Source organism: Pleurodeles waltl, chromosome 4_2, assembly GCF_031143425.1.
Source record: "Pleurodeles waltl isolate 20211129_DDA chromosome 4_2, aPleWal1.hap1.20221129, whole genome shotgun sequence".
NCBI lineage: Eukaryota > Metazoa > Chordata > Amphibia > Caudata > Salamandridae > Pleurodeles > Pleurodeles waltl.
Genome location: NC_090443.1, coordinates 247,337,250 through 247,409,338, shown reverse-complemented (window position 1 = coordinate 247,409,338; position 72,089 = coordinate 247,337,250).

Genomic DNA, 72,089 nt, shown 5'->3' with positions numbered 1-72,089 from the left:
GGAGGGAGGTGTGAAGCACCTCCACCCAGAGCAGGCTTTGTTTCTGGCCTCAGAGGGCACAGAGGCCCTCACCACCTGGGGTCAGAAACTCGCCTCTCAGCAGCAGGCTGGCACAGACCAGTCAGTCCTGCACTGAACAATTGGGTAAAATACAGGGGGCATCTCTAAGATGCCCTCTGTGTGCATTTTTAAATCAATCCAACACTGGCATCAGTGTGGGTTTATTATTCTGAGAAGTTTTATACCAAACTCCCCAGTATTCAGTGTAGCCATTATGGAGCTGTGGAGTTCATTTTTGACAAACTCCCAGACCATATACTTAATATGGCCACACTGTACATACAATGTCTAAGAATAGGCTTAGACACTGTAGGGGCATATTGCTCATGCAGCTATGCCCTCACCTGTGGTATAGTGCACCCTGCCTTAGGGCTGTAAGTCCTGCTAGAGGGGTGACTTACCTATGCCACAGGCAGCATTTTGTGTGCATGGCATCCTGAGTGGGATGCCATGTCGACTTTGCCTTTTTCTCCACACCAACACAAACAATCTGCAATGGCAGTGTGCATGTGTTAGGTGAGGGGTCCCTGAGGGTGGCACAACATATGCTGCAGCCCTTAGGGACCTTCCCTGGTCACAGGGCCCTTGGTAACACTGGTACCTTTTACAAGGGACTTATCTGTGTGCCATGGGTGTGCCAATTGTGGAAACAATGGTACAATTTAGGTGAAAGAACACTGGTGCTGGGGCCTGGTTAGCAGGGTCCCATCACACTTCTCAGTCAAGTCAGCATCAGTATCAGGCAAAAAGTGGAGGGTAACTGCAACAGGGAGACATTTCCTTACACTACCTCCTTCTCGCACTTGACAATTCAGCATTAACTTCCCCATGCAACTTACCCTGCATTTGTGGTGTTTCCGCGCTGCGCTGTCCTGTCCTGCGATTCCAGTGACCAGTTCCTCTGGGATGACTGCTGCAACCATCTCCTCCATCTCGTCCAGGTCCTCTTGTGGTGCTGGACTACCACCTCCAGTTTGCAATGCTGCCTTCCTGTTCCTTGCCATTTTTTCTTCTGTCCTTCACCTGCAATCATGCCAGCATTTCTTGCACTCGGTTACGGTTCTCCTCACCTCTGCCACACTGTTAATCTTGTCAACTATATGCTGCCAGAATGCCTCTCTCCTTCCGGTTGGAAATTTGGAAGTGATGAAGAGTTGATGTTGGTGCTCTTTCATCTCTCTCACAAGTATTTCATGCTCCTCTGAACTAAAACAACACTGTCTCTTTTTCTTCTCCCTCCCCTGGGACTTCTGTGTGTCCTCCTGGATGTTTCCTGGTTGAATGGGGTCACCCTGGGGTTTCTTGCGGCTTTCTGGGTCCATTTTGCCTCTCCTTTGCAATGTTTTCTGCATTAGCAACTTAATTTGACGCTAATGCGGTTAAAAATGGTGCATATCCGTTTTGCGACAAATTTATGTGGCGTAAAACAGGTTAGAGTCATTTTTGCAACATCAGCATCATTTTGCCTTTCGACAAGGCAGAATGGTTAACGTATTTTTTTTTTACTCTAACCATTTTTTTGCGTTTGCACAGTTTTGCATCAAAAAGTATAACTATGGGCCCATGTTTTTCTCCAGGCCTGAGTTCCTACTAGTGTGCTGACCAGTGCAGTATGCTAACTAGTTCAGTAAGACCACAATTGAGCTGTGACAAAATAACATTCTTTTCCATCATTACTGAAACCGGAGTGATGCTTAATGTAATCTGATATATATAGAACAGCTTTCAACTTTAAAGAAAAAATAAGCTAGCTTTCTTCAATGGCTTTCTCATGTAATCATATATACACCATTAAACTCCACCCAAATAGGCAGAATAATGTGAAATCACTGCAGTACAGTTCCAAGTAAAACTGAGGTTATGTTTAAGAATTTAATTTGCTGTTTTTTCATCTAGGCCAATATTTCATTTAATAATTCAAGCCCTAAGTATGTTTATCTAGTGCTTAATTATCTAAGTACAATATACTAAAGTACTTATGGAAAATACAAGAAGTGTAAAGACCTAGAATATTGTAATTAAGATGTGAGCTTCCTGACTTCACAATTATTTTAAACAGCATATCATTTCATATTATTTTCTTAATATGTTATAGAAGATAATCTATTTGTTATAACACAAAAATAAATTGTAGACGGCTCAGTCAATCAAAATATCTCAGAATTGTAGTACGCTTTAGTTTGTGGATCAAATCCTACAGCTCGAAACTTAAAAATTCAGAGCATTTTGATAAACGTCCATGCATACATGCATATAACGTAATTTGTATTGTGTGTGTAATTGGGGGCGCTGTATTAGCTGAAAAAGTGCTGATAATATCTGATGTAGATCTTAAATGATTAACTAAATAATTGATTTTGCAATAGGAAGAGTTTTCAACTTTATTGTGATATTTTACTCCTGTAAAGGTCTTTACATTGCAGTGGATAGTGTTTACTGCTGTCCTGATGGTTTGTGCCCACATAAATTATACTCTTCTGAGGAGCTTGAAATAGAGAGATATACATAGCAAAATCTGTTGATGCACTAAATACTTCAATGATCAATAATCACTGGTTAATAAGCCAAGAATTAGATACAAGAAGATGTGGAAAATGAACTGTTGTGCCCCCAACTGCAAGACCAGCAAGAGAGAAAGAAAGAGCTACTTAACCCATGAACTGCACCTGTAAGTGACTACTGCTGGGTTTGATTGAGTGCTCCCACATATGGCAGTTGCTGTACAGCAACCAATAACAATATTAAAATGCTGTGCACTTCTAGAATGATCTGCAAGATCATATTTTTTATGGGCATTTATTTTCTCTTGCTCATGTGTATAATAAAAAGTTAGGTTGTGTGAATTACTAAAATGAAGGTAACATGCATGTTTGCACACTGGTATGGAAAGCACCTCACCAATTGACTGCTTTATTGACAACTGTAGGGTATTTGAAGTACAAGAACCCAATCTATATTCTAGCTACTAGAAAAAAATGTCAAACAGAGGCAGTGAACTGACTAGTAAACCTGAGTGCACTTGTTGATGTCACTTATCTATCAGTCTTTTGAAACTGCACCTTGTTTTACAATCTGCAGTCCGATGGAGCTTCTAATATACCCAATATGATATTTTATTGGATTATCTCCTGGAATGTGGCAGGACTAAAATCAAAAATGGGAAACTCTGACTGACTAAGATTAGTGACAGAAAACCTTTTTATTTGCTGTCAATAGACCTGGCTTATATAGCCTCCTGATATTAATGGTTACACTACATATAGGGGGTCATTCCGACCCTGGCGGTCCATGACCGCCAGGGCCGGGGACCGCGGAAGCACCGCCAACAGGCTGGCGGTGCTGCCTGGGCCATTCTGACCGCATCGGTAAAGCCGCGGTCAGAAAAGGGCAACCGGCAGTTTCCTGCCGGTTTACCCCTGGCCCAAGGAATCCGCCATGGCGGCGCTGCTTGCAGCACCGCCATGGGGATTCCGACCCCCTTCCCGCCATCCTGGTCCTGGCGGTAAAAACCGCCAGGAACAGGATGGCGGGAACGGGTGTCGTGGGGCCCCTGGGGGCCCCTGCACTGCCCATGCCACTGGCATGGGCAGTGCAGGGGCCCCCTCACAGGGCCCCATAATGATTTTCAGTGTCTGCAAAGCAGACACTGAAAATCGCGACGGGTGCCACTGCACCCGTCGCACACCAGCAACTCCGCCGGCTCCATTCGGAGCCGGCTTCATCGTTGCTGGGCCTTTCCCGCTGGGCCGGCGGGCGGCCTTTTGGCGGTCGCCCGCCGGCCCAGCGGGAAAGCCAGAATGGCCGGTGCGGTCATTCGGCGGTAACCGCATGGCGGGCGGCTACCGCCGCCCACCGCGATTGGAATGACCGCCATAGTGTTCCAGCAACTAAGTCCTCCGTGGGTAGAGCTAAGGGAGGTCTGGCTACTTTTGTATCAGTAATGGTAAAGGGGGTGGACGTGCGCGTTATGGGCACATCCCCTTTTTTCTTGGTCCTTTTCTTGAAACTAGCAGTTATTCGATGTGTTGTTGATTAACTACTATAACAACACTTTTGACCTCTCAGATACTAGTGTGATCGATAACCTTGGGACAATGATACATAAGGTAATGAATATAAGCAAGGAGGATTTAAGAATAATATGGGTTGGTGATTTTAATGCTCATTTGTGTGAACCAGAGTTTTTAGACTGTTGTGGGCTTCTTGATGAATATGACTGTCCCATGCAGCACTTTAAACACTCTCCTTATGGGAACAGCCTTAATCGCGTGATAGCAGCCAATTATTTGCTCTTTCCAACACCAGTAGTAGAGTGAGTACAAACGTTTATAAGGGGAGATGCCCATACCACAATTGATTTTATTATTTATTCTAGAGAGCTCACCCCCTTTCTCAGGCTGTTTAGGGTGACGCTAACTTGTATTAGCGACCATAATCCTTTAACTATAGAAACAAGTCTGGGTTTGAACAGTGACTGAAGCGTAGAGGAACGACACCCAAATATGAAGTTTTCAGCTCGGAAATGTCTGACCATTAAATGGGGAAGAGTAGATAGTAACAGTTTTTTTAAAGACTTAGGCCCTCATTACAACATTGGCGGTAAATCCCGCTTACCGCCGTGCAGAAGACCGCCAACACACCGCCGTGGCCACGGAATTCCGCCACAGCTATTACGACCCACAGCTCAGAATCCGCCAAAATCTAGACACCCACACAAGTACGCCAAACCAAAGGTGAGTGATAAACTGGCGATAACAAAACCTCCACCGTCATGCCAACAGGAATACGCCCACACTATCACGACCCACAAATCCACACAGCGGTTTTTGAACCACGGTATTCCATTGGCAGTACACACCGCCGCGCTCAAAATACACACACATTTACAAAACACTACCACATTGGACAAATCGAAATACACACACCTGATACACATACACACACCACTCCCACACACCCAATACAATATAAAACACACACCCATATTACCCACACACCCTTACAACAAAAAATTTGGAAGAAGCAGAGAGACAGAAAAGGAAAGACCACACCAGCATGCAGAGGCACACAACACCATCACTCATACACATCCACACACAAAACAACACACACCCCTAAACATCACCCCACACATCACAACACATACCACCTCACACAACACCCACACCACCCCATGGCACTGCAAAGACACCCCAGGTTTTCTGAGGAGGAGCTCAGGGTCATGGTGGAGGAAATCATCTGGGTAGAGCCACAGCTATTCGGATCACAGGTGCAGCACACCTCCATAGCTAGGAAGATGGAGCTATGGCGCAGAATCGTGGACAGGGTCAACGCAGCGGGACAGCACCCAAAAACATGGGATGACATCAGGAAGAGGTGGAACAACCTACGGGGGAAGGTGTGTTCTGTGGTCTCAAGACACCACATTGCAGTTCAGAGAACTGGCAGCGGACCCCCACCTCCTTCCCCACAACTAACAACATGGGAGGAATGGGTCTTGGCTATATTGCATCCTGAGAGCCTCACAGGAGTAGCTGGAGGAATGGACTCTGGTAAGTCAAATCTTTAACTACCATATACCCCACCCTATCTACATGCTATCACATACCCCCACCCTCACTCTCACCCCATCACTCCAACTCCTCACATATGTCCCACTATCACAAACCACACATCCCAACACGAAGCCCTGCATGCAACAACAGAGCATAGACACCCATCACCGATGCATGTCCACTACACATACCCACACAGACCCCAAAACAATTAGCACACAAGGTCCTACACAAGAATGTAAGCACTGGGGTACAGGGTCACCCACCCATTGCACACCATGGCACACACAGATGCAATAATCATGCCTTTACACCCCTGCAGGACCCCTACCCAACGTCACCGGACAGGAGGTTCCAGACATGTCCACTCCCCCCACAGAAGAGGCCCACAGTGTTGACAGCAGCTCTGTCCAACTGGATCTAGATGACCAGCCCTGCCCATCTGGGACCTCGGGACAGTCGGTTTCCCTAACACAGTCACAGGCCACCACAGAGCCTCCCCCCTCAGGAAACACCAGCACAGCACCCACCCAGCGGGCCCATACCCCTGTCCCCAGGACACGTCATGCAGCAGTGTGTCCACCACTACAGGGACCGCAGGCAAACCCACCACCCCAAGAACAACAGGGACCTGGGGGCAGTGTCAGTGGGCACACGTTTCGGGGGACAGAGGCCCAGGAAAACCAGGGAACTTGGAGGTCTGCTGTGCGACAGGAGGAGGACAGGCCCAGGGAACCTTCTCTCTACGAGGCCCTCTCCAACACCATGTGAGCGTACCATAATTCCCAGGAGACGATGGCAACGGTACTGGCCAAGTTTCAGGAGACCCAGCGGCTGCAGGTGGAACAGTATTTGATGTTCAGGGAGGAACTCAGGTCCAGCAACACCACCCTGGGCAACATTCTAGGGGTGCTGAAGGACCTTGTCAACACCAGGAGGGACACTGTGGCACAACAAGGGGCCCCTGACACTAGCCTGGACAATGAACTGCCCACCACCTCCGCCGGCTCTAGTGGACAGGAGGCACCGCCACATGATCACGACACCAGCATCCCACTCCCTGCAGATGGAGAACCACCCCGCAAGCGGTCCCTGAGATCCAGGACAAAGACAGAGAACAATGCCAATACCCCCGCCAAGAAATGAGACCACCCTGAATGTCATCCTTCTGTCCCACTTTGTCACCCTGTCCATCCTTAAAGTGCCCTAGCTACACTTCCTATGCCCCTTTGGACAATGCACCTGTGAGACGAATAGACTGGACTCTGCCATGGACATTCCTCCACCATCACCCCTGCCCATTTTACAACCCCCTCCACTATTTTGCACTTAGATAAACACCCTTGAATCACCAAACAATCTGGAGTCAGTCTGTGCTTTCACAATTGTGCATTTGCAATAACTGAGGAAAAACACAATGTCCATTCTAATGTCTACATACCTATGTCACACAGCTCTAGTCCATGAGGTAACATAGCACAGGTCACACAGTGGGACCCACATCTGTGAAATTGAAAGCCAAAGTGACAAATCAGGGTCCATACACTGGGTGAAAGTGACAGACATATGATAGGTCTAACACTTTTATCAAATGTAGGAGGCAGTGATGTCTTCTTACCTGTATCTCACTGGAAGTATTGCTGGATGATGGTGTTTCTGTTGTCTATATCCTCTTCTTCTGCCTCCTCTTCTTCACTGTCCACAGGCTCCATAGCTGACACAAGACCTGCTTCTGGACCATCCTCCTGCAGAAAAGGCACCTGCCATCGCAAAGCCAAGTTGTGCAGCATACAGCAGGCCACAATGTGTGGGGAGTGGCAAGACAGGTGCACCAGCATCCAAGGTGGGGAAGGGCCTGAAGCAGAAAGGCAAGTCAACGTCACCGCCAACCTGCACGTCTGACAAGAACGCCCCCGGCATGCCACATGCACCACCACCAAGGACACCAGCGCCAGCAGCCCAGACACAGAGCCCTTGAGCAGCACCGCAGTCAGTGAGCCCGCCACCAGCACCGCCACCAGCACCGCGGTCAGTGAGCCCGCCACCAGCAACGCCATTACTGACACCGCCGCCAGCACTGCGGTTAGTGAGCCAGCCACCAGCATGGCAGTCAGTGAGCCAGCCACCAGCACGGTAGTCAGTGAGCCAGCCACCAGCACGGCAGTCAGTGAGCCAGCCACCAGCACCGTAGTCAGTGAGGCCGCCACCAGCACCACCACCACAATGACCGCCACAAGCACCGCCGCCACAATGACCGCCGCAAGCACCACCGCTAAAGACACCGCCGCCAGCCCCACCAGCGGCCCCGCGACAACCTGAGCCAGTGGCACCACCACAGACATGGCTGCCATCCCCAGTGGTCATCCGTACGTGGCGGTGGTCAGTCCCAGGGGCCTGGCCAGATTCCATGTTGCCCCACCGTCAGTGGAGCATCACATCCACTACCTCAGTCCTTGGCAGAATGAAGCACTCTGGGCAGAAAGCCCCCTCCAGAACCAGTGGAGAAAGGCATCCTCTACCTCAGTCCTTGGCAGGATGAAACACTCTGGGCACAAAGCCCCCTCCAGAACCAGTGGAGAAAGGCATCCACTACCTGAGTCCTTGGCAGGATGAAGCACTCTGGGCAGAAAGCCCCCTCCAGAACCAGTGGAGAAAGGCATCTACTACCTCAGTCCTTGGCAGGATGGAGCACTCTGGGCACAAAGCCCCCTCCAGAACCAGTGGAGACTGTTATCCACTTGAGAGACTGTGGCTTTGCACTCCCCAGGATAAAGCAGTGGGCAAACCACCCACTGAATAGACTTGAGAGACTGTGGTTTTGCACTCCCCAGGATAAGGCAGTGGGCAAACCACCCACTGGAGAGACTTGAGAGACTGTGGCTTTGCGCTCCCCAGGATAAAGCAGTGGGCAACCCACCCACTGGAGAGACTTGAGAGACTGTAGCTTTGCACTCCCCAGGATAAAGCAGTGGGCAACCCACCCACTGGAGAGACTTGAGAGACTGTAGCTTTGCACTCCCCAGGATAAAGCAGTGGGCAAACCACCCACTGGAGAGACTTGAGAGACTGTGGCTTTGCACCCCCCAGGATAAAGCAGTGGGCAAAACACCCACTGGGGAGACTTGAGAGACTGTGGCTTTGCACTCCCCAGGATAAAGCAGTGGGCAAACCACCCACTGGAGAGACTTGTGAGACTGTGGCTTTGCACTCCCCAGGATACATCAATGGGCATCGAGCCCCCTCGTGGAACTGGCGTTGTGCACTCATCTGGCTGAGGTGCCCCCACTTCCCTTCCCCCTGAGGTGCCTGTTTTATTTCGATCTGATGCCCTTGCAGTGTTCTCTCCGTTTCGATCGGGTATCTTGTGTGGGCCTCGCACATGCATTTTAAGCCCAGTGGTCCATGGACTATATAGGTGCGGTACCTGGACTTGAATTCTTGGTGTACATATTTGTTTATAGTGTATAAAAATTTTGGACTAATGGATGTTTATTGATTACAAAGGTTACAATCAATTCCTTTTGTCCTTGCGTTCTTCCAGGGGGGATTTGGGGGGTGTAAATGTAATGTTTCAGCATGTATTTGTGTGTGTTGTCGTGGTTTAGGGTGGGGGTGTTGCGTGTTGCGTGTGTGTGTCACTCTCTTTTCCCTCCCCTGTGTTGTAGGTGCAGTACTCACCATGGTCGTCGCCGCCGTCGGTCGTGCTCCTGGTAGAGGAGCAGGAAGACTATCGCAGGGAGTATTTGGATTTCAGGCTCCATGGCATCCTGGTTCCTCGTGGGGTGTGTAGAGGTGAGTGTTTCCCCTTCCAAGTCCTATATCCGCCATGTTTTTGTTTGCGTTGAATTCGCCCCGGAAAAGGTGGCGGATTGGCCTGTCATAATAGTGTGGGTGGTACATTGTGTTCCGCCTGTCTGTTGGTGGTGACCGACATGCTGTTTGTTTGTACCGCCGTGGCGGTCGAAGTGTTAAAGTGGCTGTCTATGTTGGCGCTTTCTGCGATGGTCATAATTCCATTTTTTTTACCGCTGGCCTGTTGGTGGTTTTACCGCCGTTTTACCACCGACTGCCAGGGTTGTAATGATGGCCTTAATGTTGAATAAATGGACAGATGTTATGATAGCCCTGAGTGAAGATACGCCCCCCTCACAAAATCCTCTATGCCTTCTCTTCCTTGACAAGGTACATGGCTGAAAAGCTGCAGTGTTCTAGTACCAATAAGGAAAGATGACCTCAATGGTTTAATCATGCATGTACCTCCTCTCTAAAAAAATCTAAAGAAAATAACTAATCTCTTCCCCCAAGATCGACATGCCATCAAAATTGCAAGAAAGAGATATAAGGATGTACTTGCTACTAGAAAGACTGAACTGAGAGAGTCTGCCTGGGAGGAACTGATTGAAGCAAGTAAAAACAGAGATACATCTGCCTTTTGGCGAGTGGTCAATTCCCCACTATTGAATGATAAGGCCAAAATGACTATGGACAATATCATTCCAGCACAAATTTAGGTGGATTATTTTTCAAAAACTTTTACTATAGAGAATAATGTTTCTCAAGATGATATGAACTGTTTTATGTCAATAAGAAATGCTTTGATTAGTGTGGCTTTTAGTAATACAATAAGTGTAGCTTATGTCAAACAGGCTATCCAAGATTGCCCCTCTGACAAAGCTCCTGACCCAGAGAGAATTCCAGCTGAATTATATAAAGCGCTTCCAGACTTTTGGGGACCACTGCTCACTAATGTTTTGAGATCTACCATGACAGGCCCATTAGTAGATAATTGGAGAGAGGCGATGATTGTCCCAATTTTTAAGAAGGGGGATAAGGCAGACCCTCTATGCAATCGCCCAATCTCCCTTTTGGACAGCTCAGTTAAGATTCTAAGGAGAGTGATTTTAAATAAGCTGGAAAGCTGGGCAATAGAGACACATTTTTGTCAGAGGTGCAATTTGGGTTTCGACCAGGGCTGGGTACAGTCGAACAAACACTCAACTTGACTTTGATAGTCCAAAAATACACAAAAGCTAAAAAGGGATGTGTACATTTAGCATTCATAGACTTGTCTTGTGCTTTCGACACAGTCAACAGAGAGAAATTGTGGACAGTTATGTTAAATATGGGGGTGGATAAAGACATAATTGTTTTACTCAGTAGACTCCACGCTTGCACTTCAGCCCGAGTTTGATACTGTCAGGATTGGGATTTAACAGAGAAATTCCCCTCATTAGAGGGGGTCAGGCAGGGCTGTGTGCTGGCCCCCTTTCTTTTTCTTCTTTATATAAATGGGATAGAGAAATTTCTTTGTGAAATGAGGAAGGATTTGCCAATTATCAATAACTCCCCAATTCCAGTACTTTTGTACGCGGATGAAACCGTAATTATCTCAAGGACAGCAAATGGTCTACAAATTTTACTGAATGCTTTTAACACATTTATGGGAAACCTCGGTCTTAAAATTAATAGATCAAAGTCATTTGTGATGAAGAGTGGGCCAAAGCTAGCAAAAACTAAACAAAAATATTTTGAAAGGGGAAGAAATATTTAAGGTCCCATATTTAACGTATTTGGGGGTTCCCATTGATGTTGATTTTAATTGGAAATTTTTAGTAAACATACGTCTAACACAATTCCAAAGAGCCATAGATGTTGTTTTTAGATTTTTGAAAAAGTTGGGACATAAACCTGTAAAAGAGATGGTGACTGTTTTTATTAGTAAAGGTCTCTCTATTGAGACATTTGGAGCAGGGGTCTGGGGTCATGCTGAATGCTCGAGCCTCTAGGTTGTGGAAAATAGGTTTCTAAGGAGGTTATTAGCAGTTCCGCAATCAAGAAGTGGGCTTGAGAGGTATATCTGATCACATAAAGCTTCAACCTGTATTGTTATGGTTAAAAATGTGGTCAAAACCTGAAGCCCACTTATGTAGAACGGTGATTCAGGACTGCCTCTCATTATCACGATCATTCGACATACCCTGGCTTAGATATGCCCATTCTTCTATTTTCTCCCTTGGCATAGGGGAGTTTTTCCTCAAGCCGGACCTTCTGACAAAGCTGGACATCAAAAGGGTAAAGGAAATATATTGGCAGCAAATATATGGTTTTAAGCTAAAAACAGGTATAGATAAAAATCAGGAGAGGAACCAGTCACAGCAACTATATCCAATCTTATACTTGGTTACTACCAGTCTTGACCGACAAAGGTTCTTACTCACCAGGCTATGCTTGAATATATTACATTACCTGGTAGCATTTCACTTGGTTCAAGAATCTTCCACCGTGCTGCTGTGATGGAAAAACACCTCAAAGCACCTTGCATTTTATACTCTTTTGCACTTTTTATGGGACCCCAAGAAAAAGGTTTTTATGCCCCATTTTTTTCATCTAAAAGCATTAGAACTTGCCAGCTTGCCTTCTCGCATTTACACAATCTGGGAGACGTAGAAACAATACAGGCTGTGCTAAACTATGTATATGCTGCTTTTTTAATTCAGAATTTGTACTAATAATATTATTTATTAATTTAATGCTAAGAAATTTGTATGCATGTATTTATTGGATGTCTTTTATGGTCTATATGAACCGAATAAAGTATTAAAGAAGAAGAATGTGTGCCTGCAGTTTTGACCCCCTACACATTCTCCAGCTTCAGCAAGTGCAAGGACATCTGGCAATTCCAGACAACTTGGTTAATTTGCTATAAAATTCAACAAGTGTATTGTACAGTATGTTGTTTGGTGTAAGGGGTAGTCTAATATTAGGGCACGTAGAAAAACCACCACCCCTTACACACAAAATAAGTTTCTTATATCAGATCTTTGTAGCTTTCTCCCCTACAAGAAATACTGTATTGGAGACAGTAACTTCTTATAACAGAAAACTTGAAAGTCTAATACATATACATATGTAATTTTTAGGCTATGTCTATCCGCTGCATTTTTGCACAATTCCAAAATACAGCATTTCATTGTCCAAAATGATAAATAACCTTGGCTAAGACAATCATTTTGTCTTTTGTATAGTGAATGCGAGGATTTTGTACTATAATTTAGTGCTTGGGTTAGAGTAGTGGTCTGGCTACAACACGTGTTGAACTGAGACTTTGGGCCAGATGTATCAAATGATTTTGCATTTGCAAACGGAGTGAATCATACAATTCCACCATTTGTGAATGCAAAATAGCCTTTCATGATTTATGAAAGGAATTTGCTGTGTAATTTTAAGGAATCACTAAAATAGTGATTCCTTAAAATTGCAACTCCATTTAGGGAATCGCAAATTGTGATTCTCTAAATAGGAAATCGTAAATAGGGAATTCCTATTTGCAATTTCCAAAGCAGATGTATCAAGCATTTCCTAAATGTGAATTGGGCATTTAGGAAACGCAATTACAGCCAAATCCAATTTGGTGGTAAGCATGTGGAATTTAAAAAAATGCGTTGTAAATGCATTTTTTAAAAATGACATGTGGTGCACACAGGCCCCTAGAGCATGTGTGTGCTTCACATGTCCACAAATATTTTTTTTGAGGTGCATCAAAGTGGCCTTATGCCCCCAGCACCCTGGGGTTTGCATTACCTAATTTGCGCATTCGCACCTATGGGCCTTCAGGCCACTAGGGATGAATGGAGTCTCATTCCCTAATTGCAATTTGTTAAAAGCGATTGCGAATTTTAAGAAATCGCTATTACCGACTCGCAATTCTCACACATCCCATTTTGCATTTCTTAAACACCGATTTCTTAAAATTTGCTATCTAAGAAATGCGAATCGGGAGCTTGATACATCTGGCCCTTTGTTTATTTAGACTTACATCATTAGTGGACGCCTGTCTGTGCAGTCCCTTTTACTGCTGAAGTAGAAGAAAAATGCAAAGACATAAGGAATTTAAAATATTTTTGTAATTCAAAACAGTTAAGAGGGTTGATAGAGAATGCGAAAGTCAGTATTACAAACTGAATTAACATGGATAGTCTTATCACATGATGACACCTTGAAAAAGAGAACAGTTTTGCTGTGTTCTTCAACATCCACTTGCCTGCAGTCTGTATATGTCAGTGTGCTGGCTTAGAAAAGTACAAATGTAGGCATTGACAAATTTACATTACATTCATTAGGTTAAGGATCGAAACAAGGCATTTTCTTATGGAACAGATACCTCATTATTCATGTAATAATAATTCACACAGTTATAAAAACACACCACCTAGATGGCCTGATTGAATATTAAACCACCATTTGTACCACGGGTGACCTGCGTGCTCTCCATGAATCATGCAATCCCATGGCTCAGAAACAGTGGTTTAAAATGCAAAACATTTTGCAAATGTGTCACCTATAAACAGATGATCAAAAAATACACAAGTAAAAAAACTTTTGATGTTTAGTAATCAATGAACAAAATAATTAATGTACACACAATAGTTGTTTCAGCTTTCTTTAGGCCAAGGTTAATTTAAACAGCTATATGTTTTCAATATAGCACAATATTTGTATGTCAATTTTCAGCTGGGCCATAAAAGGTAATATTTATATTCATTTAGAAATAGAGATTACAACACTTTTTGTCTCCTTTTACCTTGACTCAGTAATTGAATTATTATCAACTAGGGCACTCATTTGCATAAGGCCAACTTTTTTTTGTATGCTACTTGTTAGAAATTGGGTTGTTGGTTGACTGGGGTGCAAGCAGCAGCCACAATCCCTTGCAGTGTATACAACAAAAAGCCATTAAATTCTACTGTTCTTAATCCTGGGTAGCATGGCACAAAAAGCAGTCAGGCTTAACTTAGAGGTACTATGTAAGTATTTATGCAGCATGCAAACAGTAATAAAGTGAAAACACAACTAAAAAAAAAAAAAAATAGAGTACATTTTATTACATTCTTTGACACCAAAACAACAAAAATCCAATCAGCAGAGTTATGTCATGTTATGTTACATGGTTTTATATAGCGCATAACTACCAAAAGGCCTCGGAGCGCTTATGCTTAAAACAGTAACAACACAGAATGGTATATTAGATATTAGGTTTATTAAAAATTAGGCCTTAAATAGCCAGGTCTTCAAAGCCTTCTGAAAAGATAATTAGTGATTCATTGCTCAAAAACTGAAAGGCAAGGAATTCCAAAGCTTCGCTCCCTGGTATGCCAGGGTTCTTCCACCCCATCTGTCTTTCTTCATTTTAGGGATCACTGCTGAAAATGCTGAGGAAGATCTAAGTATCCTGTTAGGTGAGTAGAAAAAAGCTAAAGACCTAAGCATCTCTGGACCATGATTATGCAGAGCTCTATACATGTGATTTAGGGCCAGATGTAGGTAAGTTGGGTTTTGCGACCCGCAATTTGCGAGCCGCAAAACCTTATGCACAACATTGTCCCTGACACTGTTTGCGACTCGCAAGGGGGTCGCAAATGCCCACCTCATGAATATTCATGAGGTGGTGAGACTCGCGGCACTCATAGGGATGATGGCCTGCTGGAGACAGCAGACCACCATGTCTGTGACTGCTTTTAAATAAAGCAGTTTTTTGTTTTTTTGTTTGTTGTAATGCAGCCCGTTTTTCGAAAACGAGATGCATTTCAAAACTAAAAATTGAAATGTTTTCGTTTCCATAGGACCACTGCCTGCTCTGGAAAAATATTTTTAATGCCATTCACAAAGGGGAAGGGGTCCCATGGGGACCGCTTCCCTTTTGCGAATGGGTTAGCACCCATTTGCAATGTGTGCTCACTGCGATTGGTTTGCAACCGTTTTCACAGTCACAAAGGAATCCTGCATTGCACTGCGACTCGCAATTAGGAAGGGGACACCCCTTCCTAATTGCGACTCGCAAACCCATTTTGCGATTCGGTAACCATGTTACCGAATTGCAAAATGAGTTTTGTGCATTGCAAAGTGCAGTTTGCACGTCACAAACAGCGAAATTTGCTGTTTGCGACGTGCAAACTGCTTCCTACATCTAGACCATAATGTCTTAAATTGTATTCTCTTTGCTACCGGAAGCCAGTGTAGCGAGATGATTCCAGCTTTTATAGATTCTGGCTTGGGGACATTCAGCAAAAGACGTGCAGAGGCATTCTGAACTCCCTGAAGTCTTTTGATCACGTAGCCAGGTGAGCCAATAAACAAGGCATTTCCGTAATCAATTCTAGAACCAATCAGTGCCTGTATGAATAATTGTTTGGCTATAAAGGGTAGAATGAAAAAAACCTGCCTTAACATTTTAAGAAGACCAAAGGCATGAGCAGCTATTTTATTGGTATGATGGGCCATTGACAATTGAGGATCAAGCCAGACCCCAAGACTTTTTATGAGCTCTTTAGGTGGGGGGATAGTCTCTATAACATCAATCATGAAAGGGATCAGGTTGGGCTTTGTCTGTTGCTCAAGGAACAACACCTCTGTTTTGTTATCATTAAGTTTTAGTTTACTTTTTGTCATCCATGCGGCAACTGCTTGGAGACATGGACCAAGTGCTGCCTCTACAGAGCAGGAATCCTGTGAAAAGGATACAATAAGTTGTCTATCGTCTGCTTACGACACCAAGTCCAGCCCAAAGGGTTGGACTATTTCAGCAAGTGGCAGCTTATAGATATTAAATAAAATGGGACTAAGGGAAGACCCCTGTGGGACTCCACATCTACTGATGATACGATTTGATAAATAAGATCTATCTAATACCTGATATGACCTATCTTTAATAAATGAGGTAACCAATCTAAGGCTAGCCCAGATATTCCGATCTCTTGTATCCTATCCACCAGTATGTCCAGATCTACCATATCAAAAGCGACGCTGAGACCCGGAAGAATAATAGCTGTTTCTATCCCCCTATCTAAGCGCTTTTTGGTTTCTTCATTTACCGCGATCAGTGCCGTCTCAGTTCCATGTAATGGTCTGAAGCCCATCTGAGTAGGATGAAGAATCTTATTACCCTCCATAAAAAGAGAAAGTTGAGAATGGACATATTTTTCAGCTATTTTAGGCAGGGCAGGCAGCAACGAGATGGGCCTATAGTTGCTAAAAAGTCTGGGATCAAGATTGGGTTTCTTCAAAAGTGGTTTTATAATAGCCTGTTTCCATTGTTCTGGCACCACACCAGAGGCCATTGAAGAATTAGTAAGCTTCGTAATCACAGGGACCATCACTTGAGCACCTAGGCCTAAGATCCGAGGAGGGGCTGGGTCGAGAGGAGATCCTGATTTCATAGTTACTAGGTGTTTCTTCACAACATCTTCCTGTATCAGAGGAAAGTCTGACAGGATCATATGATCCATCGACTTTTGTTTGGAAGCCTTCTGTGCAGTGTTCAAAGCACAGGGAAAAGACGAATGGATATCTAAAACTTTTCGTTGAAAATATAGTGCCAGATTGTTAACATGCTCTTGAGATACATCCAGGGGTGCCATGTCCTCTTGAGACTGGGTGATCTCATTGAGGACCCGGAAGATCTCGTTGGGAGAATTAGCCGCCTGTTCAATCTTTACAGTATAGTATCTAGTTTGGGAAGCTTCAATTTCGGTATGATATAACAGAATTGCTTTCTTATAATCTTGTTTTGAAATTTCATCCTGTAACTTTCTCTATCTCCTTTCTGATTTCCTGCAATCTCTTTTATATGGAAGTAGATACAGGGTAAACCAAGGAGAGTTCTGCCTGCAACGACCTTTCCCTGTAGCGGAAAGTGGTAAGAGTTCATCTAAACTATCAGAGATCCAGTTGTTAAAGGACTTTGACAGGTCTGTAACATTGTTTTGACTGATTATCTAATTCTTTTCCAGTGTGTTGGTCCATGTCTCCACATTTTGCTTGTACCAACCCCTGGACAGTGGACGTGTATTAGGAGTCATTTTCTTATGTCTAGGCACAGTTAATTCCATTCTTATCAGAAAATGGTCCGATCATGCCAAAGGATATGATGTCATAGGTCTTAATTCATTAATATTTGAAAAAACAACTCAATCGTATGGCCTTTATTGTGTGTTGGGCCCTTAATCAATCGTATCAAATCAAGGGCATTCATATCTGCCATTAGTAGTTTAGTTATTGAACTATCTATCTCTTCCGCATGAATGTTAAAATCGCCTAATAGCGTAAAGTTAGATTTATTACATACTAACTCCGAAATATTCTCTGTCAAGGAATGCAGAAAGTTTTCAGTAGGACCCGGAGGACAATAAACCAGGACACCTGAAAAAGTAAATTGAGGGTTCAGGTTGATGGAAAAGAGCATACTTTTGCATCCTATAATCTGTAGTGGATGTGAATTAACCGAGGTGTTCCCATAGATTAGTGCAATGCCTCTCCCTCTGGTATTGACTCTATTGAGTCTACTTATTTGATAACCATTGGGTAGTGCCAGTGCAACATCAGGTGCTGAGCCTTCATGTAACCAGGTTTCCGTCAAGAAAAGAATCATAGGTTTAGTCTGCTCTAAAAGTAGATGTATATCAAGTTTATGTGCCACCAAAGAACAACAGTTAACTAAAATAATTAAACCTTTTTTAACTTCTAAGGCTGCTGACTTACCTAGCGTCAGTTGTGGGGACCAATGGCAGAAAGAAGATTGATGTTCCATGCTCCTAGGATCTATAGTGTTGATACAGAGACTCTGTGTAGCAGTATTTAAGTCATGGAGAATATCCAACTCATATTTAATTCTGACTTCTTTGGTGGTATCCTGAGCAGCACGACTGAGCTCTAGGCTCGTTCTGGCACAGACGGGCTTGCCTTTGCACGCCAGCGGCGCGTCCGCTGCGCACCTCTTGCATCGGGGCTAAAAATAGCCTGGATGCTGAGAAAAGCTATACCGCTAACCGCACAAAATGGCGGTCGAAGCAGTCCCTTTCAAGAAGGGAAGAAATGGCGTCAACTAACTACGTTCTGTAGATACCCACCACGTGGCCTCTAAACACGGACCAAGGTGCGGGCTGAAAGAAAAAAAACAAAGTCTCTGAACCATTATATACAGACTGTGATCAATTGTATACAGATTGTGCAAAATAGGCTTTTATCATCAGAGCGTTCCTTAAAATACAGTTCAAAACATTTAAAACATTAATTTATATTAACCAAAGTGATCGCTGTGTTTAAAGTTACTGAATTTGAGCAGAAGGGAGATAGCAGACGTTAAGAATTTTTTACGTCTAAGTGAAAAACTAGCTCCTAAAAGATCAAAGCTTCAACCGCAGACATCTAGTCGCACCAGACTGGATTAAATTAAAAAATTATGGCTGACCACAATAGGGTGTTGTTCAGATACAAGAAGTTAATTGGGCCCGGTTATAGCTTACCTTGGGACTTAGTGGAAGTCTTGAGAAACATGTTCTGTTAAGGTAAAGTTCAGCGGGACAAGGCTGCAGGAGGTGTCCATAAAGGAAGCGCGGTCGCTGCAAAGCCTTGAGTCAATGGCGTGATGAAGATTTTTACATTCACTCAGGAGGTCCTGGGGCAGTTAGAAATCCATACTTGACCCCAGGCAGAAGGTAGCAAAGCAGAAGGAAAAACAGGGCAGCAATCCAGCATGTCAGCAGTTCTTTAGAGCAGCAGTCTAGCAGAGTGATAGTCCATCCAGAAGAACAACACTCCTTTTTTCCTGTAGGCTATCCACAGGTCCGGAAGTTTACTGAAGAGTTTGTGTCTGAGGTCCCATTTTTATACCCTGGCGCCCTAATTCTGGAAGTTCAAAGAAATGTCTTTCCAGTGATTTTGAAGTGCATGGAATTTTCGGTCTCCCCTGCCCTAACTCGGAGTTGGCTGCAGAGATAATGTGGAGTTGTTAGTCCCTTTGAATGAAGGCAGACCACAGGTGGGGTTGTGCTCAGTTCCAGCTCCATCATCCTGCCAGCAGATAGCCTATTCAGGCACAACTAATCTCTCTACTGTGTGGCTATCTTGGGGAAGGTTCTTGAAGTCTAACTATCAGTTACACACCTTCATGTGATTCAAGGCAGGCTATAGGCAGAAAAGGCTAAATGCAGGAAAATGCCAACTTTCTAAAAGTGGCATTTTCAAACCTGTAATGAAAAATCTGACTTTACCATTAAATAGAGTTCTTCCACACAAATTGCAAAGACACCGAATATGAAGGCTCACATTTAGAAATTACAGCTTCTTAAATGTGATGTGTAATACCTAGTATTATCTTGTGGGAGGGGGGCCTCACAATAGTGCAAAATTAATTCTGGAGTTTTCATTACCAGGGCATGTAAAACTTAAAACAAATGCCCAGCCTTTTAATTACACATCACCCAGCCTGATTGGCTACCTAGGGCTAACCCAGGCATGACTTACATGTAATAAAAAGGGAGTTTAAGGCTTGGCAAGAAGGTTTAAATGCCAAGTTGACATGCCAGTTTGAAACTGCATTCAGACTGCAGTGGCAGACCTGGGGCATGTTTTGAAGTGCTACTTAGGTGGGTGACACAATAAATGCTGCAGGTCCACTAGTCACATTTAATTTACATGCCGTGAGTATATCGTATACCACTCTACAAGGGACATTAGGAAAAGAGCACATGCACTTAAGCACTGGTTAGCAGAGATAAAGTGCATGGAGTCCTCATTCAGCAAAAATGCTTGGACAAGAGGGCCAGATCAGCACTACTTAATGCCGGACTTTGACAAGTTGATAGTGATGTAAATGACAAATTTTAGTATTATCCAGTTTATTGGTACCCTATCAGCCACAGAACAAAAAATGCTGAGTTTGCCTTTTCAAAATTCAACCAAAACTGTACTGCATTCCAGGAAAAGAGATAGACAAACAACGTGGAACCCCGTTCCTCCACTGGCTTAACTAATTTCTCTGCATTATTTGTTACTATGGGATTTATTTGCAAAAGAAAACACTTGGAAGAAGACAGCACCAAAGTACAGGAATGTGGTGAGTGGGTGTGATCTGTTTACAGCAGGGGACGTGAGATGGAGGAAAACAGCCCAATAGACCCCAGGTTTCAGAGGACACACACAGTGTAATGCCTTTGTCTAAATGTATAGTTAAAATATTTTCAACTTGTATTTTAATCATCAATTCAATCTGATCAATAAACAGTTCAATGTAATGACTCGTTTAGGAAATCAACTGCTGATTTTCCAGATTGAGGTCGCACTGATGTCTGACCTTCAAGAAACGTTCTAGCATCCGATTGTCAATTAGGTCAGAGGATCCTAAAAAAATGACCGTGAATTCAGTGACCACTGGTATAAAGAACTGTAAATTAGGGTTCGAAGATGTTTCTGCATAGTTCCAGAGACAACTAGTGATCTGCAAGTGCATGTTTAGGCTACTCTTAGATCATGAAAAAAATCTCTTTTACAGCACATAGGGCCAGATGTATGAAAAGTTTTTGCACTTGCAAACGGTGCGAATCGCAAAAATCGGCCGTTTGCGAGTGCAAAAACGTGGTCTGCAATGCATGAAAGGCATTCGCAGACCAAAAATAAGAAATCGCAAAAATTTCGATTTTCTGCGTTGCGACCTGGTTTTGCGAGTCGCATTTTGCGATTCGGTATTTCCAGTAGGAAATTGCAAGGCGCAAAATGCGATTCGCAAATTCCAAGTCGCAAATAGATGCATCAAAAATTCGCAATTTGCGATTTTTCGCAGAATGGCATTTTGCACATGCAAAATACCACTAAGTGAAACCAGGTGGTAACCAGGTGCAACTTATATAAAGAGGCCTAGAATGCCTCAGACTCTTTTCCACAATGGCTGCACTCTACGTCATGGCGAGGAGGATGAGGATCTTGGCAGGTTTGAGGAGAGGGAGGAGGAGACAGGAGCGCATTTTCAGAGTGCGCATTACACTATTTGACCAGACAGAGGAGGAAATATTTGAGAGGTATAGGTTGAACTCAGCCGTGATACTTGATCTGATAGCTGAGCTACAACCCATACTGCAGCGCAGAACACAAAGGACTCACAGCATACCCACCCATGTGCAGGTATTATGCTCCCTACACCTACTTGCCTCAGGGAGCTATCAAGGGGTCATAGCAGCAGCTGGAGGGGTTTCACAGAGTACCCTCTCCAGATTCTTCAATGCATTTATCTACGCCATGCTAAGCAAACTCCAACAGTACATCAGATTCCCCCACACCCCACAGGAAATACAGCAGACAAAAATAGAGTTGAACCAGATAGCACAGTTCCCCCACGTCCTAGGTGCCATAGATGGCACACATGTGGCAATCTGTCCACCATCAGCCACAGAGTATGTGTACCGAAACCGTAAATACCAACATTCAATGAATATACAGGTGATATGCAATGCCTCCTATATCATAACTGATCTTGTGGCCAGGTACCCAGGGAGCACACATGATTCGTATATTTTTCGCCACAGCGGCATCCACACAAGACTGCTAGCTGGGGAGTTTGGAGAAGGATATCTACTAGGTAATGTCACTCTGTACACTGGTGCATAGATGGCGAACACATGTCAGATGTCTGAGTTACTCATCACACCTTCTGTCCCTTCCAGGAGACAGTGCCTACGCAGTGCGCACCTACATGATGACGCCCTACCTCAATCCCACAACACCAGCAGAACGGAGATACAATGCAGCACACAGGGCAACCCGCAACGTGGTAGAGCGCACATTTGGACTGCTGAAGAGTCGCTTCCGGTGCCTCCACAAAAGTGGAGGGGCACTACAGTACAGTCCAGAGACCACATGTAGAATAGTGGCTACTTGTGTAATCTTGCACAATATAGCTACAACCAGGGGCATACCTATAGAAATCAGTGACACTGAATCAGATGAGGATGATGATCCCATACCACCTCTACAGCCAGAAGACAGGACCAGTGCAGCAGAGGGAAGGCAAAGGCGTGCTGACATCACACACAACCATTTCAGACGTGAGTATGAATGAAAAAAAATCCACTGACAACTGTACCGGTAGTGATAGAAATTTATTACCTTACGTCAGGTAATGAATGGTGAAATATGAAGTAAACAGGTGAATAAGAAAAACGAAAAAAAACAAAAGAACTGAGTCCCACACTGTTACATCATAGTGGGAAAACCAGTGTCAATGCGGCAAGAGTCACTTCCTCCTCCCACGCACACCACTGGGGTGCCCAGTTGACTCACTGGCACCCTGAATGTCACCCTCGGTGGCAGTGCTGCGCCTGGCACTGCACCGTCTGGTGTCTGATGCAGGTACTGCAAGACTACTAAGGCTCGAACTGTCCTCAGTGTCCCCCAAGGCTACCTCACTGGGAGTGGCCGATCTCTGTCCCATGACTAGTTCAATCACATTAGTGATTTGGACAAGGCCCTGGACCACATCCCTGCTGGTGTGTGCAGCCTCTACTTGGGCCGCTCAGCGCGACGGGCGATGAGTGCGGTTGAGTTTGCCATCCTGTTTGAGGACCTGCAGTAGTTAGCTAACATGGTTCGGAAGCGGTGTTCATGTCTGCGTCGACTCACCCTTTTGTGGCGCAGCTCCTCACACAGGTCACGCACTGCACTGGTAAGCTCCCTAGTGTCCTGAGAGGCCTGCACCTGTCCCTCACGCAGCTGGGTGATATTGTCGTTCAGGGTGTCAATTCGCCAATGCAGGCCAATCATATGTCTGTTGTGGACTCTCAGGTTCCTGTCCAGACTCAAAATTCTCCTGTTTTGCAGGCGCTGTTGCTGCAACATAGCAGCCTCAAGTCCCCCGAACAAGGATGAACCCTCAGCTGCCTCCTGCAGTTGCTGCTGGGACACTGTGGAACTTCTGCGATGTGCTGCATGACCCCTGTCCTCCGGTATCTGGCTGCGCCTATCTGGTGCAGATGGTGTGCTTGGCCACTCCTGCTGCACATTGGAGTCACCACTGAGGTCTGGCAGTGGCAATAGCCTGGGCCTGTGGCGCACAGTGGAGACGGTGACGGACCCACTGGTGTTGGTGTCAGAAGGCTGCTGTGTGTCCATCTCCCCTACACACAGAATTTCTGTGGCTGCTGGGCCAGGCCCACCTGCAACAACAATATGCAGCATGTCAGTTCTGTATGTTACATTCTCTGTCCAGAAATGGCAATACAGCTACAGGTAATGCTCTACATGGTGTAGTGTGTGTTGTGTTACCTTGGGTGTCTCTCTGCTTGCTTACATTGTCATGCTACTGTCTGTACTTGTTTGTGGACCACAACTCCCATAATACATTGTTGTGATGCTTCTAAGATGTGGACTGGACTACTTCACACACTACTTCACATTACATGCTAATTCCTAAGGGGCTTTTATGCATGCACATATTGGGTTCACACGACAACATTGCACTTACCTTGGCTGGTACTCGGTTGAGCAGAGGTGTCTATATCTGTGACCCCTGTGACAGCTTCCGGGAGGAGTGTCGATTCCACCAGGTCCTCCCGTGGTGTGGCAGGTGGCTCGGTTGGTGGTCCTCCTCCTGTGCCCCTGGCCTCTGCAAGTCTCCTTGCCACCCTCTCCTTTGCCCGGGACCGCAGGTCGTACCAGCATTTCTTGATCTCCTCAATGGAGCGCTGTGCCACTCCAATGGTGCAGATTTTACCTTGGATCTCAAGCCACAGCCTTCTCTTCTCGCTCTCAGGCACCTGGAGTGATGATTTACCAAAGAGGCGGTCATGGCTCCTCACAACCTCTTCTGTCAGTAGCTCCAGCTCCTGTTCACCGAACTTGAGTTTGCGCTTCCTCTCCTGCTTCTCCTGTGATGTACCTTGGGGCTCCATTGTGGCTCAGGTGATGCTGCTCCTTCAGAGTGCTACTCAATGTGGCTGGGCTGCTCTCACTCAGGATGCTGGTTTGGGTGTGGCACCTGAAAGTTCCTGAGATGACTCATTTCCTGCTGGTGATGTCATCAGGCTCCGCCAGGTGTGCATTCTCGAACTTTCTCGCATTTTGCGATTTTTTACCGAATCGAAAAAAAATCGCAAATTGCGAGAATGCAAATTGCGAGTCGGTATATGGGCCTCGCAAACCACAAATTGCGATTTTTAAGAAATTGCTAATTCCGAATCGCAATTTTGTTACATGGCCAATTGCGACTCAGAAATAGCGATTTCTTAATAATTGCATTTTGCGATTCGCAGACCCCAGTTTTCATACATCTGGCCCATAGTACAGTGATATCGGTGACTTGCCAGTAAAGCAGCATTAAAACGATATTAGTCTGCTACTATAATTGAAAACAAATTAGCTCATACAAGGATATAATTCCCATTAGTTCACAAACGCTGAGCAGAAATATATTGTGCCTCAGTCCAAAATCTGTAAGATTCCACAGATTCTAGCAGGATTGAGAGCCAGTGGCTGCAAAATTGCCCATTTGCTTATGGGCTGATGATCAGAGAATTGCAAATGGGACAAACACGCAAATAATCGCAGTTAAGAGGAAAGGTAGTAAAAAATAGGAAAACGTTGTATCATAAATGAGATTGTGATGTGGCCTACAGATACAGGTAATGGTGGTAACGCAATTGTAAAACTTTATTGACAAGGGTGTTAGCACAGATTCCCAACAGAAATCATGAGAGGAAAATTAAACCATCAATTATGCTACAGCTAATATGGGCTTTGAGAAGAACTCTTAGAATTAGGCTCCATCATTCTATGGCATCCACTAGATTAAACACGTTCCTTAAAACATAATGAAAGTCAGAATCCTGTTTCCTCATATAGGCACAATGAAATGGACAAAGCAAACATCGGAGGCACCCGTTAAACAGGAGCTTATTAACTGCGAACCAAATAACATTTTCAGGGATGAGTGCAGTCAAAGTGTCTAAAAAACTTCAGTGATCCATTAAGGCAATTTCAGACAACCTCTTGCACTTGCCATCAATCCAAAGAAGGATACGGTTTCAATGTGTGCCCTATTTAATCCTTTAGCTGTCATCTCAGCTATGCAGGTCCACATTTTATCTAGACATTTCATTTAAGACCAGTGGAACACAAAAAAAAACTGCTGATAGAGCAAACACTTAATTTATGTTTAATATAAGGATGGTCCTTCGTTAGTAACTTTGGCAAAAGGGCATGTTCCGAGGGCAGAACAAGAGCAGTCTTTTCAACTGGATAGTCAATTGTGTTAGTTCTTTTAAGCTTTTCTTAACATACACGTATTTTAATCCAGACAAGGCAAATGTCTCAGAGTGATCTCTGAGACATTCTATGCAAGTTAACTTTTCAGATTTTAAGTTAGTAAATGAGGTGCCTATGTATGCTCTGCCTCGATCTTGAAGAAAAGCGGTGTTTCAAATCACTGGTAAGCCACTGATGCATTTGCGATAAAGATGTATTAACGTTTTCGGAGGTTATCAGATGTGGTTTATCAAATTTTAAATACAGTTAAAACTTTGAATCTGCAAAAACAGATGTCATGCAATATTATTTTGTTTATTTCAGACTTTTGCAGATTTTTCACAAACGAACTCAGTTTATTTTATTCCAGGTGACTAAATCCAGTTTTTTCTTCAAAAAGTTACATTTAATCAAACATGTACTGAATACTAGAAGCACACAAATCCATTCATAAAATAGACTAAAGAGTTCTCCTGAACCATCATCAAAACTCGAACACAGATCTGTCAGGATCACGTTTTTGTCTGTAATTGTCTTCCTCAATTACTTTTACTTTTTTGGGTTCCCTCTTAATTGTTACTAGATTACAGCCCCCCCCCCCCCAAACACTGTATAATTATTGGAATCTAGTAACATCCATAGTGTCACTACTGGAAAGATGTGACCACCTCCCAAGAAACAAGCATTCATCAAACAAATACACAAATGATTACATATTTCTTTTATTTCACACAAAAAATCGAAACATACATTTTTATGTGAGGTTGCAGCTTCTCTAAATGCAAAGTAGGCCACTAACTGTCCATACTATATTCCGTTTGATGTTCTTGCTGTGCTCCCACAAATCAATCGTAAGATACCAACTTAATTCTCAGCCTCCAATTTCAAATTCCTTCAGAATCTTTAAAAACGTTCCGCTTGACTAGACATCGAGGATCACAAGTTAAGAACTGCTGCTCAAAAGTGTTCAGTTTCATCGAAAGTATTGTATGAAAGGATTGTAGGAAATGGCACCACACCCATAAACAGTGACCACAGTTGGGAGAATAAAAACAACACTTTTTGTAAACTTATGAAGCTCTATTGGAAACCTTTCTTTGACAAGACTCCCTGAGTCCAATAGGCACGTTTCCTGTGCAAGAGAGAATTAGTGGTCATTAGACAATGTCAAGCACCCCGAGTCGTTGTCATGTAGAAAACCTAACTGTCTGTATTTTCATCTGATTCTACTGGGGCCAATGAAATTATGTGACCGGGGAAGACCACATTATGCAGAAGGGTTGTCTAATTTTTGTGGCAAGAAAAGGTAAACTATGTGCCATGATGTGGCACATTTGTTGATGGCATTTCTTCATTGATTTGTAATTTTTACACAAATTAACTTTTCAGCTCTTTAGTAACAACCAAATCTAGCAATTACTGAAAGGTTTGGGGATGGCTTCCAATGCGCAGCAACACACCCGAGGTTGTAGTATTGTTAATTTTTTATCTGTGAGTTAAAACAAATTTTTGTGAAAATCTTTAAATTTGCAGCAGATTATGGATTCAGTGGCAAATGCAGCAAATCCATTTGTTTGCAGAAAACTGAGCGGTCAAGGAATTGCTCAATTCCAGTGGCCACAAATGCTAATCACAGACTGTTAGACCTGACAGCCTTAGGGTAGTCACCCCTAACTTTTTGCCTGCCTCCCTCCACTTTGTGGACACTGTTTTTGCTGGTTTTTAGACTCTGCGCACTTTACCATTGCTAACCAGTGCTAAAGTGCATATGCTCTCTCCCTTAAAACATGGTAACCTTGAATCATACCTGATTGGACTATTAATTTACTTATAAGTCCCTAGTAAGGTGCTCTTTATGTGCATAGGGCTGGTAAATTAAATACTACTAGTGGGCCAGCAGCACTGGTTGTGCCACCCACTTAAGTAGCCCCTTTTCCTTGTCTCAGGCCTGCCATTGCAAGGCCTGTGGGTGCAGTTTCACTGCCACCTCAACTTGGCATTTAAAAGTACTTGCCAAGCCTAGAACTCCCCTTTTTCTACATATAAGTCACCCTTAATGTGTGCCCTAGGTAACCCCTAGAGCTGGGTGCTGTGTGGGTAAAAGGCAGGACATGTACCTGTGTAGTTATATGTCCTGGAAGTGTAAAACTCCTAAATTCGTCGTTACACTACTGTGAGGCCTGCTCCCTTCATAGGCTAACATTGGGGCTGCCCTCATACACTGTTGAAGTGGCAGCTGCTGATCTGAAAGGAGCAGGAAGGTCATATTTAGTATGGCCAGAATGGTAATACAAAATCCTGCTGACTGGTGAAGTCGGATTTAATATTACTATTCTAGAAATGCCACTTTTAGAAAGTGAGCATTTCTTTGCACTTAAATCCTTCTGTGCCTTACAATCCACGTCTGGCTGGGCTTGGTTGACAGCTCCTTGTGCATTCACTCAGACACACCCCAAACACAGGGTACTCAGCCTCACTTGCATACATCTGCATTTTGAATGGGTCTTCCTGGGCTGGGAGGGTGGAGGGCCTGCTCTCACACAAAGGACTGCCACACCCCCTACTGGGACCCTGGCAGACAGGATTGAACTGAAAGGGGACCTGGTGCACTTCTTAGCCACTCTTTGAAGTCTCCCCCACTTCAAAGGCACATTTGGGTATAAAACAGGGCCTCTGCCCTACCTCATCAGACATTTGCTGGAGAAGAAACCTGAACCAGAAACTACATCCTGCCGAGAAGAACTGCCTGGCTGCTCAAAGGACTCACCTGTCTGCTTTCTACAAAGGACTGCTGCCTTGCTGTTGGCCTGCTGCCTTGCTGAACTCTTGTCTGGCTGTGAAAGTGCTCTCCAAGGGCTTGGATAGAGCTTGCCTCCTGTTCCCTGAAGTCTCAGGACCAAAAAGACTTCCCTTTTTCACTTGGATGCTCCATGCACTGAAAAGTTCGACGCACAGCTTGTGCCGCGGCGAGAAAAACGCTGCACTCTGACTCTGATCAACGCGACGCTCTGGGGACGACCGGAAATCCGAAGCACGGCTTCGCAAGGACAACGCCGTCCGACCTCTAGAGGAGAAATCGACGCGACGCCTGCCGTGAGATCGTAATTTCAACGCGCAGCCCCGCAGAACAACGCGCAGCCGGAAAACAAGCAGGAAAATCCATGCACAGACCCGGGACATCTGGTAATCCCCGCGATCCACAGAAAGAGATTGTCCGCGTGCCGGAAAACGACGCACGACTTCCCCGCGTGGAAAATAACAACGCAAGTCCGTGTGTGCTGAGGAGAAATCGACGCACACACCCTTTTTCCACGCACCTCTTCTTTTGTGGCCCTTTAAGGAGATTTTTCCACGCTAAACCAGGTACTTGTGCTTGAAAGAGACTTTGCTTATATTCTAAAGACTTAAGACACTTTATATCACTTTTCAGTGATATCTCTACAATTTTCCATTGCAACTTTATTCTTTTTGACCTACAATTATCCTGATAAATATTATATATTTTTCTAAACACTGTGTGGTGTATTTTTGTGGTGCTATATGGTGGTATTGTATGAGTTATTGCACAAATACTTTACACATTGCCTTCTAAGTTAAGCCTGACTGCTCATGCCAAGCTACCAGAGGGTGGGCACAGGATAATCTTGGATTGTGTGTGATTTACCCTGACTAGAGTGAGGGCTTTTGCTTGGACAGGGGGTAACCTGACTGCCAACCAAAAACCCCATTTCTAACATTGGTGGCAGCGGTGGGATAGGACTTGTATTTGTGCAGTGACATACAGTAGCTAAGTATTTCACTACCTACCTACAGTTGAAGGTCAACTTGGTTTTTATCTCTTTTTGCAAATCCGTTTTTTTTCCTGACAATTTTCAAAAACTAAATCCTCACTCAACATGTCTCTGACTGGGTCTCAGACAGGGGACTTTGACCTAGTCCAGTTGGATACATATACGGTCAAACAACTAAGAGGATTCTGCAGGGCATTAAGGGTACCCACCCAAGGGGCCTCCAGAAAGGAGGACTTTCAAGTGGCGCTGAGGGCCTGGGCAGAAGCCCATTAAGAGGATGATGAGGAAGAGGAGCCAAAAAATGGCCCCTCAGAGGAATTTTCACTATTTGTGGATGGTGTTACCACTGCAATTGTGCACCCTTCCAGACCAGGGAGCAGTGTCTCTGTGCAAAGCCTGACCGCAGAGGAAAGGAGATAAGAAAGGGAGTTCCAATTGCAAATGGCAAAACTGAAAATTGAGGCTCAACAGGAGAGAAGGGCAGAAAGAGAAGCCAAACAAGCTGAGGCTGAAAGAGCAGCCAAACAGATTGAAGCTGAAAGAACAGCCAAACAGATTAAAGCAGAAGCTGAAAGGGCAGCCAAACAAGCGGAAGCTGAAAGAGCAGCCAAACAGGTGGAAGCTAAAAGAGCTTTGGCTGAAAAGAAACTATTGTTGGCTCATGAACTGAGTCTCAAGGAGCTGGAGATCAAGGCAAGACAGTCTGAATCCAGCAATAATGGTGGCAGCATACTGACAGGACCTGCTGGAGAAAAGAAGGTTTGTATACCCAAAAATGTGGTGCCCAGTTTTGTGGTGGGAGATGACATAGATAAATGGTTAGCTGCTTATGAAGTTGCACTAAGGGCTCATGAGGTTCCTGAAGGGCAATGGGGGGTAGCTATGTGGGGTTATGTACCGCCATTGGGGAGGGATACACTCCTCACATTGGATCAACCTGATCAAAACACATACCCACTTCAGAAAGCCATTTTACTTGCCAAGTTTGGGCTGACCCCTGAGGGATACCGTCAGAGGTTCAGGGACAGCACCAAACAAACCACACAAACATGGGTAGATTTCTTTGACTTCTCCAGTAAGGCACTGAATGGATGGGTGCGGGGCAACAAAGTAGCTGATTATAAAGGTTTACATGACTTGATTCTAAGAGAGCATATGCTTAATACTACTTATACAGAGTTGCGCCAGCACTTAGTGGATAGCAAGCTGACTGATCCCAGGAAGCTTGCTGAGGAGGCGGACCTCTGGGTTAGCACCAGAGTGTCCAAGAAGGTACCTGGGGGGGACTCCCACAAAGGTGGTCAGGGTTCCCAACAGAAGAAAGAGGGGGGAGATAAACTTGCAGATAAGGAACTCTCCAAAGGCCCCCAAAAGAATCCCCAGGGAAGGGGTGGCAACCCTTCCTTTTCCAAATTTGGGAAAAAGCCAGGGACATATGACAGGTCAGGGAAACCTAACCCCCAATGCATGGAGTGTACCAGTATGGTCACTATAAAGGCGATCCCCAGTGCCCCAAGAGGGCACCGTCCACTACCGGACAGGCACCTGGGTTGACTAGTGTAGCGCTCGGGGGGAGATGGACCCAGATAGCTTTGGGGAACAGGTAGAGATTTCCCTAGTGTCCCTGGGAGAAGGAGAAATGGTGCCCAAGGTCCACATGCCCAAAAATACTTCCAAATACCGGCAGTGGGTCACCATTGATGGGCAGAAGGTGGAGGCTCTGCGTGACACAGGAGCCAGTATGACTACTATCAAGAGTCAGCTGGTGTCAACAGAGCAGATAGTACCTAATACATTCCACCAGGTCATAGTCGCTGACAATCGCGAGAGTCACCTACCGGTGGCTCTGGTTCCCTTTGAGTGGCGGGGGGTCTCTGCTACTCTGAAAGTAGCTGTGAGTCCTGCCATGCCTGTAGATTGTCTGTTAGGCAATGATCTTGAGCATACTGCTTGGAAAGAAGTGGAGCTCAAGTCTCACCTGGAGATGTTAGGGTTACCTGAGTGGGTCTGCATGACCACACGGTCCATGGCTGACCGAGAGGGAAGTCAAGGGCGTCTGGAGCCTGGAACGATGGCCCAGAGAGCTGCCAAGAGGAGGGACCAGGGGCACGGGAAACCAGCCCCAGAAGTTCCCGCAGTGGCTGACGGGGCTCCTGAGGAGGAAGCTCCCGAGCCAACTGGGGAAGACATTGCCACCCTAGGTGACTTACCCGAGCTTGCTGGCTGGCAAGTTGAGGGTGGACCCACCAGGGAGGAATTCTGCAAGGCGCAGAAAGAATGTCCCACTCTAGAAGGTCTGAGGAAACAAGCCTCAAACCAGGCGGCAGGTGACACCTCTGGCGATCACCACCTATATTGGGAGAATGATCTCCTCTACAGTGAGCGTAAGGTTCCGGCCTTTGGGGCAGCACGTACGCTGGTGGTCCCCCAATGTTACCGAACCTTCCTTCTGGGCCTGGCTCACGACATTCCCCTGGCAGGACATTTGGGGCAAGGCAAGACCTTTAACAGGCTTGTCACCCACTTTTATTGGCCCAAAATGAGGACACACTCAGATAAATTCTGCAGATTCTGTCCTACCTGCCAGGCCAGTGGTAAAGCAGGAAAAAGGGGTAAAAGCCCCCTGATTCCACTTCCTGTCGTTGGCACCCCCTTTGAAAGGGTGGGCATCGACATTGTTGGTCCCTTGGACCCCAAAACTGCCTTAGGCAACAGGTTCATCCTGGATTTGGTGGACCATGCCACCCGTTACCCAGAGGCAATCCCTCTGAGGACCGTAACTGCACCGGTGGTGACCAGGACTCTGATGGGGATATTTACCCGTGTGGGATTCCCCAAGGAGATAGTGTCTGACAGAGGCACTAACTTCATGTCTGCATACATGAAGTCTCTGTGGGATGCGTGTGGTGTAACCTACAAGTTCACCACACCCTATCACCCCCAGTCTAATGGTCTTGTGGAGAGATTCAACAAGACCCTGAAAGGCATGATTGGTGGTCTCCCTGAGGCCATGAGGCGTAGGTGGGACGTCCTCTTACCATGCCTTCTCTTTGCCTATAGAGAGGTCCCCCAGAGGGGAGTAGGGTTCAGTCCCTTTGAGCTTCTCTACGGGTACCCTGTCAGGGGACCCTTAAGCATTGTCAAGGAGGGATTGGAGAAAGCTCCAAAGACACCCCCTCAGGATGTGGTCAGCTACATGTTGGCCCTCCGCAACCAGATGACCCGCTTCTGGAAAGAGGCCCAAAGTAATCTTGAGGCCAGTCAAGAGGTAATGAAACACTGGTATGACCAGAAGGCCACCCTGGTAGAGTTTCAACCTGGAGACAAAGTGTGGGTAATGGAGCCAGTAGAGCCCAGAGCTCTCCAGGACCGCTGGTCTGGCCCATTTGAAATCAAGGAGCGGAAAGGGGAGGCCACTTACCTAGTGGACCTCCAAACCCCTAGGAATCCCCAAAGGGTGCTCCATGTGAACCGACTAAAGGCTCACTGTGAGAGGTCGGAGATCAACATGCTTCTGGTCACAGATGAAGGAATGGAAGAGGAGAGTGAACCTCTCCCCGACCTCCTCTCTGCCCAAGAAGGTGATGGGTCAGTAAGCGGGGTCATTCTTTCTGACTCCCTGACTCTAAACCAGAGAGGAGACTGCTATGAGCTGTTGGAGCAGTTCTCCCCCCTGTTCTCCCTTACTCCTGGACTGACCTACCTCTGTGTTCATGATATTGACACCGGTGACAGTCTCCCTGTGAAGAACAAAATTTACAGGTTGTCGGATAAGGTGAAGGCCAGCATCAAGGAGGAGGTCTCCAAGATGTTGACTCTAGGGGTTATCGAGAAATCCAGTAGTCCCTGGGCCAGCCCAGTGGTGTTGGGCCCTAAGGCTACTGCCCCAGGTGCGAAGCCAGAACTCCGGTTCTGTGTGGACTACCGGGGTCTCAACTCAGTCACACGGACTGATGCTCACCCCATCCTCCGAGCTGATGAGCTCGTTGACAGGCTGGGCGCTGCCAAGTTCCTGAGTACGTTTGATCTTACTTCGGGGTACTGGCAGATCGCCCTGACTGAGGGGGCTAAGGAAAGATCCGCATTTTCAACCCCTGATGGCCATTACCAGTTCCGGGTGATGCCGTTTGGATTGAAAAATGCCCCCGCTACCTTCCAACGGTTGGTTAACGGGGTCCTAGCTGGCAAGGATGCCTTCTGTGCAGCCTACCTGGATGACATAGCTGTCTACAGTTCCAGCTGGGAGGAACAGCTGCTTCACTTCAAGGAGGTGCTTCAGGCCCTGCAACAGGCAGGCCTGACCATCAAGTCTAGTAAGTGCTAGATTGGGCAGGGTTCCGTGGTGTACTTGGGACACCTAGTAGGTGGTGGTAAGGTGCAGCCGCTCCAGGCCAAGATTGAAACTATCAAGGCCTGGCAACCACCGCGAACGCAGACTGAGGTGAGAGCCTTTTTAGGCCTCACAGGATACTACCGCAGATTTGTCAAGGGCTATGGTACCATTGTATCACCCTTGACAGAGCTCACTTCCAAGAAACAACCTAGGTTGGTGAATTGGACAGAGGCTTGTCAGAAAGCCTTTGACGCCCTGAAGGAAGCCATGTGTACGGCCCCCGTGCTCAAGGCCCCTGACTACTCCCAGGAATTTATCGTGCAGACAGACGCTTCAGAGCATGGCATAGGGGCAGTCCTAGCACAGCTAAATGAGGAGGGCCGAGATCAACCGGTAGTCTTTATAAGCAGAAGGCTATTACCACGGGAAAAGAGGTGGAGTGCTATTGAGAGAGAAGCTTTTGCTGTGGTCTGGGCACTAAAGAAGCTAAGACCCTACCTGTTTGGGACTCACTTCCGGGTCCGGACAGACCACAGGCCTCTCAGATGGCTCATGCAGATGAGGGGTGAGAATCCAAAACTCTTGAGGTGGTCCATTTCCCTACAGGGGATGGACTTTACGGTGGAACATCGCCCAGGGGTTGACCACGCCAATGCTGATGGTCTCTCCAGGTACTTCCGCCTTAGCGATGAGAGCTCCCAGGAGGTCGGGTAGCTCTCCCCACTTTCAGCTGGGGGGGACAATATGCCAGTCTTCCTTTGTGGACTGTAATGTACAGTAGACAGTACAACAGCTGGGATCTGGAGTTTAGGTTGCTTCCATTCTAATTGTTGTAATGCTGTTTTTATTCTGCTCTGATACTTCTAGTGTGACATAATATTCTTGTTTTCTAATTTCAAGAACTAAGCACTAATTAGACATTGACTATTGTCCCATTAGAAGCATGTTAGCCATTCTGAGAAGTGCTGGAATTCTCTCATTAAAGGGGCGTTAGTCTTCCAGGGAAGTGCTGGAGCTGTTTCCTTAGAAATGCATCATTCCTGCTAAGAAGTGTGGTATATCTCACTAAATATAACAGTTGTACTCAGACCAGCTGGGTTTGTTCTCTCAAATGCCTTTCTAGATTTGCTGATACTTTTTATTACTATAGCGTGATCCAGCTGAGACGGGCTCTTCGTGTCCACTACTAGTGCAGCAAGGCTGTTAACAAGTGACGGTAGTGTCCACTGTAATTACAGCAGTCATGCTAATAAGTGTTGGCACTGCCGGCTACATTTGAGGGAGCTCTACTGGAAAGTGTTGACACTTTATTACCGGTAAGTGGCCTTTCCCAGAATTCGTGAATGTCCAAAACAGGTACACCTGCCCGAGAAGTGCTGGTGTCTGATGTAAGTACCTGCACCATCATTATAAGCACAGCAGCCCTTCTGAGAAGTAATGACACTGTTTATTGCAGGGTAGCAATCCAGTTAAAAGGTCACGTAATGTCACACTGGGGTGAGACGTACTGGTAATGGCAAAATAAAGGTGGCATTTAGGCCCTCATTACAACCCTCGAGGTAAATGCCTCCTACCTCCGTGCTGATGGCCGCCAACATACTGTGACTGCGGAGGTAATCCGCAACTGGTATCATGACCCACACATAGAATACCTCCACAATACAGACCCCCACAGAAGTCTGCCAGACCAAAGGTCATTGACAAATTGGCGATAGCAAAACTCACACTGTTACTCCAACAGGAATACGTCCACAGTATCACAACCCACGAAACAACGCTGCAGTCTTTTAACTGCGGTAAACCATTGGCGGTACACACTGCCACGCTCAAAATACACACACACCTACAAAACTACAACACTTTGGACAATTCAAAATACACACACCTGACACACATACACACACCACACCCACACACCCACAACACTATAAAACAAACACACACATTACCAACAACCTCATACAATGAAAAAAAAGATAGCCAACTGAGAGAGACAAGACAGGAGCACCCACTCAATCAGAGGCACCGAACACCATCACCCATACACCATTCACACACATCACAGCATACACAACAACACATCACCCCAGACATCACCCGACACATCCTCACACATATCACTCACACCACAACCATGGCACCCCCAAAGACACCCCAGGTTTTGAGAGGAGGAGCTAAGGGTCATGGTTGAGGAAATCATCTAGGTAGAGCCACAGCTATTCGGATCACAGCTGCAGCAGACATCCATTGCAAGGAAGATGGAGCTATGGCGGAGAATCGTGGCCAGGGTCAATGCCGTGGGACAGCACCCAAGAACCAGGGATGACTTCAGGAAGAGGTGGAACGACCTATGGGGGAAGGTACGTTCCATTGTTTCAAGACATCAGATTGCTGTACAGAGGACTGGCAGTGGACCCCCGCCTCCTCCCCCACAACGAACAACATGTGAGGAGCAAGGCTTGGCAATCATGCATCCTGAGGGCCTCGCAGGAGTAGCAGGAGGACTGGACTCTGGTAAGGCAAATCTTTACTACTTCATCCCCCCCACCCTACCTGCATGCCATCACAAACTCCTACCCTCACCCCATCACTCCACCAACTCACATATACCCCACTGGCACAACCCACCCATCCCAATACCAAGCCCTGCATGCACCCCCAATGCATGGGCACCCAACACCACAGCATGCTCAATAGACAGACTCACCCAGCCACAAAACCACCAATCACACAAGGCCAATCCAACAGGGAAATCACAATCATAGAGGTAAACACACCCATGCACAAGATGGCACATGTAGATACATTAACAATGCATTTGCATCCCAACAGTACCCCTACCCAACATCACCAGAGAGGAGGTGCCAGCTACATCCAGCCCCCCCCACAAGGGGCCCACAGTGATGACAGCAGCTCTGCACGCCTGGATCTGGATGACCAACCTGGCCCATCAGGGACCTTTGGACAGTGGGTTCCCCTGCCGCAGTCCCAACGCACTACAGACCCTCCCCCTCTCAGGAAACACCAGCACAGCACCCACCCAGTGGGTCCATGCCACTTTCCCCAGGACACGTCAATCAGCAGTGTGTCCACCACTACAGGGACCCAGGCAACCCCACAAACACTGGACGATCAGGGACCTGGGGTCAGTGGCAGTGGGCAACCGGTTCAGGGGCACAGGCACAGAACAACAGGGAAGCTGAGAGGACTGCTGTGCGACAGGGGAGGACAGGCCAAGGGAACAGACCCTCCACGAGGCACTCTCAAACATCATGGGAGCATACCACCATTCCCAGGTACTGGCCAAGTTACAGGAGACCCAGCGGCTGCAGGAGGGACAGTAACTGGGGATCAGGGAGGACCTAACAAAAATATACTTCATCCTGGTCACCACTGCAGGGGTGGTGGCTGACATGGGCAAGACCATGAGGGAGGCAGTGACACTAACCAAACCGAGGAACAGCCTTCCACCTCTGCCGGCGCTAGTGGACAGGAGGCCCCGCCACTGGAACAATAGGCCACCAGCACCCCACTCCCTGCAGAAGGAGAACCACCCCTCAAACAGTCCCTGCGATTCAGGCAGAAGACAAAGAACATTGCCAAGACCCCCCGCCAGGAAATAAGACTCTCCTGATTGTCACCCTTCTGTCCCACTCTGTCACCCTGTCCACCTTGTATTTGCCATTATTCCCCTTCCTATGCCCCATTGGACAATGCACCTGTGATAGCAAGAGACTGGACTCTAACTGGGATTTGCTCCACCATCACCCCAGCCCCTTGCACATACCCCCATACTTATTGGCACAAAAATAAAACAAATACCATACTGGAGTCAGTGTAATGAATTGAATACTGTATTGGTACAGCATTATCAAAGCATTGCAACATATACTTTCAGTGAAATATACTACAGGATGACCTTTGGTGCACAGCAGCACATATAGCAGGAGTCAGAATGGGGCACACAGATCTGAAAATAGAGAATCCAAAGGGTACAGTCAGTGTCCATAGACAGAGTGTAAGAGTCTGACATGTACAATGTCCAAACGATTACTGAAATGTAAAGTTGAGTTACAGTCTCTTACTTGTGTGTCACTGGAAGTACTGCTGTATAATGTTTTTTCTGTTGTCCACATCTTCTTCCTCTGCCTCCTCTTCCTCCCTGTCCACAGGCTCCACCGCTGCCCCAAGACCATCTCCAGACTCATCCTCCTGCAGAAAAGGCACCTGTCATCGCAAAGCCAAGTTGTGAAGCATAAAGCAGGCCACGATAATCTGGCACACCTTCTTTGGTGAGTAGAATAGGGAACCACCTGTCAGATGGAGGCACATGAACCTGGCCTTCAGGAGGCCGAAGGTCCTCTCTATAACCCTCCTAGTTCGCCCATGTGCCTCATTGTAGCGTTCCTCTGCCCTTGTCCTGGGATTCCTCACTGGGGTCAGTAGCCATGACAGGTTGGGGTAACCAGAGTCACCTGCAAATGTCGAGGGAAATCTGTTAGACACACACTAACTCTTAGGGATATCCCCAGACCCAGACACCTAGTCACACTGTATAGGGTCCATGTCCTCACCTAATAGCCACACACGGTGCCTCTGAAGTTGCCCCATCACATAAGGGATGCTGCTATTTCTCAGAATGTAAGCATCATGCACTGATCCAGGAAACCTGGCATTCACATGGGGGATGTACTGGTCAGCTAAACACACCATCTGCACATTCATCGAATGGTAACTCTTCCGGTTTCTGTATACCTGTTCACTCCTGCAGGGGGGGCAAGGCCACATGTGTCCCATCAATGGCACCAATGATGTTGGGGATATGTCCCAGGGCATAGAAGTCACCTTTCACTGTATGCAAATCCTCCACCTGAGGGAAAACGATGTAGCTGTGCATGTGTTTCAGCAGGGCAGACAACACTCTGGACAACACGTTGGAGAACATTGGGACATCCCTGATGCTATGGGCACTGTCGTCTGAAAAGACCCACTTGCCAGGAAATGGAGTACTGACAGGACCTGCACTAGAGGGGGTATTCCTGTGGGATGGCGGATAGCTGACATCAGGTCTGGCTCCAACTGGGCACAAAGTTCCTGGATTGTGGCACGGTCCAGTCTGTAGGTGACAATTACATGTTGCGCTTCCATTGTCGACAGGTCCGCCAGCGGTCTGTACACCAGAGGATGCCACCATCTCCTCACCTGCCCCAGCGGACGTGCTCTATGGACGAGAACAGCGAGCAGAGAGTCAGCCAACACTGAGGTACGATAACACAACTTTATTCCACACATTTTTAAATCCTCTATGTGCCTGTCTTAGTGTGTATGCAAGGCCTAGATATGTGTGATGCATTTAAAATTAATGCCATGTGGCCCCCTGAAATGGCGGCTGCCTGAACTGTAATGTGGGACAAGGGGATATGAGGTAACTGCGCTGGCGTTGTACACCGTCGCGGTAGGCGGTCAAAGACCACGGCGCAATCCTGCATTTGTTAACATTGGACCCTATGGGTCCCAGGAGCCAATGACGATGTACGCCGGCAGTGGCGGTAAGCACCGCCCTGGACGTGACCGCCATTTTCTCTCTGTTCACTCACTTGATACCTGCTCTTCGACAGGAGAGGACCTACACTGCAAGTGCTGCTGTGACCTCAGTCTGGAAGAGAAAGTGGCTCATGTGTCTGGGGAAAGGGCCCCTGCTTTCAGCACGGAGGAGTTAGAGAAACTAGTGGATGGGTTCCTACCCCAGTACACGCTACTCTACTGTCCTCCAGGCAAACAGGTGTGAACATGCTGTATGGGCAATGCCTGTGTGGAGTGGTGTGGAGGGAAGATAGGGGGGGGAGAATGAAGCGTACATGAAACAACGGTGAGTGGATGTGCGTCATGGCAAGGGTAGGGATGCGGGCCAATGACTGTGACGGTGCGGACGGTTATATTTCCTTTTCCCCTGTAGTATTCCTGTAGGTCAGCGCCCACCAGAAGAAGGATATTTGGCGTGCCATCGCCAAGGAAGTCCGGACCCTGGGGGTCCACCACAGACAGAGCACCCACTGCCGGAAAAGATGGGAGGACATTTGCCGCTGGAGCAAGAAGACGGCGGAGGCCCAGCTGGGGATGACCTCCCAACATGGGGGGGGTGCCCGTCGCACCATGACCCCCCCGATGTACCGGATCCTGGCGGTGGCGTATCCGGAGTTGGATGGGCACTTGAGGGCATCACAGCAGCCACAAGGGGGTGAGTACACTCTCATTCAGCTGATTCAGCACGCATTGGAGGTGTCTGAGTGGGGGAGGTGGGCTGTGGGTTCCCCTGGGCCAGGGCGTATTTAGTAGGCAAGGTCCCTTGGTAAGGCAGGCCATGTGGCACACCCCCCACCTGTGTTCAGAGGCAACTACACCTAGTCAGGCTCCTGTGACTTCCATGTGTGCAGCAATCGGGCATAGGCCTTGTAACCTGTGTCCCTGTGATTAATTAGGGTACTCAAAGTGCACAGCGTAGTGCAGGGGGCTTCTGTGTCTGTAGTGTCCGCCAACGGTAGAGGTATTGTATGCACTGAACATGTCTTTCTTCTGTCTTTCTTCTGTCTTCCCCTTCCCTTTTGCGGTCTCCATGTTCTTGTGTGCATTAGGCGGAGGAGCTGTGCCACCAGAGCAGGAGGGAGCTGCATCCCACATGGCCCTGGAGGGCGACACAGCGGAGTCTGAAGTCACCAGTGGAACGGAGGGCAAGGGGAGCTCCACGGCGGGGACGGGAGCTGAGACCAGCGGCATGGACTCCTCCTCTGATGGGAGCTCCCTTGCAGTGGCGGGCCCCTCTGTGCCGCCAGCATCTAGAGGTACAGCCACCACCCCCCCCACCAGCACCGCCCTACCAGCAGCCCCTCAGCATGTGCCCCGTGGCCACTCATCCAGGAGGGTGGGCATCTCCTCCGCCCCAGGCACTTCAGTCCCTGCCCCTGTCAGCCCTGCAGCCCTCAGTAAGGAGGCCATTGACCTCCTCAGATCCCTCACTGTTGGGCAGTCTACCATTTTGAATGCCATCCAGGGTGTAGAGAGGCAGTTGCAACAGACCAATGCATACCTTGAGGGCATTCATTCTGGTCAGGCAGCCCAACAGCGATCTTTTCAGACTCTGGCCTCAGCACTGATGGCAGCCATTGTCCCTGTGTCCAGCCTCCCCCCTCCTACTTCCTCCACCTAGCCCCAATCCCCTGTACCTCAGCAGATCCCAAGCACACCATCAGACCAGCATGCACACACCTCAACACACATGGGAATCTCTGGCAAACATAAGCACCACACATCCCACAGGCACTCACACAAGCATCATACGCATGCACAAATGCCAACATCTACTGCCTCCACTGTGTCCCCCTCCTCCTCGTCTCCCTCCTCCCTCCCAGTCTCATCTCCACTCACACCTGCATGCACTACATCTTCAGCCACTACGTCCATCCCCAGCACACCCATCACCACACCCCGCTCACGTGCACTCACCACCCCACTACCATTCACAGATCCCCTGTGTCCTCTCCCAGTGTGTCTGTGAGCCCACCTCCCAAGGTACACAAACGCGGGCACACACCCACCCAACAGCCATCCAACTCACGACAGCCTCCGGCCCATGCACCTTCACCCAAAGTCAGCAAACGTACACCTCCTACAACCACTACCTCTTCCTCCACTCCCAAACCCCCTCCCTGTGTGTCCAAAAACCTTTTCCTATCCAACCTTGACCTCTTCCCCTCACCTCCCCCACCCCTTCAGTCCCCTAGGGCCTACCATTCCAGGTCCCAACCCAGCACCTCAGCCACCACATCACCGGAAACAGTGGTGCCAGCAGTAACCGGCTTCTGGAGAGCGCCAAGCAGCAGGGCAGCCAGTGTGCCAAGGAGCCAGGCGACGGACAGTCCCCCACCTCAGAAGCATAAAATGTTGGCCACTGCCCGGCGGGAGAAAGGCAACACATCTGGCACCAAAGGCTCTCCCAGGAGTACAGATGTGAGTGGGAAGACAGCTGCGCCACCATCCACGGTGGGGAAGGGGCACAGAAAGAAAGGCAAGTCGCCGCAAACCTGCACGGCGGACAAGACCGCCACCAGTACCGCTTCACAGGACACTGCCGCCACGAGGACCGCTGCCAAGGACACCACCGCCACCAGCACCGCTGCCAAGGACACCGCCGCCACCAGCACCGCTTTACAGGACACCGCCGCCACCAGCACCGCAGGCCAATGAGCACAGAAAGCTCTGACGCTACTGAGTCCGCCACAAGCAGGTTGTAGCCCTCTGGGCACAAAGCCCCCTCCAGAACCAGTGGAGAAAGACATCCACTACCTCAGTCCTTGGAAGGATGAAGCACTCTGGGCACCAAGCCCCCTCCAGAACCAGTGGAAAAAGACATCCACTACCTCAGTCCTTAGTAGGATGAAGCACTCTGGGCACAAAGCCCCCTCCAGAACCAGTGGAGAAAGACATCCACTACCTCAGTCCTTGGCAGGATGAAGCACTCTAGGCACAAAGCCTCCTCCAGAATCAGTGGAGAAAGACATCCACTACCTCTGTCCTTGGCAGGGTGAAGCACTCTGGGTACCATGCCCCCTCCAGATCCAGTGGAGAAAGACATCCACTACCTCTGTCCTTGGCAGGATGAAACACTCTGGGCACAAAGCCCCCTCCAGAACTAGTGGAGACTGTTATCCACTTGAGAGACTGTGGCTTTGCACTCCCCAGGATAAAGCAGTGTGCAACCCACCCACTGAAAAGACTTGTGAGACTGTGGCTTTGCACTCCCCAGGATAAAGCAGTGGGCAAGCCACCCACTGAAAAGACTTGTGAGACTGTGGCTTTGCACTCCCCAGGATAAAGCAGTGGGCAACCCACCCACTGAAAAGACTTGTGTGACTGTGGCTTTGCACTCCCCAGGATAAAGCCGTGGGCAACCCACCCACTGAAAAGACTTGTGAGACTGTGGCTTTGCACTCCCCAGGATAAAGCAGTGGGCAACCCACCCACTAGAGAGACTTGTGAGACTGTGGCTGTGCACTTCCCAGGATACAGCAGTGGGCATGGAGCCCCCTCGTGGATCTGGCGTTGTGCACTCATCCAGCTGAGGTGCCCCACCTTCCCTTCCCCCTGAGGTGCCTATTTTTTTCCGAACTGATGCCCCTGCAGTGTTCTCTCCGTTTTGATTAGGTATCTTGTGTGGGCCTCGCCCATGCATTTTGGGCCAGGGGTCCACGGACTTTAATGGTGCAATACCGGGACTTGTATTCTTGGTGCATATATTTGTTTGTAGTATATATATTTTTGAGTACTGGATTTTAATAGATTACAAACGTTCAAATCATTTCCTTTTGTCTTTGCATTCTTCCAGGGGGTTGTGGGGTGTAACTGTAATGTATCAATATGTATTAGTGTGAGTGTTGTAGTGGGTCAGGGTGGGGGTGTGGGTGGGGGTGTTGCGTGTGTGTGTCACTCTCTTTTCCCTACCCCCTCCCCTGTGTCGTAGGTGCATTACTCACAGTGGTCTTCGCCGCCGGCGTTCGTGCTGCTGGTAGAGGAGCAGGAAGACAAAGGTAGGGAGGATCTAGAGTTCTGGTTCCATGGCGTCCTGGTTCCTCGTGGGGTGTGCAGAGGTGAGCGTTTTCCCTTCCAAGTCCTGTTTCCGCCTTGTTTTTGTTTACGGTGAATCCGCCCCAGAAAAGGTGGCGGATTGGCCTGTTGTAATACTGTGGGCGGTACATTGTGTTCCGCCTGTCTGTTGGCGGTTACCGCCGCAGTGTTTGTTTGTACCGCCGTGGCGGTCGGAGTGTTAAAGTGGCTGTCTACGTTGGCGGTTTCCGCCACGGTCGTGATTCCATTTTTTTTTACCACCGGCCTGTTGGCGGTTTTACCGTCGCTTTAACACCGACCGCCAGGGTTGTAATGACCACCTTTGTTTCTAATATCCATCATTGTGACAACCATGTGGTGCCCAGGCATGTTACATTGATGACATATTTGTCATCTGGAATGGGTGAAAGAAACTTGCTGAGGACTTTGTGAGGAAGCTCAGGTAAATGACTTGAACTTTATTAACAATATTAACACCAGCAATATTAACAAACACTCTCTTGAGTTACTTGACCTCCAATTGGAGGACCATGATTGTTTTGCAAGGAAACAGTTGGTTATAGCATATTGCATGCAGCCAGGAGTAACCGCAGAAGTCAGATTCACATTTTCCCAAATGGGGAACTCATTAGAGCAAGACGTAATTGCAGTAGTGACAATCCATATGAGCATGAGAAATAGGTAATGTTAGATTGATTCCACCAAACAGGGTATGACACCAAAACTCTGTCTGCTGCAGTGGCAAAAGAGGACATGAATACATGGGAAAACATACCCAAAATAGAAGATACAAATTACTCAGGATGGGGGCCACATTAGGTTCACCACCACCTACAATACTCAGGCTTAGAGGATGAGGGGTATCCTTCATGAACAATGGCATGTCCTTCTCACAGAGGACACCCTATCGAAGGGCGTGCTAGCACAAAACTAATATCAGAATGATATGCACTGTAGCAATATGATTAAAAAACACATGAGCCCATGAGTAGGAAAAGAACACTAGGCTTTGTGTGATAGAGTAATTGCCAAGCCTGTAAGTCCAGTAAGAAAGTGCTGTCCTTTGCCACACCTGACACTGTGTATATGCACTTAGATGTCCATGGAATATTTTTGTACTTTATCAGCACCATTCACAGGGCCAAGAAACATATTTTAAGACATATGCATGCAATCAACCACCAGAACAAACAATGCCCAGTGGCTAGGCATTTAAGGCAAATCATTCCAATCAGTAGCCTCCTACCCTTTATTGTCTTGGATCAGGTTCCTTCCAACATCTGTGGTTTTGACTGTGTTGTCACTGCAAAGGGTGAAATCTAGATATATTATTAAACATGGATGAAGAATTGTCTGCACATTGGGGTGTAATCTTATAACCTATCTTTTATTCCTTATTTTCTGCCAAACTTCTGACTGTATTATACCTGTTATTCACATATTTTTTTATTTCTTACATAGGTGATATTGGGGATCGCTGTGGAGAGGTTGGCTGACTGCTTGAGCTAAGAATGCTTTTTGTTACTTTACACATTGCTTTGTGCTTTGATTATGGACATTTTGAAATGGTTTTGCTACATGATAAGAATCTTGTTTTGGTTACATCACTTCACTTTTTTGCAAATGTGAGCTATACTGTTGCTCTAATGTGGATTTACCATAAAGAAAAGAAATGAAAGATAAGGTGTTCAGCAAAACAGGAACAGTTGGTTTAATTAAACCCAGCGGCCAGGAGATGTTAATTCAGAGTCCGAGGTCTGATGACTGTCTCTCAAAGTTACAGAGTTTTGAGTGCCCTTATATACAATTCTTGAAGGGTTATACAATTCTATCCACTCTTTGCAGAAAGGAATCCGGGCCCAGCCACAGAGTCAAAATCTGACATCCGAAAAAATGCTTAGCTGAGTCTCGACCTTGTCTGGACAAAATGCGGACCAGTAGGAAACATGTCAAGATGTCCGGCATGAGGAGTGCTTGATCACTGCATGTTGTGTGTGTTTTATGTGCTGATTGGCTGAGTGTTCCTAACTTCATGTGGCATCTAACTTTAATGTTGTTTTGGTAAAATGTGCCCTTTCGGCCAAATGTGTTTTATTGGAACCAGTCTCCTACGACTATTGTGGTGTTGCTGCCTATCTGAGTGTTACAGCGGGGTATTTCCTGTTCGAGCATTGGTCTAAGGACTACATGTCACTCCACCTGTGATTTGTCAATCAGTAGCTAGTCTAGGTTGCAGGGCTTGCCTGTCCATGTATTTCTGACTTGTGGTTGATAAGGAGGTCACTTCGAGTAGAATAAACATTAGTAATACAAGCTTGTTGTTATGCATACACATATCTTGGTGTACACTGACATCATTTTTATCTCTATCAACTATACACTGGTATGAGGATAAGCCCACTTAGGCTTAACCCTGAACTTGTGCTATGTTGACCTGTGGCGTTATACAGGGTTTGACTCTTGTAAGGTTTAAAATATCCACCTAGGCTTTATTCACTGAGTAATTGGGGATCACCCCGGGAATACATTTCTCACACCAGGGAGTACTCTGGGATTCCCAAATTTTTTAATAGATGCATGAGCATGACCCACAGCCACTGCTATGCTAAACCCAGGTATAAGGTGTTTTAGCTATGCAACATATTGGCTCAAAATGAGTTTGATTAATGTGTCACATAAAGATAACCTAAGATTTCATCATATCCACTACATATTTTCGCATTCAAGGGTATGGCAAGGTGTCTATTTCAAGATTATCTTTTATAAAATCTCTGCAGTCCTTTGTTTATGTTTGCATCACTGGAACACTGTATTAAATGTCTTCCTTTTGTGTTTACTATCACTTGCGATCAAGTTGTGACCAAGACACGTGGGGGCATATTTACAAGGAAGTGATGCAGCACTGTGCTGTGCCAAAATTGGCAGAACTGTGCTGTGTCACTTCTGAATCTCAGCGATGGGCCATATTTACAAACATATATCACCCCCTGTGTTTCCCCTACCAGTAGCACTAAATTCAGCTGCCTAGCACCAACACAGGTACCCTTGCACCATAGTGCAAGGGTGCCTACGTTGCTGGGAATGATTGCTTATGTGCAGGAAGGTGTCCCTTCCTGCATATAAATAATCAATAATGGCGATTCATTATTTCTATGTGTGCTACAGAGTGCAGCACACGTAGAAGTAGCAAATCATCAGTGTTCAATGATTGTTTATGTGTAGGAAGGGACACCTTTCTGTACTTAAAAAAAAAAAAACTTTCATGGCATTTTGCTCTTTCTATGTGTGATGCGGAATGCAGCACACATATAAAAAGCAAAAACGAAGAGAAATAAAAGTATTCCTCCTCATTGTGCCATGCTAACGGGATGGCGTTCGTTTTTGGCAGTGCCTCAGATTTACGCTTTTGCAGTGGAACACTCACAGCAACACGCATTGCAAGCCCCTCTGCTGCAGAAAACTGCAATGGAGAGGCCCATATTTACACAGTGGCGTTATGGCAAAGGGCACAGTGCCACCAGAGTGTCACAAAACGTGATGCTCTGGTGGTGCTAGGAACTTGTAAATATGCCCCTAAGTGTGTCGAAACACATTGAGAGCGTTGCCTCATTAGATTACACTGATTTCACCAGCAGCCAGGAGTCCACGCATGATTTTCTCCTGAGTACTGAGTGGTTCTTTTGATTGATTATTTGGGTTCCCACAACCTTTCATGTGCCGCAAATTGGGGAATGGAGAGCCTGCCTGGCACGTTACAGTGGATAGATATGCACCTTTGTTTTTTTTTCCAGTGAATTTCTTTGTTTTTTTAAAGTAAAGTAATTTTAATTACTATACATAATTCCAACCCCCACCACACTCAGCCTTTGGCCATGTGCAGTAGGGGTTGGTCACAAGGTCTGGCTTGCAGCCAGGCCTTGCAGTCAAGCACTTATAACCACCCAACCCCACATCATGCATGACCTTTGACCGTGCACAGCGCAGGTTGGCTGTAGGGCTTGTCTCTGTCAGTAGATCTGTGAGTGGATGTGTGAGTGGGTCTGAAAGTGGGTGTGAGTCTATGAGTGGGTCTGGGTGGGTGCCAGAGTGTTTGAGTGGGTTTGTGAATGGGTGCATGAGTTTCTAAGTGCATGTATGAGTGCATGAATTACTATATGAATGAATCTGTGATGTTTCTTTCAAATGTTTTCATATTTGTGAATGTTTCGCTAATAATCCATAAAACTTTACAAATGTTTGCGAATACCGCACATGGAAATGCAAAATTATTTTAAACCCATAACGTGCCCCTAAAACACATCTATATCGCACCCCAGGGGTCACGTACCTGCACCCTGACTCCTTATGCTACTTTCAATTAGGATTTTCACCCCTGCAGGCCATGTCCAGTGAAATAAAATGGCGGCAGCAACTTTCTAGTCAGATTGTGGTCAGGCAATTACAACGATTCCTTTCGCACGTGCATTCATGAAAAATTCATGAATTTTCACACATTTATTTAATTATTCATGAATACGCAAGACCCAGAGATATACAAATTTGGATTTCCCTAAATTTCTCAAAAAACTACTGAAAGGATTTACACTAAATAAGCAAAAGATCAATCTGCTTACCTGAAAGCTAGCTTTCTGCCAAATTTGGGAAATTCGTTCTAGTTGTGTGGCTGTAGACGTGTCTAAAGTTCCAATGGGAATTAACAGTGGAAACCCAACTTTTTTGAACCCCCCCCCCACCTTTTGTCAGCCCCCATCTGGCAGATCATCCCGAATTACATTCAGAGGAAGAAACAATTTTTTGGGAACATTTTGTAAAGATTTGTCAAACGGTGCCAAAGATATAGGCAAGTCAAAAAAAAGCTTTTTCTATGGAAACATGGGCCTAACCATAGCTACCTAGTGGTAACCGCCAATAAGTAATATATATATTTTTTAGTAAATTCAGTACTGATGCTATTGCCTCCAAAGCAGGCAGATCTTCGTGAGGCATTAGCATGTGACTTAAAAAGTCCCACATTTGAAAAACAGGGACATTGATATTGATTCTAAAGACCTTCTTGCAGTCAAATTGATTCCAAAGACAGGTCCCCCCCTATATTTTAGTTAGTTATAATAGGTTGCCTCCCTTAAAAAAAACTCCCAGGCCCTGACAATTCTACATTCCCTGCTTGAAACCCATTGGATAGGACATCATGTGGGTATTGCGGGTGACTTTATTACCTCTTTTGAACCTTACCCAACTATGACTAAGCTGACTCAAGGAGAAGGTGAATGCTGGGGAATCCACTCATATTCTAACTTTAAGCAATATGTTAGGATAAGTTCAGCCACTCCCACAAATCGTAGACAATGCAGTATCCTATGGATTAAGAGCATGTAATGGTCACTCTTACTCATATTACAGGACACAACCAACTTTAAGATGGGAGACTATAAAAGCAATATAGATTATAAACGTTTAGACGTCAAGATATGGCACGAAATGACTGACATGGAGATAATTGGCCGCCATGATAGCGAACACTTTTGTCCTACACTCAAATTAAAGGGGCCTGCAATCAACAATTTTTCCTGCCATGAGCCAATAACAACTGATTTTTGACAGCCCTGACCAAGAACAAAAGAAATGTGAAATAGGTGGAGATATAGAACACTGAGAGTACCAAGAAAGTGATTTATGAAATAGTTGTTTAGCCCTGACAAAATTTAAAGGCTTAGGGCCAGATGTATCAAAGATCTGTTTTGCATTTCTTAAATAGAGAATTTTAAGAAATCGCTATGCAAAATGGGATGTATGAAATTTGATATTCGGTAATGGCGATTTCTTAAAGTTGGCAGTTGCTATTACCGAATCGCAATTAGAGAATGGCACACCATTCATCCCTATGGGCCTGTAGGCCCATAGGTGCGAATGGTTTTCCATTTCCCAATTTACAAATTCCAGTTAGAAATTCGCAAATTAGGTAATGTAAACCACAGGGTTCTGGGGGCCTAAGGCCTCCTCTGATGCACCCCAAAAAAATATTTGCGGACATGTGAAGCACACACATGCCTTAAGGGCATGTGCGTGCTACATGTCATTTTAAAAAATGCATTTATAATGCATTTTTAAAAATTGCACATGCTTACCACCAAATTGGATTTGGTTGCAATTGTATTTCCTAAATGCCCAATTCGCATTTAGGAAATGCTTGATACATGTGCTTTGGAAATGACAAATTTAGAGAATAGCAATTTGCGACTTTCTAAAAGGGGTCGCAATTTTAAGGAATCGCTAATTTCAGCGATTCCTTAAAATTGCAGAGCGAATGCCTTTCTTACATTTTGAAAGGCATTCTTGCATTCACAAACGGCCGAATTTTGCGATTCGCACCATTTGCGAATGCAAAATTGCTTGATACATCTGGCCGCTGGATCCTACGACTCCCCAGACAACGGTATCACATGAGGACTTGTTTTCAAACTTGAAATAATTTTTTGTTAAAGGACACATAACACGTAAAAAGGCTCCAAAAAACTATGGCTCTGATTCTAAGCTTGGCGGGCGGCAGGAGCCGCCCGCCAAGCGGGAACTGCCAGAAGACCGTACCGTGGTCAAAAGACCGCGGCAGTCATTCTGGGTTTCCCACTGGGCTGGCGGGCGACCGCCAAAAGGCCGCCCGCCAGCCCAGCGGGAAACACCCTTCCCACGAGGAAGCCGGCTCAGAATGGAGCAGGCGGAGTGGGAAGGTGCGACGGGTGCAGTTGCACCCGTCGCGAATTTCAGTGTCTGCAAAGCAGACACTGAAATTCTTTGTGGGGCCCTCTTACAGGGGCCCCTGCAGTGCCCATGCCATTGGCATGGGCACTGCAGGGGCCCCCAGGGGCCCCACGACACCCCATACCGCCATCCTGTTCCTGGCGGGTGAACCGCCAGGAACTGGATGGCGGTATGGGGTGCCAGAATCCCCATGGCGGCGCAGCAAGCTGCGCCGCCATGGCGGATTCCCATGGGCAGCGGAAAGTCGGCGGTACACCGCCGGCTTTCCGCTTCTGGCCACGGCTGTACCGCCGCGGTCAGAATGCCCGGCGGAGCACCGCCAGCCTGTTGGCGGTGCTACTGCCGACCCTGGCCCTGGCGGTATTTACCGCCAGGGTCAGAATGACCCCCTATGAGTGGTTTAACCACCACTGAAGAGAGGACACAACTGTGTTGTTGAAAGCTCTACAAAGCAATAACAGCTCTGTTTTTTCCTGCCTTACATGGACTTATGTTAAGGCAGGGAAGACTAGTAAGTCCCAGTGGGAATCTAAGATTTGGGAGGACCCCCTAGCTGCTGCAAAGGGAAAGAATGCCAGATTATTTTGGTACCTGGTGACACATAATGATTTCAGGGATTATACTTGCACTGAATGTCACATTTTGCTGGAGGAGTGGGTCAAGTACTTTTCAACTTTATAGACAGAACTACTCCCGGATGAGAGTCCTCTCAGTCTTTGGCCTCCCCATATTACTGTGGATAATGGAGGAGATCCTGTGGTCTTCATGTTAAAAGATACACTTAGGGGAATATTTATGACCCCCTAGCGCCACCGGAGCATCACTTCACATGCTGTCTGCTCCGGTTGCGCTATGCCCTCTGCCGTATTTACAAGGTGGTGTTCAGCCGCTTTTTGTGGCTTAACACCACCTTGTAAATACAGCCCCTTCACATGCAGCACTTCGTGTAGAAGGGACGTGCAATGGGTGTTGCTGTAGGTGTGCCACAGCAACACCCATTGCATTTTGACGCTGCCCCAGATCCCGTGTTTTCTTAAATCTGAGGCAGCACCAAAATCTAATGCCACCCCAGGGGGTGTAGTTAGCAAGGCGCAATGGGGAGAAATACTTTTATTCCTCCTCAATTTGTGCTTTTTCTATGCATGCCCCATTCTGCAGCACACATAGAAAGATCAAAATGCCAGAAATTATTGTTTACGTGCGGGAAGGTGTTCCTTCCTGCCCATAAACAATCATTTCAAAATAACACTTTGGCACTTCTGTGTGTGATGCATTCTGCAGCAAAAATAGAAGTGCCAAATTGCCATTAGTGATTGTTTATGTGCAGGAAGGGACAGCTTCCCGCACATAAACAATCAAACCCATCAACGCAGACATCCTTTTATGATAGTGCAAGGAGCCTGTGGTGGTGCTGCCAGCTAAATTTAGCACCAGCGGAAGGGGAAATGCAGGGGTGCACCATATTCTAATAAATACGGCGCATCCCTGCATTCCAAAGTGACACAGCGCTTCCAATTTTGGCACAGCATTGAGCTGTGCCACTTTTCAGTAAATCTGGCCCTTAATGTGCTTTATGTGCAAAAACTTGGGAAATCATCGGGTCTTGATCAAATTACTCTTTATTTGTTCCACTCTAAACCTTTGATCTGGGCCTCCTACATTAACTGCTTGTCCAATGCTATAGCACCTGTCCCAACATACCCAATTCCTAGAAAAGGGCCTTAATTAATCCCAGTCTAATAAAACGGATATAGACAACACCTGGGGAATTATCACCCCATTAGTCTCATCAATAATATCCAAAAGACATTTAGTAAACAACTCCTGACCAAATTATGGGAATGGATACAGTTCAAAAATGTGCTGTCACATTTCCAAGCAGGTTTCAAACTTAGTATAAGCACGATTGATCAGGTCCTTCGGTTTTAGAACCTAAAATGGAAAACTCAGTATTGGTAAGGGGTCATTATTTGTTGCATTTGTATTTCTACGAGCTGTGATCAATCTTGTCCCCAAAGGCAAACTCTGGGAGGTACTTGGGATAGCACGGGTTCTTGGTGTCTTATTGTCATTGATTCAGAGTTGGACACATACAATCTTGCTACAGTCAGGTGGAGCCCTGGAGGGTAGTCTAATGGAGACATCCCAGTTAAGTGAGGAGTACGCCCAGGATGTGTCCTGGCAATAACACTCCTTCTTTTATTCATTAATGAGTGTATTACTTCTAGGACAGTGAGATTGTCTTCTCTAAAATGGCTGGATCAAAAGTACCAAGTCTGCTCTTTGCAGATGATACACTTCTCTTTTCTAAAACCACAAGAGGCTAAACTACGCTCTTGGAAAAGATCATTCTCTTCTATAGGGATCATGGTCTGTAAATATAAAAGCAAAAGTAAGTATATGGTTTTCAACCATTGGAAAAAGTAAGCGGAAATGTGGTCCTAGATGGTGTCAGTTGAGAACTGTAGGAAAGTCCTCCTTTTTGCCCTGGTCATCTCCAAATGTTTTGGACAGATACTGGTTGTTATTGACTCTTTGATGTACCCTGGGTACTGCTTATCAGTCCCAAAACCAGTGCTCTGTGCAAAGTGGATATGCAAATTAGGCTAATTATGATTAGCAGTGTCAACCTACATATAAGTCTCTAGTATATGGTAGGGCATGTAGGTTTAGGGACCCCAGCATAGGTAGTGCACCCACAAGTGCCCTGTGTCATTTTAAAGGCAGGCCTGCTTTGCTGGCTGCTTTCAAATTATAGTTAGGTATTCGAATATGGAATTAAAAGGACTTCCAAAGTCTTTAACTACCTTATTGTTACATATATTTCGACCCTAAGGTGTGCCCTAGGTGCCCCTAGGGTTGGGTGCAGTATAACTATAAGCAGAGACCTCATAAAAGATGTTATATATGCCCTGTTGAAGGAAAATAGCTATTTTCGGTTTCCCCCCATTGTAGTGAATAGGCTCAATAAACTAAAATGGGGAGACTTTATTTTGAATTCATAAGGGACTAGATGTATTGTGAAATGTCCCTGCGAATCGCAAATAGCAATTTTTAAGAAATCGATATTTCCGATTCGCAATAGGCCATCCATCATAAATGCGAATCAGAATTAGCGATTTCTTAAAAATCAATATTTGTGGTTTGCGAGGCCCAAATACCGAATTGCAATTTGCATTCTCGCAATTTGCGATTCGGTAATTGAAAATCGCAAATTACGAGAACACACACCTGGAGGAGCCTGATGACATCACAAGCAGGAAGTGAGTCATCCTAGGCAGTTTGCAGGTGCCACACCCAAACTAGCACTCAGAGGGAGTCAGCCCAGCCACACTGAGCAAGTCACTGAAGAAGGCAGCACAGCAGAACCAACATGGACACCTCTGCCCAGGGAAAGGAGAAGGGAGAAAGGAAGCGCAAACTGAAGTTTAGTGAGCAAGAGCTGGAGGTGCTCACAGAGGAGGTGGTCAGGAGCCATGACCAGTTGTTTGGCAAAAGCTCACTCCAGGTGCCTGAGAGTGAAAAGCGCAGACTCTGGGCAGATAGCCAGACCAAAATCTGTACTGTTGGAGTGGCGCAGTGCTCTGTCGAGGAAATCAAGAAGAGGTGGTACGACCAGCGGTCGCGTTCCAAGGAGAGGGTGGCAAGACGACTGCAGGAGGCCAGGAGCACAGGAGGCGGGAAACCCACAGAAACACCCAGTCAGTCAGGTCACTGACATTGACACATCCGGCACACTAAGTACAAGTAAAGGTAAGTGCAATATTGAAATGTAACCCCATATGTGTATGCACAAACCCCCCTTAGGAATTAGCAAGTAGTTTCAAACATTGTGAGAAGTAGTCCAGTCCACATCTTAGAATCAGCACAACAATGCCTTATGGGAGTGGTAGTCCACAACCCAGAGCTGAAAGTAGCACATACATTATAATTAGGCAGAGCGACACCCAGAAGAACACAACACCCATGACATAGTGATGAGAAGTAACTGTACCTTTATTACCATTGTGTGACCTTTATTGATACATACATAACTGACATGCTGCATATTGTCGTTGCAGGTGGGCCAGGCCCAGCAGCTACAGCATGTGCCGTTGCAGGGGAAACAGACACCCATCCTGCTTCAGACTCCAATATCAGCGAGTCACAGAACATCGCGCCAATCCGACGCAGGCCTAGGGCACTGCCACTACCAGAACTGAGCCAGGACTCTGATGAGCAGCAGGAGGACTCACATACACCGTCCCCAAGTGGCAGATGCAGTCGGATGCAGGAGCCATGTCCACAGCAGAGCACAGCACCCCGCAGGATGCCTACATATGCAGGCGCACAGTCTTTTGAGGCAGGTGAGGGAACATCATTATTTGGTGGCCTGGAATTGGCTATGTTAAAGCAGCAGCGCCTACAAAACAAAAAAATCTCGGCGTTACAAAGGCAGATGCAGGCACATAATACAAACGTGGGGGCTGCATCGCCAGCTGGAGTGTCTCAATGCCAACATCAAACAGCTGCATGAGGGACAGGTCCAAGCATCGCAGGATACAAGGGAGCTGACTACTGCTGTGAGGGAACTGTGTCAGGAGCTGCGCCACAACAGGGTAAGCCATTGCAGGCAGGAGCGACGCTTCATGGGTATGTTTGGCGGTTTCTGTCGCTCTGTCACTAGGCTGGCAAATTCTACAGCCCTAATATCGCATTCCGCTGTGACCGCACAGGTAGAGGCAGCGCACAGCAGCAGGGATGTGGCCCAAGGACTGGTCCAGATCACGACTGTGATAGACAATATTATGGGTAACCGGTCAGCCACACCAAGTGAACTGGGACTGGGGGACACGGAGGACACATCGAGCCTCAGCAGCTTAGCTGTGCCCACAACGAATGCCAGACATCGCAGTGCCAGGCACAGCACTGTCACAGAGGCAGACACTCGAGGTGCCAGTGAGGCAACTGCGCACTCAATTGGCGTGTGTGGCCGGAGGAAGTGAGTGTATTGGCCACAGGGGACTGTATATATTTCTGGCATAAGGACACTATGAAGGAATAGTGATTTTCTGTTAAATGCTTTTGTTTTTCTTCACATTTACTTTTGTTGGTACTAGTGGAACTGATATTACCTGCCAATAAGGTAATAAATTTACTTACTACAAGTACATTTGTCAGTGGATTTGTGTTGGTCATACTTACATCTGAAATGGTTGTGTGTGATGTCAGCACGCCTTTGCCTGCCCTCTGCTGCACTGGTCCTGTATGCTGGCTGTATGGGTGGTATGGGATCATCATCCTCATCTGATTCAGAATCAGATATTTCCACAGGTATGCCCCTGGTGGTAGCTATATTGTGCAAGAATGCATAAGTAGCCACTATTCTACATGTTGTCTCTGGGCTGTACTGTAGTGCCCCTCCCCTTTGGTCGAGGCACCAAAAGCGACTCTTCAGCAGCCAAAGGTGCGCTCCACCACGTTGCGGGTCGCCCTGTGTGCTGCATTGAATCTCCGTTCAGCAGGTGTAGTAGGATTTAGTTAGGGTGTCATCATGTAGGTGTGTACTGCATAGGCACTGTCTCCTGGAATGAACAGAGGGTATAATGAGTAACTGAGCCCTCTGACATCACACTGCCATCAATGCACCAGTGTACAGAGGGACAATACCTAGCAGATTTCGGTCACCAAACTCCCCAGCTAGCAGTCTTGTGTGAATGCCGCTGTGGCGAAAGATGTGTGTATCATGTGTGCTCCCTGGGTACCTGGCCATGAGATCAGTTATAATATAGGAGGCATTGCAGATCACCTGTATATTCATGGAATGTTGGTATTTACGGTTGCGGTACACATACTCTGTGGCTGATGGTGGACAGATTGCTATATGTGTCCCATCTATGGCACCTGGGACATGGGGGAACTGTGCTATCTGGTAGAAATCTATTTTTGTCTGCTGTATTTCCTGTGGGGGAATCTGATGTACTGGTGTATGCTGCTCAGCATGGCGTTGATAAATGCATTGAAATATCTAGAGAGGGTACTCTGTGACACTCCTCCAGCTGCTGCTATGACTCCTTGATAGCTCCCTGAGGCAAGTAGGTGCAGGGAGTATAATACCTGCGCATGGTTGAGGATGCTACAAGTCCTATGTGTTGTGTGCTGCAATATGGGTTGTAGCTCAGCTATCAGGTCAAGTATCATGGCTGAGTTCAACCTGTACTTCTCAAATATTTGCTTCTCTGTCTGGTCAAAAAGTGTAATGCGCACTCTGAAAATGCGCTCCTGTCTCCTCCTCCCTCTCCTCAAACCTGCCAAGATGCTCATCCTCCTCGCCATGACGTAGAGTGCAGCCATTGTGGAAAAGAGTCTGAGGCATTCTAGGTCTCTTTATATAGGTTGCACCTGGTTACCACCTGCTTTCACTTAGTGGTATTTTGCATGTGCAAAATGCCATTCTGTGAAAAATTGCAATTTGCGATTTTTTGATGCATCGAATTGCGACTTGGTTTTGCAAGTCGCATTTTGCGCCTCGCAGTTTCCTACTTGAAATAACGAATCGTTAATTGCGATTCGGTATTTCATGTTGCAAATTGCGAGATGCAAAATGTGACTCGCGAAACCAAGTCGCAACGCAAAAAATCGAAATTTTTGAGATTTCTTATTTTTGGTCTGCGAATGCCTTTCATGCATCGCAGACCACGTTTTTGCTTCCGCAAACGGCCACATTTTGCAATTTGCACCGTTTGCGAATGCAAAAACCTTTGATGCATCTAGCACAAAGTCCCAAAAGGAGCTAGATATTTCAGGTTTAGTATAATAAATCCAACAACCTCTCTTAGTTGAATTTCATATAACTAGTTCAGGGAAAGAGTTTTCGAACTCTACCTGAAAGTTGCCAACTTTGGCTCAGTAGTGCCCTTCTCTGATTGGCCAGCATCTGGCAGCCTGGCCAGGCTGCCTTGATGAGGTGTGAAGTGGCTTGGGTTGAGGACAAAGGAAGTGCCTGGGGGAGGAGATCTGCCTCAGGAGATGGTGAAACAGGATGAGAGGAGAGTAGCCACACTGGTCTTCGAAGGAGGGAAGGACATTTGGAGCAGCTCCTCTATTTCCTGTAAAACCAGACAACCAGATGCTCCTTCGATTAGATAAGGAGAGGGATGGAAAGGGGTGTTTTAAGGAATTTTAGCCACACCAGTGGGTGGACTCAGCCAGACCTAACCTCCAAAATGTAATTTCTGCTAGTTTAGATTTTTAAAGAATGTTGCTACCTGAGATGAATTTTTGTCACACTTCCCAAGAAGTACTCAAACAAGAGTGTGGTCATCTAACTATGATTAGACAGTTGCCCCCCCACCCACTTTCCACTTCAGGAGCAAGGATAAACATGGCAGAGCTGCACCCACACCTCAGATCCTACCAGGAACAAAGACAAGAAGAAGAAGGACTGTACTACCGTACCCCTAACCTGCATCTGGACACAGCACTCTGAAGGACAGCACCAGCTGCACACTTGGGCTTCACCACAAAAATAACTTTGCCTGTCTTCAACTGGTACACGAAGGGACTACCTGTTGTCTACAGGTAGAAAATAGCTCACCTGAGTCCCCTGCATCAAACCTGATGAAACTGACTAGCTGACCACTGTCCAGTGGCCATTTATGAGTTTGAGACAGGTGCATTCTCGGAGTTGGAGTCCTAACCCTCAAGAAGCAACTCAGAACTTCAGGAACCTTGGGGTGAGCTGAAGAACATCCAGAAGTTTGGAGAAGATTGAAGAACTTTTGGTAAAAGCTCCATAAAGTGACCGACCTGACGCTGTGAGTCAGGCCTCCTTACGTCGACTGCTACCCAGCCTGACTTGTAGGTTCGTCCCGCTGAAAAGCTCCGAATACCCAGACTTCCAGGATTTCACCGGGGCCTCATGGAAAAGCAATCGAACGACGTGGACGCAAAATCGGCTTGCTGTGGAAGGTTGTCCGATGTCGGAGAGAAAAAGCTCCAAAAATGTTACAAAGTCCAAATGCAAAAAGATGACCGTGACTTCCTGCGCAACATAATTGAGGAAGGCTCCAGGTACATCGGATCCATTTTCAACTTCGGCCTGGATGAAGATTTCCATCCCGAAAAGTCATCTAAGTCTGAAGGTAGAGTTCTTCACCAAGGTCTCCTGTGACCTGTATCTGAAGAGGGGTCCAGGGAGGTCGGATTGGATTGATAACATCACCCGGTGAGCAAAATATTCAAGAAAAAGACTGAGGCTCCAAATTATGAAAAATGACGTAAAAGTGTGTAAATGCAATTTTGCGTCATTTTTCTTAACGCCTGCTATCAGCATCCCTTAGCACCATTCTAGCATCATATTTATGAAATGACATAGGATGGCTTTAAGGAATGGATAGCCTCCCAAAAAAAGGAGCTAACCGCTGAGCAATGCCGTAAGTAAAAATTACGTTAATGCCGATAAAATGGTGCAACACTGTTTTGCTGCACATTAACATGTCGCAAAAGGGCTAGCACCATCTTAACACCACATTAGCATCAAAACAAAAGCAGGACAGAGTGCAATTGCAAAAGAATGCCAGGAGAGACCCCAGGGAGACTCCCAACACCCAAGTACCAGTCAGGAGGGTACAGAAAAAAAACAGGAGAAGAGAAACCGTAAGTGTTGCTTTAGTGAGGAGGAGCACTATGTCCTGGTCAGAGGTGACCGAGCACCAATATCAGATATTCGTTACCTCCAAGTTGCCAGTTGGGAAGAGAGATGCAATATTGCAGCAAATAGTGGACAAAAATAACAGTGTCACTGAGGTGAAGAGAACTGTCCCTGAGGTCAAAAAGCGCTGGCATGATTGCAAGTACAGAACGAGGGGAAACTTGTCAGAAACTGTAAGGAAGCACTGCGGACTGGAAGTGGAAGTCCTGCACCACAGGAGGACCTGCATGAGCTGGAGGAGATGGTTGCAGTGGTCATCCCGGAGGAACTGGTCACTGGATTCGCAGGGCAGGGCAGTGCAGACTACCAGAAACCACCAAAAATGCGGGGTAAGTTGTAGGGGGTATATCTGGAACTCCACTAATAGCAGAAGGGGGAGGCACATAGGACACACCCATTGCATACTAAAGGGTTGCATCCGGACACATAGGCTCTGAGTAAAGACCCAAGCCACATATCTACTGATGCTATGGTTGTGCTATGCATACAAACATATACACAACATCAACATAGACCAATCACTATTGCTATACTCCACCATGGAAATATGCACCACATTGCCTGGTAGGCACATGTAAATAGTGTTGCTGTGGCTGTGCCATCACAATACCCATTGCACCAACACAACATACATTTCAGAGACTAGGATGGAAGTCAGTACCTCTCCGGGGGGAATGTCGGGGTGAGGCATCAGACCAAAATACTTGTCTAACTCAGTGCATCTTGCAGCACACATTGAAATGCCATCTTACCCAAAATAGCTTGCACATGCGCAGGAAGGAACACCTCCCTGCACATTAGCAAATCATCACTTTAAGGCAGCCACCCCGTCATCATGCTGAAACAATGCCAGTGTTGGTGCAGGGAGCACTAATTTCTGCAGGCACAGGGGGAACTACAGGGCTGTTCTGTATACAGGAAAAAATGGCACATCACTGCATATCAAAACTGCTTCAGTGTACTGCAACACATCTTGCAGCTGCCCTGGGCCATGCCAAATGAGTAAATCTCTGCCCTAAAGCTTGCAACCTGTGGAACACAACACATACAGACTGAACCCACAACAACTCACACTCAGTCATATGTGCCACATGGGAATGGGCACAGAATAAATGCATACAACACATTGTGCATGTATGGGAACATCATGTGTGAAGCTGTACAAGTGGCTGCAGACTCACCATTTGACAAGTCAGAGGGCTAGATCAAACCGAAAATGATGGTGTGTGCTGCTGTGCAAAATTAGGCAGCCTCACATACCATCGTATTAAAAAAGGCAGGGATGCACCACATACATTACAATACACCGCTCCCCTGTGTACCTCAATGTGGAAGTGGTAATCAGATGTTGTTCACCAGTGCAGCCACCCTTGTACCATAGTGTAAAGATGTCTGTGTTGATGGGGAGAATGTGTCTGTGCAGCAAAGAACTCCGCCCTGCACAACAACAACCTGAAAGTGTGATTTGCTCTTACTCTGTGTACTGCATAATACAGCACACATAGTAAAAGCAAGAAATGCTGTATAATGTAAGCATCACTCCTAGACCATGACATGCGAAACACGCCCCTGAACTGGTTTCAGATATTTGGCCAGCATCCGGAATACAATTAGTAAAAAATCTGAAACAGTGTCAAAACGCAATGGGTGATGCCATGGTACGCCCACTGCCCACCCAGTGCATTTGGACGCTACCTCCAATTTACAAGAATCAGGGAACATGTGACAGCACAAAAATCTAAGCTCGTTCCAGGGGCGGTGCCAGCAAGGCCCAACCAGGAGGTATACATGTATTTCCCCTTGTTTTTATGTTTCTATGTGTGCTGCATTGTTCAGAACACAGATGAGTCAAATTGCCACGAGTGTTTGTGTATGTGCAGGAACGGACACCTTCTCACACAAAAACAATCAAACCTTACAAAGCAGGCATCCTTGCATGATGGTGCAAGGATGCCTAGGTTGGCGCAAGACAACTTTATGTAGTGCCAGTGCATGGGACAACACAGGGGTGCACTGCATGCAAATCAATACAGCACATCACTGCATTGTGCAATGGACACAGCGGGGCCCTGCCACTCTGAGCACAGTATTGCACTCCATCATATTCCATTACTAGTGAATTTGACTCATGTGTGATGCACAATGCTACACATAAGTACAACCACAATTTTGGGTCAGTGACATATCAGTGAGCCTCTAGTGGCAAATACATGATGCCCCATGTCTACAGCTGAAGCAACACAGTATTGATTTTACACTATCTCATTGCAGAGGATGATGGTTTACTTCCAGCCGAACTGCCTGTCCTGGATTTCCCTGATGACATTGATAACCAGCTGCCAACCCTCACTGAACATACCCTCCAGGATGACCTAGGAGCACTCCATACACCACCTCCAGGTGCAAGGAGGATACACAACATTGCGGGGTCTCCACAGTAACCACCCAGCCAACAACACCCCCCACCAGCTAGTACACACACAGCACTGGACTACGAGGACCTAGAGATTAGCTTTAAGAGGACAGTGGTGGGAGTCCAGCAGGAGCTGGCAAAGAAGGTGTCAGGTGGGAATGGAGACCATGGCAGGCAGCCAAGAGGGAGCGCAGACGTGCCTCTGACCAAATAAGGACAACTCAGCTGCCATCAGAGGCACCCACTCCCAGTTATGTGGAGTCCAGCAGTCTCTGGCGGACATAGCTGCTGTCATGAAGCAGAGGCTACAACAAATGCCCACCCAAAATGCCACCAGCATCCAGAATACCCTGGACTCCACACAGCAGGATGTGGCCTCCCTTAGGGAGAACTTGGCAGCCTCCAAATGTGATGTTGTAGCGGTCTTGAAGAATCCGCTGTTCCTCCTTGCAGCAGTGATGCCATGGCTGCTGCTGTGTCCTTTGACTCCACATCTCTATCCCCTGAAGTGTGTGTGTGACCCCCCTCTACTGCTGTGTAGCCATTTTAGTTATGGTTCCATACACGTTATTTTAGCACACTAGGCCTGCTGCCATGCACTTTAACATAGATATATTTTATTCAGCTTTGTTTATTATTTTAACTATAGCCACATTTGCGGTCTTGTTTTATTTCTCTCTGTATAGCTGTTCTTTGCCTAGGCCAGCATTGCGTTCTTAAACAAGACATTTTGTTCACTTTGTGCTTCTCTCAGGGCTGCAGTAAGATAGGGTGCCGGTAAGCATGGTAACGCTTTGTCTCTGGTATTCATAGAAACATACACATCCTTACGTAGGGACATTTTCTCAGAACCTCAGCTGTTTTATTATAAAAACACTTCCCTGTGCCATACACGTTACAGGGAGATTCCAGCCAGATGACCACAACTGTATGCTGATTCATGAACGCTTAGCTACAACTGCTTATACAGACTTCAGGCCGTTGCTCAGGTATAGGTGATGATGTCTCCCCAGGGGAACCTGAAGGACAGAACTAGAGCTTTACATGCTATGCTCTAATAAAGCCTAGGTAGGAATTAGTCTATTGAATCTAGTGACAAGATGGTAGCGTTATTTCTATGCTTTACTCCACTTGTCACAATTTTAATCATGTCATGCTTTATCGTCCTTGTTATTGCAGTACATGCTTTATTATCTAAGATGCAGTTGCTTCATTAATACCATATTGAAACATATACTGCCTCTGCTTGTCCTTGTATATGTGAGACTAATGTAACTGAGAGAAACGTATGAGAGCTGAGTGACCGCGATTTCCCTGAGGAGTCACTTGTGTCATGCGCACAGCTGCCCAATCATCCCTGCTCTCGGGTAGAGATGAGTCACTGCTAGTTAGCCGGAGCAAAAAACCCAGATTAGGCCAACTGGTGTCACCTGTAGTGGGTTAGACTCAGTCTCCCACACCGCAGGTGATTCTTCCACTCAAATCCAGTAGTCTCATTACGATGATGAGAGCCTATGCGACATGGGGCCCAACGTTTGCTCAGGTTCTAATTTTCGTGTCCTCCTGAGTATCTCTGTCTCACTACATACAAAGACACCTCAGTACTATATACAAAGACGTCCATGGTATTGAGGATTTCCTCCTCAGCTAAGTAGGGAGTACCTAACTAACAATGTAGGTTGTTCAAGCTTGAACCAATAAAAGGATAATCCCCATTTGGTGTGTTTATCTCCAAACAAAATTTACCATTCATTATGGCAAATTCGCAACAGGTAGCAATTGCAGTCAATATGCGATCACCCCTCACTGCACATTTACTAGCACATGGCCTAACAGCCCAAAGGGGTCCAGTCACATTTGTTGTTCATCCAGCCTATAGAACAGAACTTATTAATTCTTGGGTCACATTTTCAGCAGTTGATGGGATCACCAATACATTTCATCACTATACACCTGCAAACGTACCTGCACAATACAGAGCTTATGCATATCCAGAAATACCTCTATCTTATCAAGAACATAATAATTGGCTTAATGGCTCCCTACCCACACAATTTTAAATGTTGGGTTAGGTCCTCTAAGTAATGATGGTCCTACCTGGCCTTTATTGGCCACTTATGCACCTCACCCTGCTGCAGCAAACCTAACGGTAGCTGAGGTCCGTCGTTTATATGCTTAGCTGACGGCAATATACAGACGATTAGTACAGTTTGTAATGCAAACATTAAACACAAACCCAGCACGTGCTGCACCAGTGCAACCACATGCAATAACGCCAGGCATGAACCCTGCGACTGTACATTCGATCATGGGTAAAGTACCCGCCAAACGAGAAGAAATTCCATTTTGGTTAGCTCAAAAAATAAATGCACTGGAAGCAGTATTTCCCCATACCAGAAACCATACGGAAAACGGGGAGCCTTGTATGTTTTCAGTGGTTGGGCGGTGCGCTCGAGGAGGGCTAAACACTGGAAAAGGCATGACGTATGCATGCATTCCACTAATTAAATGAAGCAAATTGTAAAAGGCAAGCCCATGATACAACCAAACTCATGGGCTTGACATGGGTGTGGTTACAAGCCCGTAGGGAGATAACAACAGGGACAGAGTGCTTTGTGCTCAACCCTAAAAATGTGAAGTGAAATTACAAAATGGATCTGACACATGATCAAATTAAGGAAATGGGCTTAATGACTGAGAGCTCATATTACAGATTTAATTGAGAACTCAAAATTGGAGAGATTTTAAAAAAAAAAAAAAAAAAACGGAAAGTTGGAAAAAGATGGCAGCAAGTAAAGGATTAAAAGGGCTGAAGACAGAGTGAGAAGTTTCACAAGTGATTCAGAGTTTGGAGCAGGGACAGTTTTTTAGAATTTCCTTTGAGGGTAGTTCATGGAATGAATCTGTCCAGTGGACTTGAGTTCATTAGTATGCATTTACGCTTAATTTCCTGAAGATGATAACGGATACAGGAAAGTGGTATGATGAAGTACATAAGTTGAGACACATTTCTCAGATTTTTTGGATGGATTTTAATTTGTTGTTTGAGATTGTGGGACCTGGCGATTATTGGATAAAATGTAAGATTATGGTTGGTTAGCTAGCCAATGCAGGAAACAGCTCAGATTAGTCTAAATAATGCTCCAGGTGTAGAGATGATAGACAAATACAAGCTATGACGGCATATTTGAAAAAAACGAATGCCTGAAAAAGATATCAATTGGTATAAGATTTTGAGAACCTCAAAAGAACGAAATAAGTTAGTGCATTCTGTTTACGAGAGGCTAGTGAACAATATAAGAAACACAGTTGAGTCATAAATTAATAGGGTGGGGTTAGTGGTTTCGTATCTGCATTCATGACTGAGGCCAGAAATTAGTAACCACTTTCAACAGAGTGAGTTGTGTTGGCAGACAAAGGGCATGGACAAACTCTTGAAGTTGGCAAAGAATAGTAGTGACTACTTTGAGACTAAGGAGAAGAAGCTTAAGTAGAAGTTAATGATTGCTCAGACAAGGGTCTCAGAGTCAAATTAGTTCAAATATGAATTTTGGGCATACTGGAGAGAACGGAATGAATCAAGCGTAGATTGTGGTGAAAGTGATGGAGTGAATATGAGAGGTATAATGATGAAGAGGGATGCAGTTTGTCCCCTCTATGGGTAGATCAGGCACTAGAAAGAGTGAGTGTTATTAAAATCCTAACAGGATTCAAGGGAATGTGAAAGAAGTTTCACAGATGCAGATAAATAACACAATAGTTCCAAACATGCAAAATCAGAAATCCTTTTGGATGCCAGTGCCTCTTGCTCCAGTGATAAAGCAGAATATTAGTAACGGGATGCCCCAGAGTGGAGGGTACCAGCAGAACCCATTGATTCTGGGTGTTTAATTGGCAGTGAGTAGTTCAGAATGATTGTGCTGTGTGGGGGGGGGGCGTATTGAGGAGGATTGCCTGCTTGGAGTAGTCCTGGAGACCTTAGTGGCCCATATGTTGACGGAGAAGTCAATTGCCATCTTGTTTGATTTTGAACAATACAGGAGCTACCTGTTCTACAGTATGTGCTGTGGCTGTCCCAAACCTGCCCCTCTTGGGAAGAGAAGTGCAAGTTGTAGGGATCAGTAATAAACAAATTGTTACTCTGTTTAAGCAGATGTTACAGTTACAATTGCCTAAATGGAGAATAAGTATCCATTTATTGTATGTGCCTTGAGTCCCGTGACGTTACTAGAAAGGGATTTATTGTGTAAAATAAATTGTGTAATATGGTGTTATACCCAGTGTTGCAGTGGGAGACACAAGATGAGGACTCTGTGTTTAAAATGAGTTCCTCAGAATCAAAAGTTGTTCCATGTTTTAACCAAAGAAGACTTGCCTCTGGATTTAAGACGTGCAGTCAGGCCATTTACCTAACGTACAATGCACTCGTATTGAGCACACAGGGAGAACTGAGAAACTTCAGTCATGCTGGCAGGCAGACGTGGGAGAAATTGAGGACGATGACTGAGGGGAAGACCTACATTTCCTCAACGTAGTGGCAATACATTCATGTTTCCATCTGATTCAAATTAAAATACTACACAGAGTACAGTGTACTCGAGCGCTACTTGTCCAAATAGGAAGGGCAATAGACAAGTGCCTCCAAGACTGTGGCCCTCAGGAAACCTTTTTACCCACGCTATGGGATTGACCTGCACTAGGACCATTTTATGCAGGGTTGTCGCTTGAAGCTGCAGTAGAAACACCCATAGAAGGCCAGGTGATCCTGGATAGATAGATGGCATCAGACCTAACAGTCTACCAGAATCACCTGGTGAATGTGGGGCACCTACTGGCCAAAAGAGAAATTGTGAAGGATGGGAAAGCATAGAAAAGCCAAGTGTGCATGACTGGAAGAAGGAAATGTGGAGATTCTGTGCCCTGAAAAAACAAGTATATGAGGGCAGGGGATGCCTACGAAAATTTGGGAAGCTATGAGATGACTGATATAGGGATAAATGCTTGTGAAGGTAACTGACGGTGGGGGACCATAGAATGCAAGGGGATGGGATGTGATGAACCAATTAAGAGCTATGGGAACCAGCGATGGCCGCAACCTGCTGGGATCACTAAGCACTACTTACGATACTACTATGGAGGCAAGTCAGAAAGGTTGCAAAAAACTCTTAGTTTAGTGGAGAGGAGGGGTGAGAGTATGTGCAAGTGTCAAGTTGGATTTTGGTTACCTTCTTGGACTTTCAGGTCACACTGTATGAGATAGAGATCTGAACTCCATTTTTAAATGTAAAATTAATATAACATGTTATTATAAAAAAAAAGGTATACTATCAAAAATGTGTGGGACTTTTCTGGTAAAGAGATTGGATTGATTAAAAGAGCAAAACCTGTTAAAATCAAAGTTAAACTCGAAATGATATGCTATTCCCTAGAACTAAACAACACACAAGGATGTGGAATTCCTACCGCCCGGGACATGTTTTTTGGGGTCAAGGGCAACAAGTTTTTATGTTTACTTTGTCTTTGGGACAAGTAGGCCCAACCCTCTGCAGCACAAACCCTTTGGCTGCCTGTTTACAGAGAGTGGAACTCTCTGCAGTTGAGGTAATGTGTTTCCAAAAGATAATGCTGTTCGAACTTGTATTTATGGTTCATTATTTGAAAGCCTTCATTACTAGGGTGAGTGCTGTAAATAAATGTTTTAAGGTCACACTTCACTATTGACGTTGGTTCCAGTACAAAAAAAAAAAACGTGTATACACATGTTTGAAAACTTTAGACTATGAGGCTAAGTATAATGCTCCCAGAATGCTCTCTGATTAGATGCAAATGAAGTGTCATTTAGTAAAATGTGTTGATGCATGCTAGTATTTCCCAAAAATATTTCTAATGGAAAATCAGTGTAACCATTTTCAACACAAATATGGGAAGCATGAAAATAAACAAACACTGACAAAGCCAACTGATCTGACATATTTTTATAAGTCTTTTAGTTTCATCAATGCGTGTCTTGTTTTGACATGGCTTTTGTAACACTTTATTGTTGTGGGAGCTACCAGGCCCTCAACATTGTAACAAACACTGGCAAAAAAAAATAATAATAATTTTTGAACTTTAAAAGCACACGTTGCCACCAGTGGCATAACAAAGGCACCGCAGCCGCCCTCCAGGGGGCCCCTTCAGCTGGCCTGAGTGAGTCTGGGGAGGGGGCTCCTCCATGTTCTTTGCAAAGGGGCACCCTCCAGTTTCGTTACGTCACTGATTGCCACTGTAGTTCCTGACACTGAACAAAACTACTTTGTGTGCCAATATGCTCCTTGTGGAAGAGCAGAATGCAATCACTCACAGTAAAGCCAGCCAAATGAGAGAGAAATAGAAGTTTTTATTAAACAAAATGTCTTTGTTAACACCAGACCTAATTAGGGACCAAGACCCACATGTGGGTAGCTTTTTGCATGTCACAAACAGCGACTTTCGCTGTTTGCGACGTGCAAAAAGCACATTGCGATGCACAAACCCAGTTTTGCGATTCAGTAACCTGGTTACCGAGTCGCAAAACGGGTTTGCGACTCGCAATTAGGAAGGGATGTTCCCTTCCTGATCGCGACTCGCAGTGCAATGTAGGATTGTTTTGTGACCGCGAACGCGGGCGCAAACCAATCGCAGTTTGCACCCATTTCAAATGGGTGCTAACACTTTTGCAAAAGGGAAGGGGTCCCCATGGGACCCCTTCCCCATTGTGAATGTCACTGTAAACATTTTTTCAGAAAAAATGAAACAAAAACGTTTCATTTTTCGTTTTTGTAATGCATCTCGTTTTCCTTTAAGGAAGCAGTCACAGACATGGTGGTCTGCTGTCTCCAGCAGGCCACCATCCCTGTGAGGGCCGCTATTCGCAGGGGGGTCGCAAATTGCGACCCACCTCATGATTATTCACTAGGTGGGCATTTGCGAAGCCCTTGCGAATCACAGATGGTGTCAGGGACACCATCCTACATTCGGATTTGCGACTCGCAAATTGCGAGTCGCTCTGACTCGCGGTTTGCGGGTCGCAAATCTGAACCTACCTACATGTGGCCCCAAATTCTTAAAGAAAGTCACAAAAGTGCACCCATGGTATATGTCGTACCCCTATAAAATATTTGTGAACTGTATTTTAGCAAGGGTAAATACGCATGTGTAGATTTGCTTATGTGAAAATCTATTGAGCATCTGCAAGTTCATTTTCCCTCCGGCCACTTTCTTCCCAACCCTGGAAGAAGTTCTAATTCTGCCATTGTCAGGAGTAAATATCCAACCTTTCTTATTATGGGAAAATATTAGAGAGAAGCTGGTGACAATCTTTAAAACATGCAGGTTAGTAGGTTTGCAGACTCAAAGGCATTCCAGCCCTGGAACTATTGCTTACTGCTTCCTCCAGCCCCAGTATGCAGATCTGCAGAAAGGTGGCAAAATAAGGAAATTGCTACAGTAGGGATTGAAACTGCAAGTATTCAAGCCCTATTATGGTAGTAGCCCTGGCATAATCAGAGAGGCTATTATCAGAGCTCTTACATAATGAGATTGCTGCCATAATTTGTCGCCACACTACATGGCACCAAAGGGACAAGTAGATCTTTTTACAGGACAAGTAGATTTGAGAAGCAACCTGTCCCCTGGACATGTAGATATTTTAATAAATTCCACACCCCTGACACAGACCAACAAAAGAGGAAATGAAGCCAGAAATTGAAAAAATGATCGGATGGGGAATCCTCTGGGAGGTACTTGATAGTCCCTCTAACTTTCCTGTGCTGAGAATTAAAAAGCTGAGTGGCAAATGATGAATCGCACAGGGTCTCATCTCAGCATGATTAACAGAATTGTGGTCCTATGTTGTCCAGTGGTATTAAATCCACCAGTGATCCTATTTCAAATTCCACCAGAAGCAGATTGGTGTATAGTCATTGAATTATGCCATGTGTTCTAATTTCCTCTCTATGAAGCGTCTGTTTCTTTTTTAATTCCAGTTTTTAAAAATAAAGTAATGTGGTGTAGGATCTCACAAGGGTATACCGAAAGTCCTACAATCTTCACGTAAATTCTGAAGAAAGATCTGGAGAGTTTAAAATTGCCATATAATTCATTCTTGGTACAGTATTTTGATAACCTTCTGGTTGTATCAAAGACAAAGGAGGACCGTAAACTTTACACAATTCCCTTGTTAAATCACTTTGCTGATAATGGACATTCATTCCCTCTGACTGAAATGCACTATTGTAAAAAGGAAGTCCACTATCTTGGGTGCCATATTGAAAAGAGTGTGAGAAAAGTCTTGAAAGAGCGTGTTTCTGCCATGCTGAAATTGTCAGTCAACCACCCATAGGGAATTTTGAATGTTTCTTGGAAATGTTCGATACTGTTGTCCGTGGATTTCAAACTTTTCCTTGATTGCAAAGCATTTAGCAAGGTTATCATGCTGTGATGTTGAAGTTCCGGGGCCATTCGATGATAAATACATTTGAAAAAAACGGTTATAGAGTTTGTGTCATGCTCTCGCACTCGGGATGCCTGATAACAATTTAACTTTCTAGGACTCTCCTAGACAGCGCATGTACTGTCTCTTCGAGATGTGTTGTATACACACTGTGGGGTTACAACCCACAAACAGCTTTTCATGTGATTGCTTCAACATCGCTCTTAATTCCTTCACACTGGTTTTGAAGGCATACCTACGTCATGTTGTCTTCTTGTGTTTGGCCCTGCCCTGGAGCAAGGACCAAGTACTGAAGTGCATCTGCTGATCCTGTTTTTGGATCTACTTTTGTCTTTGTGTTTCTGCACTCCCCATGAGTGCTTGTGTTTTCACCTCTGCTTCAGTCTGTTTCTTTTATATTCCAGCACTCCACGAATGCAAGTGCTTTTTCCCTTAGCCATAGTCTTTCACCTGCACCCGCACCCTCCCACTCTGGGGGTTCATAAATCCCCTTCCACCCTCGTTCGTGTTGTTCCTGTGAAACTAGAAGCAGTTTCTTCAAGTGGAAGAATGTGCTCAGGCAACCGTCTTTCTGGGAGCTGTTTGATGCATGATTGATATTTTATTTCTTTTACTTTAGGCATCTTTTATGTGTTTCACAAGCATCCCCTCTTAGGCAGAGAGAAGTTGGGAGAGTGCTGGTCGTGTGGTGTCTCCTTTGTGTGCAGCAGTGAGCAGCAGCCTCTGAACTGCTTTCTATTTCGATTGTTTCTTTGCTCTGTTAACTGCTTGGTTTCCACTCAGAACCTGGACTCTACTTCAGCTGTGAATGAAAACAGGTGGTCGCGGAGGTCTCTCTATGGCCCTTAGAATGTATTTGTCTCCCTGTGGAATGCCTTTAAAAAAAAAAAAATGTAGAAATATGAGCTGCTTTGTGTCCATGTCTACCAACCCCCCACCAACACTCTCTGTGCCCACTCAACACCCTGTGATTCTGGGCACATCACTTAGGGTCAGTTACGACCCTGCTGGTCTTTAGACCGCAAGGGTAGCGGTCTGACCACCATATTATGACTGCAACAGTTGGTCCGCCTGCACCACAACCCTCCTCCCTGCCAGATTTTACATGGTGGTAGGACGGCCATGTAAAGGCTGGCAGAGACTGGGTGCTCCCCACTGCCCATGCACCTGGCATGGTCCGTGCAGGGCCCGCCATGGCCAGCCCCGTCGCGCAATTCATTTTCTGCATTGCGGGTAGTGAAGTGCGCGACATGAGCTGGTGCACCCTACACACCACAACATTGCAGTTGGCTCAGTTATGAGCCAGCAGGCAGTAACACTGTTTCCATCGCTGACCCAGGGAGGAACTTGTAATGGGGCCTGCGTAAAGGGGACCGCAGTGGCGGCAACCTGACTGCAGGAGTTTGGCGGACGGCCTTTTCCATCTGCCAACCTCGGAGTGATCCCCTTAATCTGCCCATGCCTAGAAACAGTGCTTGTGTGATGCAACTAGTGCTCATGTAAAGCACTTGACTTTCAGCGCCTTAACTTAAGGAAAGACAAATGGAAATCTGTTTCCTGACTGAGTTGTACAAAGTAAAACCAGAAAAGCAGGATTAATCGCAGCTTCTCAAATTTAAAATACGTGCTCTTAACCAAATATTTTATGTCACCAAAACTTTCTTTGCTTCATAAGTGCGCATGAAAGCGCTTTCAAATATGTCAGTTCAGAATACCAGATTGACAAAACTATCACTTTTAATAAGTACTTGTCAGTTCAGTGCTTTAATGTGCTTTATTAATATCACAGCTCATCTACACTCCAGCCTGCTCTGTGCTCTCGTCTGAGTTTAGGTGAATGAGTTGCGAGTCCCGAGGTGTGGATGTCATAGGCAAATTGCCAGCAACAGATTGCAAAACAAGCGCTGTGGAAGGAAGGCACAGCTCAGTGCCGAGGCTTGCTTTAGCGAAGGGCTGGTGAATGTAAACAGCAGGCATGGAGCTAAGCTAGTGGTCACAGAGCAGCACTGCCACTTTAGGTTGCGCCTAGGCAGTGCACAAACGCTGTCTCTCAACATGTTGTAATCTACATCTGTGGGCTTACAACACTTCCATCTCACGCCATCACTTTTATTTGTTCCTTTTCCTTCCATTCCAAATTCCCTTGATTTCGAAGGTAAATACATTTGTTTGTCCCGACTCGAGGCTGCTTTGTTACTGCTTTGGAGGCTGACCCTATTACATGGATTATTGCACGATCAGCCCTATACCTTAGTGTGGCACACTACATTTTCTCTTTTGCCTCGCCTTCGCGCTGCGTGGCTGTATGTTGTTTCTTCCGCTTCTTTGTTTTTG